The 70,908-nt window shown below is 47.7% G+C and overlaps 2 protein-coding genes across 2 annotated transcripts in view; both read right to left on the reverse strand.

Annotated features, from left to right (window-relative positions):
• Positions 1–4,520: 4,520 nt before the first annotated feature.
• Positions 4,521–52,939, reverse strand: LOC130475827 (guanylate-binding protein 1-like). The gene is made up of 11 exons (XM_056847697.1): positions 52,920–52,939; positions 50,410–50,630; positions 37,026–37,153; positions 29,082–29,191; positions 27,417–27,634; positions 25,435–25,740; positions 24,895–25,175; positions 23,871–24,083; positions 22,183–22,285; positions 6,645–6,838; positions 4,521–4,721 (listed from the first exon to the last, which is right to left on the reverse strand). Exons 1-11 carry the CDS (start codon positions 52,937–52,939, stop codon positions 4,521–4,523), a joined length of 1,995 nt encoding a protein of 664 aa, XP_056703675.1.
• Positions 52,940–56,200: 3,261 nt separating this feature from the next.
• LOC130475828 (guanylate-binding protein 1-like) overlaps positions 56,201–70,908 on the reverse strand; it is a 16,485-nt gene continuing 1,777 nt past the window's right edge. Inside the window, exons 3-17 of the mRNA XM_056847698.1 lie at positions 70,702–70,814; positions 69,271–69,494; positions 68,266–68,481; positions 67,564–67,664; positions 65,411–65,515; positions 64,299–64,530; positions 63,524–63,651; positions 63,183–63,292; positions 62,682–62,887; positions 60,863–61,096; positions 60,458–60,738; positions 58,960–59,172; positions 58,722–58,824; positions 57,197–57,390; positions 56,201–56,320 (exon numbers count right to left, since the gene is read on the reverse strand). Coding sequence (XP_056703676.1) covers positions 56,201–56,320; positions 57,197–57,390; positions 58,722–58,824; positions 58,960–59,172; positions 60,458–60,738; positions 60,863–61,096; positions 62,682–62,887; positions 63,183–63,292; positions 63,524–63,651; positions 64,299–64,530; positions 65,411–65,515; positions 67,564–67,664; positions 68,266–68,481; positions 69,271–69,494; positions 70,702–70,814 — 2,580 coding nt within the window. The remainder of the gene's footprint in view (positions 56,321–57,196; positions 57,391–58,721; positions 58,825–58,959; positions 59,173–60,457; positions 60,739–60,862; positions 61,097–62,681; positions 62,888–63,182; positions 63,293–63,523; positions 63,652–64,298; positions 64,531–65,410; positions 65,516–67,563; positions 67,665–68,265; positions 68,482–69,270; positions 69,495–70,701; positions 70,815–70,908) is intronic.

The following is a 70,908-nucleotide window of genomic DNA, read 5'->3' on the forward strand; positions in this document are numbered from 1 at the left end:
TGAAATTGTGCAAGGGCTGCGGGGAGGGCGGTATCTTTTCTGTGTGGGGAGTCAGCACATGCAAGCATTAAGTTCATGTGCTGACTCCCAGTGGAGCAAATAATGGACTTTTATGCATGGCTGTTTCCCTTGTGTCACCCCTCCGAGGACTTCGGGTCTTTGTGTCGCTTATGCATGCCGTTTCCGACCGTCAGAGGTCACCTCACTCTCGCCCTGCGTTTCCCTGCATTTCCCCTGCATTTCCGGAGACCAGTTTTATCTCGAATTTGAAAACACGAGCAAAACGCAGGGGGAGAGTGAGGCAACCTATGACAGTCGGAAATGGCATGCATAATCAAAACATTTGAAGTCGTCGGAGGGGTAATGGGAGGGAAACAACCACACATAAAAGTCCAATGCTTCCCCTCCCGGCAGCCCTCGGGCTCTTTCAGCTACCAAAAATAGCACAGGGGAGAAGGCAGGAATATTTCCTTTTCCCATGCAGCAGTCCCAATTTGAATCAGGCCTGCTGCGGATTTACTCATGAGTTGCCACCCAGAACTAGCAACTTCAGTATAGCTACTAGTCCCTGTGGTGAACTTGTGCTGTTTGTAATGTCTAGTTAAGCTCAGAGAAAGCCACTGAACACTTCTGCTTTTTCCAAATTTTCTTTGAGCTTTGCATAAAATTAGTCTGAGGCTTATTGTGCAAATGGGCTCTTCCCGTCGCGGTCACCCCCTGATTACTTGGAGGCTTCATTTTAATTATGTATGTATTTTCCAACCTTCAGAAGTCGCCTTGCTCTCCCCTCACATTTTACCTGCATTTTCAGGATGCTGTTTTACCCCAAGTTTAAAGTCTGCCTTGATACCAAATCAAAAGCCAGATGGTCAGTTTCAGTCGGAAGAGAGCCAGGCTGATTTGCCACCCTTCCCTTATATGCATCCTCTTAGAGGCTGCTTATTTGGTCAGTTTCACTACGAGTGGGTCAGTTTCAGTCCTCGGCTGGATGGAACAGAGCTGGGCTGATTTGCCAGTAGTGATCTTGCGATTTATTGCTAGTGCGCATGTGTGAACCAAAAAAATCAAAATAAAGGGGTGGCAAGCCATGTAACAATGATGACATCGGTAACCACTCCCCCACTGGTTCAGAAGCTCCACATTTTTGCTGGGGATGCATAATTGATCACAAGGTACACAAGGAATTTCTTTGGGGGGTAAAGCTCCTGTTCATAGTGTTTTGAGAATTCTACTGCAAATACTATGCAGTTAGAGAGCAGCAGTTCCAGTGGAAACAGACCACACATAAAAGGTCTAATACTTATTGAATTCAACCTCTGTAGAATAGGACATAAGAAGAGCCCTACTGGATCAGACCAACAGTTCAGTCTAGTCAGTTTTAACTTTTAAGTACTTGCAATTTTAGTCTGCACCTCTGTATATGCATGCATGTGTCGTCATACTTCTATATGATAAAAATATGGAATAGGAACTGTGAAAAACATTGTATTGTGAAGATCAAAGATGAACAGCATTTAAGAAAGCAGGGTGAAAGAATCCACAGGTTCTAGGTATAGCGGGGAGAGAATCTCATTATGTATATGCAAAATAGAAACATTCACGTGGGAATTTTTATAAAGGGATTAGAATTGTTGTAAAAGGAAACAGCTCAGAAGATAATTTACAAGGGAATAGGACTGTAGTCTAGGGGTCCCCAATGTGGTGCCCGTGGGAGCCATGGTGCCTGTTGACACCCTTCCTAAAGCCCTCCGAGTGTTTTTCACAATTGTGAGGGGTCAGGAGGGGCTTTTGACCAGCAAGGCTTCTGATTGGCCATTGGAGATTTGATTGGTTGTGCAGATTAAAAAACACTGCTTTGGCAGCAGCTGCCACCACAGCACAAGAATCTTCACTGTGTAATGAAAGTAAGCTGTGGCAGCATTTTGTGGTTGGCTTCACCTTCTGCGGCAGCCATTTTATGGCAGCGCCCACCATGGTGCATCAGAATTCCAAAGGTGTGTCCACGGGCTCGAAAAGGTTGAGGACCCCTATTACAATGCTTATTGTGTGTATCACCTTGTATTTGCAGCATTGCAAAAGAAAGTTAGTTACCTTTGTAACTTACTTTCTGCTTTATGGCATGTCATGTCTTAGGTGTCTTTCTTGGTTGGCTGTCTGCATTGTTTTCCAGTAGTGTGATCTTAGTCTTACTGCAGTTTAGTGAATTTTTAAAAATTTAGTTGATCAGTTTTAATTTACAGAGTAATTCTTTCTGTGGTCTCCTTGCGATTCAATCTTCATGAATGCAATTTATTCTGGGTTTTTTTTTCCAACAAAGACATTAATTTAATCATGATAAATAATTCTTTAAAATGATCTTCCTGCTCCTTCTTACTTGATGCCAATAATTTCTTCCACTGATAGGCAAAGACTAAATGTGTGGTTGTTACAGCATATAATACAATATATTGAAGCTTATTGGGAATCTCTACAACATAGTTAAGCAAACGCAAGTCTGGTTTTACAAAACAAGTTGCAGTTGAGACAACCTCAGTTGAAATAGGATTTCTCTCCCCACTCAGCAAGCACCTTGTGAGGTAGGTGAGGCTGAGACAGTTCTGAGAGAACTGTGACTAGCCCAAGGTCACCCAAAAGGCTTCATGTGGAGGAGCGGGGACTCAAACCTGGTTCTCCAGATCAGAGTCCACTGCTCTTAACCACTACACTGCCCTGGCTCTCAGAAAGTAAATTTATCATTCCACATGTTAGCCAGCCAGTTGCTCCAGAGGGCCCACAAACAGGGCAGTGAGGACCCTTCTCTCATCATCCTTCAGTATTGATTTTAAAGTGGTTTATAACTTCAAATTAATACAGTTTACAACAAGATAAAACCAGCATCCAAGTCATTAAAATGAATAAACCAAACGGCTGTAACTACCTGAAGGGTTGCCAACCTTCAGGTGGGACCTGGAGAGCTCCTGGAATTTCAACTGATCTTCAAACTATAGAAAACAGTTTCCTTGGAGCAAATGGCTGCTTTAGAGGGTGGCTTGTGTGGCATTATACTCTGCTGAGGTCCCTCCCCTCCACAAACCTTAATCACCCCACACTAGTGTTGTGCAAAAAAAAATTTTTTTTCCAGTAAATTTCGGGTTCAGGTTTATTGGGTCCATTTTTTGGGTAACCCGGAATAAGCCAAATGCCCATACCAGTAAATTTTGGTATTCGGCTTATTTATGGGTTTACCAAAAAATTCGGGCCCATTATAGTCGAATGGGTATTTTTTCAAAGCTCCTGGAGAGGCATTTTTTGAGGTAGAGTCCCCAAATTTGAAGCATGGCTGCAAGAGACTCTCCCTAGACAGACAGTGAAGTGTGGCAAACTTTGGGATAGGGGGTCCAATTTTATGGGCCCACAAAGGGGTTGCCCCCATCCTCCAGGCATTAGCAAGCCGAGCTGTCCATCAGTTTTCAGGTTCAGAAGTTCAGCGTTGGTGAGGACTGCCAGAAAGATGCTGATTGCCAGCCTGGTGGTGCCTCAAAGTCTGGGAGTTGCCTTCGTTTCTGGGGCGCACAGCATGATGTCCGTGCAAATTAGCTTCCAAATGGAGGGAAAAGGCTTAAATGTAAGAGAAATAAGGCACAGAAAACATTCCTTTTGGTGGCAAATGACATCCTGTTAACAGTCCTTTATTATGGTCATCAAAAATCTGATTTCAAGAGATGGTCATGCTGCAGGGAAATGAAGCCTCTACTCAGGGCGACCTTCTTTTTGAAAGCAGGTTTTCATGGGGGGGGGGGTTGTGATATCGGAGCCAGCTGAAGTCTCGACCACGGGGGCTGTCTGAAGGACATTGCTCATCTACGTGGATGAAGAAATCTCCTTTGGAAGCCTGGTGGTAGCAGCTGTCGAAGACGGCACCTTTTTAGTTGGAGGGTATATCCCTCTGGAGGGGACTGGGTGAGCCCTGTCTTTTAAATAACCCTTATCCACTGAACATTGATTGACAGATGGTTGTGTGGTTGGAAGGCTGGTCAGACCAAATTGGCTCCAATAACATGATCCCTACCTCAAAAGGGATCAGTAAAACCAGTAAAAAAAAATGATATAAAAATGGAAGAAAGTACAGAGCCATGCCTCTGAGCAAAGGCAAATAGCCAAACCCTATTTGGCTTAATCCCCAGGTTTTGGCGTTTGGTAAACCCAAAACCAGAACGAAGCCGAAACGGCTAATTTGGGCAGTTATTTTTGGTTCGGGCTTATCGATATGCACAACCCTAACCCCAGACTCCTCCGACCGATAAATCTCCAGGAATCACCCCCACACAGAGTTGGTAACCCTAACCCTACCCCAGATGTGAAAGCATCAGAGGCCCCTCTATTTAAATATATTCCAACACATGGCCTCCCAGTCTACAGCAGCTGCTAGATATTTCCTTGCTTAATTTCCTATTAGACATTCCACAGACTCTAAAACAAAGAAGCATGAAATATACACATCGCCAAAACAGAAAAAGGGAAAGGCTGATCTTGTTCCTGTTTCATAACTTCCTGAAAACTCGAAAAGCAAACGTCAGCAATTCTGGAAAGATTAATGTGAAAGCAGTTATTAGAGCCATCAATATCTGTAATATCCAAGATGAACTTGCAGTAGACTGAGCCTCTTCCTTCAGCTGGACAATCTCCCTCTGCAGATGGGTAGCAGAATGCTGGTGTTTCTCCACCAGAAATCTCTTTTGCTCCTGCAAGGAGGAAGAGGGCACCAGAGTCATGAAATCCCAAACAGAGGACTGTCATTTGATCTGTGGTGGTCTCAAGAACTTCCCCAATAAAGACAGGAAGTCCAAGAGACGGAACATAAAAGGATTCCCACATAACTCTGGAAAGGAACTCTGGGTAAGCGCCTTTGGGGAAACACCTTGGTAGTAATTCTGGCACCCTGCCCATCAGTTCCAGGGTGGCCTTCTGTCCTCAAATCAACACTAGGGGATGTTCATTTTCATGACTAAACTTAGGGCCAAAACACACATTCAGGTGTTTAATTAGTTATGTCTGGGTTCCATGGACCCCACCCAGGTTTCCCTACAACCACACAGCAGCTGCAGATAATGGGTTTTTAAGTAAGAACATAAGAAAAGCCCTGCTGGATCAGACCCAGGCCCATCAAGTCCAGCAGTCTGTTCACACAGGGGCCAACCAGGCGCCTCTAGGAAGCCCACAAGCAAGACAATGGTGGCAGCATTGTGCTGCCTGTGTTCCACAGCACCCAATATAATGGGCATGCTCCTCTGATACTAGAGAGAATAGGTATGCATCATGACTAGTAGGTATGCATCACGACTAGTATTCATTTCATTTTATTTAAATCATTATTGGCATAGATCTTTTAAGTACATCAATCAGTCATTAAAATACAGTATTTAGATGCTAAAATATCAATAAAATAGTTAAAATCTGTAGTTCTATGTAGTCCGTTTAATAGAGTTTAGCTCTGTGAAGGAGCTTGGCACAGCGTGCCTAGAGAGGTTTCCAGGAATCTTGCTACCATCAGTGTTTGATTAGTAGCCATGGATAGCCCTCTCCTCCATGAACATGTCCATGCCCCTCTGAAAGCCTTCCAAGTCGGTTGCCATCACCACATCTTGGGGCAGGGAGTTCCACAATTTAACTATGCGTTGTATGAAGAAATACTTCCTTTTATCTGTTGTGAATCTCCCACCCTCCAGCTTCAGCAGATGACCCTGCGTTCTGGTATTATGAGAGAGGGAGAAAAGCTTCTCCCTGTCCACTGTTTCCATACCATGCATAATTTTATAGACCTCTATCATGTCTTGCCTTCTTTCCAAGCTAAACAACCCTAAGCATTTCAACCGCTCCTCACAGGGCAGTTGCTCTATCCCCCTGATCATTGTGGTTGCTCTTTTCTACACCTTCTCAAGCTCTGTAAGTAAATGAGCCCAAATAGGCTTCGAACACCATTGTGGGAGGAAGAAGGGCTCTTGCCCCCCTGTGTGGAAACAGAACTGTGGGTAGTTAGTTCCCTGCTTTTTGGAGTATTCTGTACATGTGGAGCACCTCCTCTCAGTTTGAGCACAGGAGAATGGCTCGTCCTCCCCCAAGCCTGTTTGGACACTCCTTTATTTTTAAAAACGCATTTCCCACAGCTGCTGTGGGCAATCCAGGGTAGGTCCGGGGAACCCAAACTCAACTCTTTAAAAACCTGAAAATGTAGTTTGGGCCTGGCAAAGGAAACCCAAGTACCCAAAGGGTCTGAGAAGCAAGTCAAGCCACCAAATACTTTCCCACCACAACCTGTAAGAGCTGTAAGTTTTTAGTTCAGTAGACCATTAGAGTAAGAGCTGGCTAATTACACACTTTGCTGTTGGACTCAGATACTACTTGTAAGCACTCCCCACCCAGCATTCAAGGCAGCAGGTTAGAACATGAGGATTGCTGCTTTAGCCTAGAAGTATTGCCATGTAACTGAGTGTGAATAGAGTGTCGAGTACAGCAGGAGGTATGCCTCAGCAGGAAAAGAGTCACCAGAATTGAAAGGAAGAGGTCTGATATCTCCACCCACTCTGATTTTTAGCAGGTGTAAGTCTGGTGCATTCAGGCCTTTTTTGCAACTAGATAAAGCCCCCATGTGGCCCTGTGATAGTTACCCTGATTTTACTATCCAACATCCTCTCATTCTCTTCCAGTAGCTTCTCCCTTTCTTTCTCCATCTTCTCCTTCAGTCGTTGAATGTTCGCTTCCAAAGATCGACGCTGATCTTCCATCTTCTGCTGCAGCTCTTCCTGTTCCTGCTTCTGGACTGCTTTCTCTTGCTCTGCTTTCTCAGCTTTTACCCTTGCATCTGGTCCAAGAGTACGGGGGGAATGAAGGATGAATCTTTATAGTAGTTGTGCAGAATTGAATGCTAGCGGTTGTAATTTTTGCTTGCATTCAGCCCGTGATTTTGAGACGGCCCACTTTGAATAGCTGCACTACAGAGAGAAGCCCCTTTTCTTCCTCCCTCTTTCCTTTGTATTTACATAACAGCTTGTAACTCATTAAAAGGGCCAAACCTTCCCATGTACTTCACATTTAGGGCGAAAACGCACGGTTGCTTTAGCCTCCTTTATTCCCTGTTTCAGCCAGGATTCAGCCAGGATCAAATGCACGTTCGGCGAAAACGCATGTGTTCGATCCTGGCTGGATTCTGGCTGAAACTGGGAATAAAGGAGGCTAAAGCAACCATGCGTTTTCGCCCTTATTCTCATCACCGGAGCTCAGTGGTATGGTCTATCTAAAGCAGGGGACCCCAACCATTTTAAGCCTGTGGGCACATTTGGAATTTTATGGGATGGTGAGCACCACTCCAAAAATGGCTTTCACAGCAGACTGAAATAAGCCAGAAACGGAGCCTTGTTTACTCACCGTGAAGGCTCCTTCTGTTCTGGATTGGAGGTCATCTTGAAACTCGCGGGTATTACCATCACGTGCCCAGGGTAGGCAGGACCAAAAAAATCTTTATTCTACTTCCTGCCGCCTGGGCAGGAACTCCAGTTTACGGACTCGCCAAGCTAAGGAGACAGGTAAGTACAAAAGGCCAACCAGGCAACAACAGTGTACCTTATAAACAAAGAACATGAACTCCTATAAACACTAACATACTGGGGAAAAACAGGTAAGTAGAATATACATGATTCAGGTAAGATGGTGAACATAAAGAGCACTCTTTATTATGCCTCTAACATTAGGCAACCTCACCCCTTAGGTACTGCAATGAACAATAGGAGCTAAGTCTTGGATAACTTGATACCCTTATGATTTTGGGCGGGCAAGATGACCTCCAATCCAGAACAGAAGGAGCCTTCACGGTGAGTAAACAAGGCTCTGTTCTCGTTCTGGTTGGAGGTCATCTTGAAACTCGCGGGATATCCAAGAGCTCTTTGACCGGGTGGGACTATGGTGTATCCAAGACGTGCTGCAGGACCCTTCTACCGAAGTCTGCGTCAGCAGAGGCCCTGTGTGAGGGTCTTGTGTCTTGGATTCCCCCTTCCCCTCTTTGTTCTTTGCCTATCTCTTTGAACTCGTAAAAGCAGTTCACACCTCCCTATGCCTCCCTGCAACCAGGCGCCTCTTCTGCCTTTCCCAGGTGCCCTCCCCTGCCGCGCTTCCTGTAAGCACTCCCTCGGGCCGAGTCCGGCCTTGAAGATCTGATAGTCCCAGCAGTCTCGCTGGGACCCGTTTGATGTTTTGTATTGCACCAATCTATCTTGTAACTTCCCATAACACTAGTGTGAACCCCAGTGCCCTGGAGTAGATATATTTTGTAACCCTGGTATGCCAGCTCACTTGCAACTTTAAACTCGTGTCTGTCTCATCTATCTGAAGCCTTCAATAAATCCTTTGTTTCTGCATCCGAGCCTGAGCAGTGATTTTGCGAAGTTAGCACAAGAGGTGGGAACTCTCACATTAAGTTGCAAGTCACTGCCTTTTCGTTCTGCATCTGTACCTTTCGGGACAGTAATGCCAGGCGAGGAGGATACCTCTTCCCCCCCGGGTTCTCCGGAGAAACCCGAGGTTCCGGAGAAACCTGACCCTAACGAGGAGGGTGCCAAGCGGAAGGTGCCGGTGCCCCCCACCCGGGACCGGGCTTGGGTACGAAGCCCAAGAACACCTTTAACTCTTGGCTGGACTCTCCTAAGGGCTGGTCGCTCTCCCGGACCGAGATGAAGTCACGCCGGATGGCTTTTCCCAGCACGGGACTCGAAGACGACCCCGCGCGTAGGGAAGCCCTGATGGACGAGGAACGGAGGCAATGGCAGGAGGAACGCCAAGCCATGCTGGAGCGCATGGATGCCATGCAGACCGTGATGGGTGAGATGGCTGCCGCCATGGACGCGCTGAAGGTACAGCCTCCCCCCGGCAACCCCCTGGATGGGACACCGGCGACTCCCCCCGTTCTGCCCAGTACTCCGACCCGTCGAGACCTGAAGATCACGTACGACGGCTCCGGGGATCAGTTGACCTTCTTTATGCTTTAAGTGGACATTTTTATGCGGGAGCAAGGTCGGACCTTTACTTCCGAGGAGTCCCAGGTCCAATACGTAGCTTCCCTACTACAAGGTGAAGCAGCTGCGTGGATGGTGTTACAATATGAACTCCGCTCCCCCATACTGCGGAGCCTTGACGAGTTCATGGTCGCCCTCCGGAACAGGTTCGAAGACCCGAACCTGGGAGAACGGGCCAAGGCCACTTTAATGCAACTGCGCCAAGGGACTAAGTCGGTGGCGCAGTATGCGAGTGAATTTCAGTCCCTTTCCAGCAGGATCTTGGATTGGAGTGAAGCCACTAGAGTACAGTGCTTCAGGGAGGGTCTGAACCCGGACCTCCAACATTGGGCCTTCATGCAAGGTAACCCCCCAGACGTCGAAGGTTGGGTCCGCCACGCTGCCGATATCGAGAATCGGAAGCAACTTTTGACCCTGTCCAAACAACGAGTCGGACGAGATCCAAAGGCCCGGGGTGACAGGACCGGCGGCAGGGACTCCCGACCCATGAGCGGGGGCGGTCCCTCGACAGCCGAGCGCCACAAGCGGTTCGAGACCGGAGTATGCCTGACTTGTGGAGGTAAGGGGCACTTCGCCTCGCAGTGCCCATCCCACTCGGGCCGTCCAGCACCTCCTCGCCAGGCACCAACCGAGCCGGAGAAAGCCCCGGCGGAGGGCCAACCCCGGCGCCGTAGTGGAGCGTCGGGCCGGCGGAGTGCGCCCTCCGCGCTGCACGCACACCCTCAAGATGGAGCATCCTCCTCAACTGGTCCATCGGGACCTCGGATTATAAGTACAACCTTTGACTCAGCCGAGTCACGGATTACAACTACCACTGCCTCATCTCCTTCGTCCAGCGAGGAGGAAGAGTGGGAGATGCCGGCAAAAAACGCCGTCGGTCTGCTGTAAAGGGGGCTCCTCAGCAGACCGCCCCAGTCGTTGTGCAAGGAGCTCCACCGATGGTAAGCGCCCAAGAGGACAATGTATATATTCGGGCACACCTTTCCCTACCAAAAGGGGGCCCCGTCTTAGAATTTCCCGCCTTGGTAGATTCGGGGTGCGCCCGCACCTTGATTAGTGAGGAAGCGGCCAAAAGGTTAGGGGTTCGACGCAAACGGCTTCCGGGTCCCCTCCGCTTTTCCCAAATGGATGGCAGTGACTTTAAGAAGGGACCCGTTACTCACCGTACTACTGCGGTGATTATGGCTGTAGGGGAACATTGGGAACGTTTGTATTTTACCATTGCCCCCATAGTTGCCCCCATAGTCCTGGGGATGAATTGGTTGCAGGGGCATAATCCCTCGATCGACTGGGTCAAACGGACACTCACGTTCCCTGAGGACCCTTGTGGGGTGCACGACAAGGACCGAGTGCTTTGCGCCCCGGCCGCAGCGTTGGTGGGGTCCCCCTCCCCGATTGCCTCTCCGCCCCGTCTACCCGCGGAATATTCCCAGTTCGCGGACGTATTCGATGTGAGGGAATGTGACGAATTGCCCCCACACCGAGACACGGACTGCGCGATTGAGATCGTGGGGGAAGGCAAGTTGTCCAAGGGGAAGGTTTACCCCATGAGCCCCAGCGAAAAGACGGTGCTGCGGGACTATCTGGACACCAACCTCGCAAGGGGCTTCATTCGCCCCTCCAAAGCCCCGTACTCCGCCCCCGCCTTCTTCGTTAAGAAAAAAACGGGGGACTTAAGGCTGTGCATTGACTTTCGCAGACTGAACGCGGTGACCCAGTCTAACGCTTACCCCCTCCCTCTCATTCCAGACCTTCTAGCGCAATTGAAAGAGGGCCGGATCTTCACCAAATTGGATTTGGTGGAAGCCTACCACCGCATCCGCATTAAGGAGGGGGATGAATCCAAGACTGCATTTTCTAGTTGTTTCGGAATGTTTGAATACCTGGTTATGCCGTTCGGACTTTCGGGGGCTCCGAGTGTTTTTATGCAATTAATCAATGAAGTTTTACATGATTTGTTATTTCGGGGGGTGGTGGTATTTCTGGATGATATTCTCATATATTCTGAAACCATGGAGGAGCACGTTAGATTGGTTCGCGAAGTCCTCCAACGCTTGCGGGAGCACAAACTGTATGCCAAAGTGTCTAAATGTGAGTTTCACCAGCCCTCCATCACCTTCCTAGGCTACGTGATTTCCCACCAGGGCTTAGAAATGGATCCCGAGAAGGTTCAAGCTGTGCGGGATTGGGAACCCCCCACCACACGCCGCCACCTACAACAGTTTTTGGGGTTTGCCAACTTCTACCACAACTTCATCCCCAATTTCGCGCAGGTGGCCCTCCCCCTCACTTCCCTTTTGCGCACCAAGGGGAAGGGGGCGAACGCCGCTCTGCCCTCGGCCCGGTTGCAGTGGTTTCCTCCCTGTCAGCAGGCGTTTGACGAGCTAAAATTGCTTTTTTCGTCAGAGCCAGTTTTGGCCCACCCGGACTGCACTAAGCCGTTTGTAGTCCAGGTGGACGCCTCGGACGTGGCCATGGGAGGGGCTCTCCTGCAAAGGGACGAGGAGGGGAAGTTGCGACCATGCGCCTACTTCTCCAAAAAATTCTCCCAATCCGAAATCAATTGGGCAATTTGGGAGAAGGAGGCGGCGGCGATGAAACATGCCCTCATCGTTTGGAGGCATTTCTTGGAAGGGGCCGAGTTTCCATTTGAGGTGTGTACCGACCACAAAAATTTAGAGGCCCTCAAGGGGGCTAGGAAACTCAACGCTAAGCAGATTTGGTGGGCGCAATTTTTCGCCAAATTCCGCTTCACCCTCAAACATGTCCCCCGAAAAGAAAATGCCCTGGCGGATGCCCTGTCCCGACTGCCCCAGTATCGCAATGATTTTGAACGTCCTGTGGACTTCCTCTTCACCCCAGAACAACGAGGGGAAGTCCCGGGACTCGCCGTCACTACCCGGTCTCAAGCCCGCCTGCCAGGGAGTCCCCTGCTCAAAGGTATCCCGGAAGCCTTCCAGCAAAGACTCCGGGACGCATCCCTGCAAGAGGTGGAGCGACAAATCCTTCCTGCGGGCATGGAGCAAAAGGACTCCTGGTGGGTGCAAGGGGGAAAACTCTATGTCCCAACGTCTCTCCGCAAGGAGGTTCTGGGACTGGTCCACGGGGCCAAACTGGCGGGTCATTTTGGTTTTGTAAAAACGCTTCATCTAGTGAGGAGGCAATTTTGGTGGCCCGGTATGAGAGCCAATGTGGAACTGTACGTGCGCAGCTGCCCCATCTGCGCTATGGCCAAGAAAAGGATGGGAAAGCCCCCTGGACTTTTAAAACCCCTGGAAAATCCCACCCGACCCTGGGAGGTGATCGCCATGGATTTTATCACCGACCTACCTCCCAGCTGGGGTAAAACGGTCCTATGGGTGATCACAGACCTTTTCTCCAAACAGGTCCACTTCGTTCCCTGCGCCGGACTCCCCTCGGCCCAGGGGTTAGCCAAATTATTCGTCACCCATGTCCTCAGGCTACACTCGATCCCCAGAAAGGTCCTCTCCGACAGGGGGGTCCAGTTCGTCGCCAAATTCTGGCGGGCCTTCCTAAAACTGATGGGGGTGGAGGAGCAGGGTCTCTCCTCGGCTTACCACCCCCAGACCGATGGTCAAACGGAACGGGTAAATGCAGTGGTCGAATGTTACCTCCGTTGCTATGTCAATTACCACCAGGATGATTGGGTGGATCTGCTGCCATTTGCCGAATACGCTTACAACAATGCCCCCCACTCCTCCACAGGTTTCAGTCCTTTCCGGGTAGTGTACAGAACGGAGTTCGGTCCTTTCGGTTCCACTCCCATCACCCCCGAGCTCGAGACGGTCCCAGAGTTCCAAGAATGGGTGCGGGTGGTCCAGTCTACCTGGCCCTGGTTACTCAAAAACCTCGAACGGGCCAAACGCAAATACAAGGAACAAGCTGACAAACATCGGTCCCCGGGCTGGGAGCTCAAGGTGGGGGGGCAAGTCTATCTCTCCACCAAGAACCTGCGCTCACTCCGGCCCTGTAAAAAGCTGAACGATCGATACGTGGGACCTTTCCCCATTTCCCGGGTGATCAATGAAGTCACTGTGGAACTAGACCTACCAAAGACCCTTAAGGGCGTCCATCCCGTCTTTCATATAAGTCTCCTCAAACCTTACGTGGCCGCCCCCCAGTTCCACTCCCCTCCGAAACCCGAAGTTCCTACTGTTGTGGGAGGGGACACCCATTTGGAAGTGTCCAAAGTATTGGATTCCAAATGGAAAAAGGGGAAATTGTTCTATTTTGTCCGGTGGAAACATCTGGGACCTGCTCACGATGAATGGGTGGCAGCTCCCCACATGGCAGCCCCCCGACTGGTTCACGAATTCCACTGCGCTTATCCCGATAAGCCCCGTCCTCCTGACCTTGCGGGAGGGGGGCCTTAAGGGGGGCAGAATGTGAGGGTCTTGTGTCTTGGATTCCCCCTTCCCCTCTTTGTTCTTTGCCTATCTCTTTGAACTCGTAAAAGCAGTTCACACCTCCCTATGCCTCCCTGCAACCAGGCGCCTCTTCTGCCTTTCCCAGGTGCCCTCCCCTGCCGCGCTTCCTGTAAGCACTCCCTCGGGCCGAGTCCGGCCTTGAAGATCTGATAGTCCCAGCAGTCTCGCTGGGACCCGTTTGATGTTTTGTATTGCACCAATCTATCTTGTAACTTCCCATAACACTAGTGTGAACCCCAGTGCCCTGGAGTAGATATATTTTGTAACCCTGGTATGCCAGCTCACTTGCAACTTTAAACTCGTGTCTGTCTCATCTATCTGAAGCCTTCAATAAATCCTTTGTTTCTGCATCCGAGCCTGAGCAGTGATTTTGCGAAATTAGCACAAGAGGTGGGAACTCTCACACCCTGGCATCAATCTTGTAATGTTTTATAAATGTAGATGCCGTAGACCAAGTGGCCGCCCTACGTATCTCATCTGAGGAAGCGTGCCTATCAAAGGTCGCCTAGGCAGCTGCACTGTGTACCGAATTTGCAGTGATGCCGGCAGGAGGAGGCATCTTGCTGGCCTTATATGCCTCAGTAATGTACTGTCTCACCGCGCAACTGATGGCGGCATTAGACATTTTCTGACCTTTAGATGGATTGGTTAATGAGATAAATAAGGCATCTGAATGTCTGATAGGTTCTGTACGACTAAGGTAAACCTTGAGTAGTCGTCTCAAGTCTAAATGATGCCACTCTTTTTTCATGGGATGAACCGGATTGGGGCAGAATGACGGCAAAAGAATCCTCTGCAAACGGTGAAAGATGGAATTCACCTTTGGCATGAAGGTGGGGTCTGGTCTGAGGACCACCTTGTCACTGTGAACGATAGAGTCCTTCACGCGCTGAGAGCGCCCTAGGCTCGGAGACACGCCGGGCTGAAGACACTGCTATGAGGAAGGTGGTTTTCATCCTCAGCATCCTTAGGGAATACCCTTAATGGGATGAAAGGGAGTGCGCATCAATGCTGTGAGAACCACATTGAGGCGCCACATGGGGAAGCGATGGACTACTGGAGGCTTCATTTGAACCACTCCCTTTAGAAATGTCAGAATGGGTTCCGGTTCCGGTGCTGGTCGCCGTGACAGCGCGAGGCTCGCGCTCCGGGCCAAAAAGCGGCGCGGGGGGAATTCGACCCCCCCAACATCTCCACGGCTCCCCTTGAAGAAGAGGGATCAGGCTGCCTGCTTGCGCCCCATCCAAGCTGCGCTCGCTGCCTAGAAAACGGCGGCGGGCGCTCGGACAGGAAAGCGAAAGTGCCGACGCCATTAAAATCGCTGGAGCCCGGGAGGATGGCGCGAAACAGCACAGAACATATAAACAAGGTTTTCTTTCTTTATGAACTAGCTAAGCAACTAACTCACGGGGGTGTCTAACAGTGTCCAATATAAGGAGAAGCACTTGATTTTGTTTTCTATACTCACTAATGTTTGCAAAAAGAAAATTGGCTTTTTGCCAGTTGTTGCGCACTTGGAATTCCAGCTGTGCCATCTTAATCTTGAAAGACTTTTGAACAGGACTGAAAGTGCATGAAATGTTGGCAATGGAAAATTGAATGACAATGTATTGTGCAATGACTCTTCAGATTTGATTTCTGTTGTTTGAAGTTCCATTGAGAAAAGTTTTGAACTGATGTTTTAAATAACAAATCTCACCCCCCCTCATTTTCCCTGGATTACAAAGCAGCCACTCCAAGTTTTTTCATGGGAGATAAAGAAGATAAACCCAAGAAGGATACAGAAAAACATCCTAAAGCACTAATTAAAGAGACCAAACAGCTTCAGATATAACAACAACCTTCACAACTTAAAAGAAGAGCTTCTGTCACTAGTCCAGCTGTTTCACCAGCTACTTCACCTATAACCGGGACAACAATAACTGTAAAGATGACTAAAAAGCCTGATGCCACCCTCAACTCTCTACAAGAACTGCTGACAAAAACACTTCAGGAGGTGACATCAGTCAAACAAGAGGTGACAGAGGTCAAACAAGAAGTGGTTTCAATGAAGCAAGAGATGGAATCTGTCAAACAAGGTTTGAATCAAAATGCAGTGGCTATTACTGCACTCCAAGAATCTATCTCATCTTGACAGTGAAACAGGATAAGCTTGATACAAAGGTTCAAAAACAATCAAAGGAAAATAAAGAAACCAGAAAAAGGGTTGATGCTCTTGAAATGACTATGGAAGCCTACCAAGAACGTGAGGAATGGCGTGATGATCATGCAGCGATGTTGAAGTTGAAGATAAAAGAAAGTTGGATTCGCATACGCGGCCTTAAAGAAAAATTGGAGGGTACAGATTTGAAAAAATATTTGAAAATGCTGCTGGCTGATTTTCTTCAGGAAGATGATGCAATTGTGGAAGGTATGATTGTTACAGCTTATAGAGTGAATTCCGCCTATGCAATAAAAAATAAAGTTCCAAGGGATTGCTTGATTCAACTTTTTTCAAGAAGTCACTGTGATCTAATTTTGAATAAACATTTTAACAATTCACTGACAATAGATGGGAATCCGGTGAGGCTAATGAAGGAAATCCCTGGAAGACTCCTGAGGAAAAGAAAAGACTTCACAGAATTTGTGGAAAGACTGAAATTTAACGGAATACAACACAGATGGGAATATCCTCAAGGAGTTTCTTTTATCTTCAAAGCTAGAAGATTCAAGATTACAGACACCGTTAAAGCTGAACAGTTTCTGAGAAGATACGAAGGGGAGCTACGCAGACCACCAAGTCCAACCTCAAAAGAACTAGAGGGAAAGGACCGTACTAAAGAAGAAAAAGCGGCAGAAGCAACTGGGGGGGCATCATCCTCGGACGAGGAAGGAGCTGGCTGAACTATACATAAGGGACACAAAATGGGATGGGGGGAGGGAGAGAAAAGGATAATGAAGAGGTTCAAAGGAAAAAGAATAATAAAAAATTAAGTATGGATTTTTATTAAGTACTAAAATGTTACAAATAGTGTCATGGAATGTCAGTGGTTTGAATTCTCCAAACAAGAGGGGAAAAGTATTTTATTATTTACAAAAATTTAAAGCTAATATTTTTTTGTTTACAGGAGACGCATACGTTACCAAAGGATGTTAAAAGGTTGGAGCAAATAAAAATGGGCAAATTATTTACAGCATGTAATGAAAAGAAAAAAATTAATGGAATAGCTATATATGTTCCATTAGGTTTAGAACCTAAGATCTTGTATAAGGATACAGATGGGAGGATTTTGATGGTGGAAATTGCAAATGGTTTTCAAAAAATAATTTTAGTGGGTATGTATGCACCCAATACAAATCAAAAATTATTTTACACTAATCTAGCATCAATACTAGCAGAATATGCCAATGAAAAAATGATCTGGATGGGAGATTTTAATGGTGTAATGGAGCCAAGATTGGATAGGTCAACAAAAAGGAAAAAGGGTAAATCTGAAGGTAAATTACCTGGTATTTTCAATCATATAAAAGATCAATGGGAAATGTTTGATTTATGGAGATTAATGAATGGTAATAAACAAGGATATACTTTTTACTCATCGAGACACTGTTCCCACTCAAGAATAGATATGTTTTGGTTGTCCAAGGATGTTATTAGTTTATCAGACGGTCTTGAAATTTTGCCAAAGGTGTTCTCTGACCATAATCCGATATTGCTTAAGATCAATATGAGACATAAAAAGAATAAGCCATGGATTGTTAATGAATATTTACTAAAAAATAAGAAAATTGTGGATAAGTTGAAAATAGATATACAAAATTATTTTTTAGAAGAAATGTCAGAATGTGGGGATGCCTGGAAGGAGGGAAAACCTTCGGAGACCGTAAGAACGGTGGATATGGCTGCCCCCTGTCTGCGCAATGTGGAAGCCTTGAGACCCTGTACAACTCCATAATGGAAGAACTCTAGGATCTTGGGAATCCCTGGTAACAGTGGATCGATGTGCTTGTGCCTACACCACAGAACAAAGGCTCTCCAGGATGTGTTAAAAATCCTTCTAGTGGAAAGTCTCCTCGCTTCTGTCATGTTAGCAACCACCACCTTGCTGTATCCCTCCTCTAAGAGGGACTTCCTTTCATTTTCCAGGTGGTTAAGTGAAGCTATTGTGGTTCTGGGTGAAATAAGGGACCCTGATGAAGCAGGTCTGGGATGTTTGGGAGTTCCCAAGGCATCTGGACGGATAACTCCTTCAGGCTGGGAAACCTGGGTCTTCTCGGCCAACGAGGAGCAATGAGAATGACGTTTGCACCCTCCTTCCAGATCTTATTACCCTTGGTAGAATGGGAATGGGCGGAAAGGCGAACAGTAGTTCCTTCGGCCATGGGGACAGGAGGGCATCCATGTTCTCCGCCTCTTGGTGGAAATAACGCGTAAAGAATCGCGGGAGAAGGTGTATGCTCGCTGAGGCAAACAGGTACACCTAGGGCTGGCCGAATCTCTCCGCGATCTGATTGAAAACTATCCAGTTGAGAGACCATTCCCCTTCGTCCAGAACCTGACGGCTCAGCCAGTCGGCCTGGAGATTGATAACTCCCCTGACATGTTCCTTTGAAATGGACAGAAGATACATTTCTGCCCAGGAGAGAATGATCTCGGCTTCCTGATGGAGCCTGGGAGACTTTGACCCCTCCTGTTAGTTAAGGTGCGCTTTCACGGACACATTGTCTGTGCGGATCAGAATGTGTCTGCGACGTACGAGGCTCCTGAAGTGCTGTAGAGCTAGTTGAGTGGCTCTTAGTTGTAGTATGCTTATGTGTAATCTCTTTTCTCTTAGAGACCACTGGCCCTGAGCCATTTGGCCCTGGCAGGTAGCTCCCCAACCCTTTAGACTGGTGTCTGTGTATACCTGTATCTGGACCCCTATGACGAAATGTACCCCTCTGTTGAGATTGTTGCTTTGGTACCACCACAGGAGGGATTGGCACAATTCCGGGGTAGGGGGAAGGACTTGTCCCCGCTGTGTGTGATCAAATCCTGATAGGGTTGTAGGATTCCCTGGAGCGGTCTCGAGTGGAACCTGGCCCACGGGACCGAGGTGAGACAGGCTACCGTCTTCCCCAGCAATTTGGCAAGGAACATGATCCTGCCGTGGCTGAAGCTGATTACTGACTGAGTCATGGAATGGATTTTGATGATCTTGTCCTGTGGAAGACATATCAGGTTCCTGTTAATGTCTATGATGACCCCCAGGTGTTCTAATCTCTGTGTTGGCTTCAGTTGGTTCTTTTCTAGATTGACAAGAGACCCGTGGTCGTCTAGATATGGGAATATTGTAATTCACTCCTGTCGGAGTAATGCCACCAGCATCACCAGTATTTTGGTGAAGAAGTGGGGAGCAGAAGCCAGACAGAAGGGAAGTGCCCTGAATTGGTAGTGTCTCTTGGCATAGCAAAATCTGAGAACCTCCTGTGGGAGGGGTGAATAGAGACGTGAAGATATGCCTTCTTCAGGTCCAAGGAGGTTAGGACCTGGCCCACCTGTAGGGCTTCCATAATGGAACGGAGGGTCTCCATATGGAATTTCCTGTATCTGACCCTTTGTTTAGATGATTCAGGTCCAAGATAGCCCTCCAGTCCCCATTTTTCTTGGGGACTGTAGAGAAGATGGAATATACCCCGTTGCCAATTTCGGGGTGAGGGACTGGTTCTATGGCTTGAATTTGAAGTAGGTGGGATATGGCGTCCAGGGTTCGCTGATGCTTTGTCCCTGCGGAGAGATTTTGGGGAGTTCACAAATTTGTCTCTTGGGAGAGACGTGAATTCTATGAGATAACCTGTTGACAACACCTGAGAAACCCATGCATCTGTGTAAGACCTTTCTCACTTGTGGCGGAATCATAGGGGTCTCCCCCCCACACTGGCTGTGACTTGACATCACTGTTTAGGGGCTTTGGAGAACTTGTCTCCCTTGTTGCCCGAGAATTGATGTTGTCCCTGGGGGGAACGACAAAATTTGTTTCCCCTTCTGCGAAAGGAGCCCTTATTATTATTATTCCAGGAACCCCTGCATTGTTCTGGCCTGAAGGGGGCCAGAGAGTGGAAAGTTCTGAAACTGGAGTAGGCAGAGGAATGTCTTCCCTCCTTGTTGTAGGATATTGGAAGAACCTTTTTCTTATCCTTGTTCTCCACAAGGATTTTATCTAGTCTTTCCCCGAAGAGTCTTCCCCCAGTGTAGGGGTATGACATGGTCAGTGTTTTGGTTTTTGAGTTCATTTGCCAGGGACGAACCCACAGTGCTCCTCCGATAGCAATGTTGGAAGAAGTGGCTCGAGCTGTGAGGGACATGGCATCAAGAGATGCGTCTGCCATGAATGCGGATGCCTTCAGAAGTCTGTTAAGGCCTTCCGCAATCTAACGATTTTCTCCTGCATAGAGCTGAATAATTTACCTGAGCCACACGATTGAGGCTCTGGTCATAACGGAGGTTGCTGCCGAGGCTTGGATTGCCAGGGTGGAGGCCTCATGAACCTTTTTGGAAAGAATCTCCACTTTCCTATCTAGTGGGTCTCTAACTGACCCCATTCCATCTTCAGATGGTAAATCAGGTGAATGAACTGCCGCTACTGGGGCGTCAATCAGGGGAAGTTGAAAAAGACATGGCCTGTGGAACCATGGTGTACAGTCTCTTGTATTGGTAGGGGACTATCTATTGGCCAAGGGTTTGTCAAATTCAGCTTGTACCTGGGTTTCAAAAAATTCTGGGAATGGGATCTCCCAGATGCGAGGTTTGGTACTTGGGAAGAACTCCTTGGCTCCCTTTTTCCTGGGTTTAGGAATGGAGTCGGCTACAGGGTTTGGATCCTCATTGAGGTCTAAGGCTACCAGAGCCTTGCTTTAAGAGTCCCTGAAAATCCTCCGCTGAAAATAGACGGGGATGTTGTTCTTTAAGGAGAATGAGAGTGTCCTCATTGGAATCAATTCCCCCTTTTCTCTGCCTTCTAAATGTGGGGCCACTGAAGAGGTATCCTCCAGGGCTTGAAGGGATTGAGAGTGGGGGAAGGGGCCTTGAGTGCCGCTTTAGTGTGCCACTGGGGGTAAGATTGGTCTCCCTGTCCCTGATGGGAGCGTTGTGAGGTGATTAGAGCAGGATCTGAACCCGTGCCCTGCATGAGAGGGGGAAGGGATTCCTTGAGGGCCATCATCATTTGAGCCTGCGTATCCAAACACCCCGTTAAACAAATCCACAATTTCCCGCCGAGTTAGAGAAGTCTCTGCCTCGGTACGCATTACATTACCCCCTGGTGGAGACTTCGGAATGAGTTGAGAGCTTTCTTCTAAGGCGCACCTAGCTGGAGTGGCTGTCACTGCAGTCTCTCTCCTCTCGCTGTGATTCGCGCCATTTTGAGGCGGCTCAACAGAGCGCGCCTCTTTGGGGGCGGTCGGCCCTTCCGCGCCTTTCACGGAGTCGCTGCCGCGGCTGTTAGAATGCTCTCTGTGACATCGCCCTGTCGAAGCGACGAGGGCTGAGACATGGTCCTCCTCAGACAGGAGGTCCGAGTCAGAGTCTCTTGGCGCCTGCCATCTTGCCCAACGGGGCGAAGTGGGGAGCGGGAGGAGGGGGGAAATCAAAAGTAGCGGGGGGGAGGGATGTTTGCGGCTAATGCCGACGAACAGTAAAGGGGGTGAGGGAAGGAAAACAGACAAAGGTTAAAACGTATGGAGTACACACGAAGGAAAAGTCTTTGAAAACGAGTCGGAGTTCAAGAACGAAGCTGCTACCCTGATCAAGGCAGGACGGAAACTGGAGTTCCCGCCCAGGCGGCAGGAAGTAGAATAAAGATTTTTTTGGTCCTGCCTACCCTGGGCATGTGATGGTAATACCCACGAGTTTCAAGATGACCTCCAACCAGAACGAGAATGGCTTCTATAGGAGGCAGAGACAAGTGGAATACCTCTTCTTACATCACCTGGGAAGAAGGAATCTCCTTCCCTGGCGGTTTTTAAGAAGAGGTTAGATGGCCATCTGTCAGAAATGCTGATTCTATGACCTTAAGCAGATCATGAGAGGGAGGGCATCTTGGCCATCTTCTGGGCATGGAGTAGGGGTCACTGGGTGTGTGGGGGGGAGGTAGTTGTGAATTTCCTGCATTGTGCAGGGGGTTGTACTGGATGACCCTGGTAGTCCCTTCCAACTCTAAGATTCTATGAAAGCCTGAAGGAGGAATGGAACCACACACTGATTAAGGAAAGCCCAGGTGCTTACCAGTCCATCTGATCTTCCAGTGGAAAATCCTTTTATTTTAATGAGGGCAGCCAATAACCTGGATAGCCCAGGCAAGCCTAATCTCATTGGGTTGACCCTGGTTAGTACTTGGAGACCAGCCTTGACTTCCTTGAAGTTCAGGGTTGCTACACAGAGACAGACAATGGCAAGGCGACTCTGTTCATCTCTTGCCTTGAAAATCCCATGAGGGGGTGCCAGAAGTCGGCTGTGACTTGATGGCCCTTTCCACCACCACTACCACCCAATTAAAAGCACTGCCTTACAATGGCCCCAACCAATTTCTGAAAAGCTTGGTGGGTGCCTTGGGAAGTACTGGCAGGCACCATGGCATCCACGGGCACAATGTTGGGGAACCCTGATCGAAAGGAAAGCTGGGACACAGGACCTCTTCCCCTCAAAAGGCACCATGGAATCTGCTATACTCCCTTACCTTCCAGTTCCTTCTCTGCATTTGTGAGAGCTTCATCACTTTGAAGTATGTTTCTGCCCACAGCATCTTGCTCGTTAAGGAACTGCTGCAGGACCTTTTCTGCCTGGGGAGTGGAGAAGTAATGGTCAACTGAGCATATGCGGAGATGGAGGTTATAAAGGGCACTTGGTCTGTGTTGGCTGAGGAAACAACTATGAATTCTTCCACACAGAGGATTCTTCCTCACAGAGGAATCCATAAATTCTTCCAAATTGGAACACTTTATTTGGAGCATCTACACATTGTTATGGTACAATTGTCCTGTTTCTAAGATTTTCCTATCTTTAGTATGCTTTTTTACAAACTACCTTTATTCTACTTTCAGGAAACAATGCAGCCCATGGCCATTAACGTATGGTTGGTTTGTCGTGCACTTCTCCCTGGAATGTAGCAAATCTCCCTTGGCTGAATGCATGGTTGTCTCCCTCCTGCGGGACCAACCCTCTCCCTTGCGCTACTTCACCGTGTTTTCCTATCCCTCTGTTTTCCTGTTTTAAAGTGAAAGTTTCGCTTTAACTTGGAGTGCTCGCTTGTGTGCAGGTCAACGTCCATTTGACAGGGTAGCCGAGGAGCCATCTAGCTTCCAGCGGTGGCAGAGAGAGAGCGATATGAGCCGCCACCACCACCCTCTGTCTGTGAGAGGGCTAATAGAAAGTGTCTCCCCCTTCCTGCCCCATTGTCCCTTCTTCCCCGGTTCTCTCTTTGCTGCCACCGCCGCACAAAAGAGGCAGAAGCAGTGTACCGGCCACTACCATGGTTGGAGGAGATGGCAAGGTGGAGGGCAGAGAGAGGTGGCGGCGGCATACCAGCAGATGGGCTGCCACCACAGCAGCTGCCACCGTGGTTGGAGGAGGTGGTGAGGCAGAAGGTAGAGTGAGGCGGCAGTAGCATACTGACGGACCAGCCGCTGCCGCAGCCACCACCACGTGGTTAAGTCCCTCTCATGCATTCAGTTTTCTGATTGTGCTTCAAAAAATTGTGAGACGTGAGAGGGACAAAACAAGGACTCTGTAGCCATGCATTAATGACCATCTATGTTTTCAAAGGTCCTGCCCACACGGGACTTTTTCCTTCCATCAGTTCTTTATGGCCTCATTTTCCCTTTCCTGCCATTGGGGGGGCTTTTTGAGGACTTAAAAACAACAACCAGCAATTGCTATAGCAATTAAAAGGTAAAGGTAGTCCCCTGTGCAAGAACCAGGTCATTACTGACCCATGGGGTGACGTCACATCCCGACATTTACTAGGCAGACTGTATTTACAGGGAGGTTTGCCATTGCCTTCCCCAGTCATCTACACTTAACTCCCAGCAAGCTGGGTACTCATTTAACCGGCTTTGGAAGGTTGGAAGGCTGAGTCAACCTTGAACTGGCTACCTGAAATTGACTTCCGTCGGGTTCGAACTCAGGTTATGAGCAGAGTTTTTGACAGCCATACTGCAGCTTACCACTCTGCGCCACGGGTTCATTGCTATAGCAATTACCAGTTTTTTAAAGCCCTCAAAAAGCTCTCTGGTGGCAAAATAATAGCATTACCGTGTTCATCCTTGTTGATGACTTAGAGCTAAAACAAGTAAATTAGAACAGAACTGGTGGGGGGGGGGACCCCTACTTTTAGATGTTCATTTGGTAGCCCCAGCCTTTCCTCACCATTATTCCTTTCCCATTTTTCTGATGGTATCGCTCCTTTATTTTATTCATGTCATCCAAGAAATGCTGGTAGCCACCAGATCGTAAGTAAATTCTCTGGTTGATCCCATCCTCCAGTTCCTCAGAGAGTGATGTCAATATAGACTTGCAGCGTTCTGAGGATTCTAGTTCATTCTTCCGGCAATACTCCTCCTTTTTCTGATGCAGAGTTTTCTAGTGCAACAAAAAATAAATAAACTTGAGGGACAGCCATATATGTTTCTAGGCCAAGAGGAAAAAAATTCATGTGGGTTAGAGTTATCCCTGGTTTTCAAACGAATTGGAGTTCAAATCCTAGTCCAGTCTATGTGATTTATATGACAGAACAAAAAAAGGGGGGGGTCTCAATGAAATATGTAGAGAGAACTTCAAAGGTTGAGCTACAAACTATACACTATAACAAAATAATTACATTTATTCCAAGGTGTACTCTAAAAATTGTTAAAAACACAGGGCCTGGAATACAGGCTACATATAAAAATATCAGTTATAAAATTCTTATACACAGTTGGTATACAATCAATGTAAATGACCAAGGCTAGACCAGACGCATTTCGGCTTGAATAAGCCTTCCTCAGTGGTCATAAATACAGAATTAATGCTTCCGGATGTATGTACATCAACCTGTGATGAGTCTAATTGACCTGTATCAGATAGTGTGAGCAACTGTCCATGTGGCAAGACCCACAATTTGGGGTAAACGTTTACATCAAGCCACACAAAATATTAGATAAAAATATCTCATAAGGTTTATTTCCGGATGTTCTTTTTAACCAACCCAGTTCACCAGATTAGAGTCCACCGCTCATGTGGAGGAATGGGGAATCGAACCTGTTTCTCCAGTTTAGAGTCCACCTCTCTTAACCACTACATCCAGCTGGAATTTGGATGAATAGTAATAGAACAGAAGAGAGGGAAGAGTATCTCACAGCCATCTACTGGGGCAGATTAAGGTTATACAGACTGATCTCAAAAGACGGCCTACCATGAGCTCGATCTGGGACTCTTCTATGTCATTCTTGAAGGCACGGGCCATGAACACGTTGAGTGCCTCAGTCTCACTCTCAGCATGCATCTCCAGGAGCTCCTGCACAGTCTCCGTGGGCAGCTTCACCTTCTGCTCCATCAGTTCCGCATAACGAGCAGTGGCTTCATTCAAGGCTGCTGCATTCTCCATCTTAGCCAGGGCCTTCACTGCATTCTCCACACAAGGCACTCCCCCACTACGTATGGTGTCCACATAGGTCTCCACCAGCTTCGCCAGCACTGCAAGGGAAAGACCAATAATAACTGTTCCAGCAAATTTTATGTAGGGGCATCTTCAGTCGCCTCTCATCCAATAGTACACAACAACAGAAAGGAATAACCAGGCACAGTGGCATTTGATCCCTGAGGTATAGGTAGTAGTTCCCTGCCCCACTTTACCTACTGGGTCATAATACAAATGGGTTGTGACCTAACGTTTGTCCCTGAGCCACCGTGTCTTCTGGCTAAAGGAGGGTCATACTGAGCTACAAGGACTCACTGCGGCCTGTGACAATGTTCCCTCCTGGGACGGTCTTGGCTTTGGATATCTCATAAATGTGATTGCAGAACAGTTCTGCTTGTGTCACAAATTCAGGTTCCAGTTTGCTCTCCTCCATGTCCTCCAACTGATGCAGGTTCTTTAGACCAGCGGGACGGTCAAAGATGAAGCATTTCCGTGTAGGGAAAAACATCCGGATGCATTCGCGGGGCAAGTTGAATCGCTGGATATCAGCAGTGTCTGATGGAACTGGGGAGCTTGCAAGTGACTCTTCTGGCTCCAGGTTGTCAATGGGATCGGATGCTACTGAACGGGAGGGAGGGAGGGAAGGAGGGAGTCAGAACTTTTCCACATGGGCTTTTTTCATCAGTGCTGACCCCATACTGCTTTGGTTTATCCCCTGATTTCTGCACACAATTTTGTGCCTTTAGTTTTGCTTCAGGTTTTTTGTTTCCCATTTTTTTCTGGTTCTTTTGAGACCACTTTTATTCCGATCTCTTTTTGGGAGCCGATTTTGAATTGCCTTTTTCTTTGTGTGTAATGTTAACTCATAGGGTTGCCATAAGTTGGAAGTAACTTGAGTGCACATAATGCACACACACACACACACACACACACACACACAGAGCCCTAGGTGCACCTGTCTTCCCCCATCCCCTGCTGGGTGGGAAGGAGATAGGCTGGCGGTGGGGTAGGTTTCTAATTTCCCCAATAGGTCTAGAATGTCATCTCTCATCACCTCAATTTGACTCAGTTCTTCATACTCCCTCCCTGAAAATAGTGGCTGTGGCATGGGTACAATCCTCACACATTCCACAGGGAACACAGAGGCAAAACATTCATTGAGCTTCTCTGCCATCACCCATGTTCCTTTAGCAATCCATTTATTCCTTGGTCATCCAAGCCCCAACTGCTTTTCTGGCTGGTTTCTTGCTCTGTATATATTTAAAGAAATGTTTATTGTTTGTCTTGATGCCTTTAGCAACCTGCTCCTCAAATTCTCTTTTTGCATGCCTAATTATTGACTTACATTTCTTTTGCCTGTGCTTCCTTCTGTTCAATTCATTGGGGCAGACCTTCTACTTTTAAAAAGAAGCCTCTTTTTATACCTTCCTTGGCTTGCATTGTTAACTGTGCAGGCATTCTTTTAGACTTGGTAGTGCCTTTCCTAACCTGGGGGATGCATTCTATCTGGGCTTCAATTAATGTGGTTTTAAATAGCTTCCAAGCAACTTCTAGGGATTTTACTCTCTTGTGTTTCCAACTCAGCTTCCTTTTATCTATTCCCCTCAGTTTTGTAAAGTTCCCTCTTTTGAAATCAAAAGTTACAGTCTTGGACTTTAGGGAATAACTTTGCCATTGACATGAATGCTGAACTTAATAGCATTGTAGTCACTGTTCCCAATTGGTTCAACAACCTCTACATCTCTCACCAGATCTTGAGTCTCAGAATCAAGTCTAAAATCACTACCCTTCTCGTTGGTTCTGTGACCAACTGTACAGTCATTTTGTCCAGGAATCTCATTTCTACAGCATCACAACACATGTTTACCCAGTCAATGTGAGAGTAGCTGAAGTCTCCCAGTATCATAATTTTATCTGCTTTAGTCACCTCCCTTATTTCCTTCTCCATCTCAAGATCAGACTCAATGGTCTGATCAGGTGGGCGATAGTACACCCCCACTTTTAAGTAACCCTTAAGGCCCAGTCAGAATTTCCAGCGAAAACATCAGCACAGAGGGTGGTGTATTTCTGTATCCTTCCTGCTACAGAAATCTGCACAAGTTCGGGTAAGCACTTTATTTCACTCTAAAATACCTTTAAACAACAATCAGTTATGAAAGTCAAAAGACAGCAGGGGAACGGGGGACTATCCAGGGTTTTGCAGGTGCCTAGCACACAGTTCTTCATTATTACCATATATACTCAAAAGGAAGATGCTATATACAAGCTATATATAAGCTATATAATGTCCAACTCACCTTTGTCCTCTGAAACTTTCTTTAGTTTCAGCGCATCTTCCAGATATTCATCCTCAGTGCAGGGCTGCCCATTCAGCTTTAGCTGCAAAGTAAAATCCCTCACAGCCCAGATGAAAGACGGGAAGAAGCGAACATAGTCAGCAGAATCTTCCAATCCCTCCGGGATCTCCCCAGGTGAAGATTTGGCCTTGATGCACTTAGTCAGTTCTGTCACATAACTTTTGGTGTGGCTTAGGAAGATTTTTTTTCATTTTTTTATTTATTGAAATATTTATAACTCACCTTTCCCACTGACCATAGTGGTTTAAGGAGAAAAGTAAATGTAAACAAACATTGCCCAAAGAAGCTAAAACACGGTCACCACAAAATTAAAAAAAGAAAAGTAGCCCTATATACAGTTTTTTCACAGACAAAGACATCAGGTTCCCTTAAAGTCACTTTAAAACAGACTGGCTTTATCGGGTTGCCAACGACAGCTTGGGGAATTCCTGGATATTTGGGAGTGGAACCTGGGAAGGGCAGAGTTTGGGGAGGGGAGGGAGCTCTGTGGGAAAGCTATTCCATACAGTGTACTGTTCAAAACTGCCATTTTCTCCAGGAGAACTGATCACTCTAATCTGGAGATCAGCTGTAATTCCTGGAGAACTCCAGGCCCCACCTGGAGATTGGCAACCTTATTTACAATACCCCAAGAATCATACCAAGTTCTGTCCCCTCTCGACTTCCTTCTGGGAGAATGTTCCAAAGAACTAGTGCTACTACCAGGGAGGCTTGACCCATTTTATTGCTCGCCAAGTTTTCCTCCTATGCTGCTCTGGCTGAGTCCAAGGTGAATTCCAGAGGCGCTACCACTCCAGCCCACCTTGGTGCCTGGTAGCAATAGTATGGGGGCACGTGCCCCCACTGATCTGAGAAAGACTGTTCTTAAGCTGTAGCAGATCTCATGGACTTAGGAGATGGGTCAACCAGACGTGAGCTCTAAGAGGACAGATCCTCCCAATCACTACACTGATCACACCCATCAGTAACATTGCTGACTTATGTGCTTTCCTGCCATACCCTGGAACCGTAGGATACCAGCCACACGAAAATATTCATCATCTTCTACCTCATAACCACACATAATTAATTGGTCAGGCAACCAGATATGAAGGAGGTCGGGGCTTCTGTCCCTTGTCTTGAGAGGGAATCTTGTTAAACAAGATAAGCTGCGACTGATCAAACCTCCTCTTCTAACCAACTATTAAAGGTACAGAAGCTTTATCTTCTTTTTCCATCTGGTCATAATGATGGGTAGGGTGCTTCTCTCAGAAACTCTGAAATTTTGACAATTAAAAAAAATGAGGATTTGTTTCCTCCTTATGCAGCTTCAATATATCCACCACATTCTAGAGAATACATCAACCAGGTTTTTGTGGGGGGCCTGGTCCCTATCTCTTACTGTACTCTGCCAGGTATGGGGTTCACCACCTCAGATCTGAACAGCAAGCTACAATATCTAGTTCCATAGGTGATTTTTCATGGTTCATTTATTGCTGCCTCTGAGGGAGGAAGTAGCCTACAAGGGACAGCTAAGGGCAGGGCCAGTACTGGCCTACCTCAAACAAGGGGAAACCCATGAAGTAAAATAAGACTCGCAGGACAATTACTGATTCAGAAGGATACTAGAGCTCGTCCATAGATCGCTGGTCAATGATGCCCATGCTGTTGTAGACCAAAGTGCTGCTGAGAAGGACAGCCAGAGCAAAAATCCAGGAGTCATTCTGGGGATCACCCTAAGAATGGAGGTCCAGAGAATTCTTGAAATTAGATTCTGCTGCTCCCATAGGGCTGGTTCCAGGTTTTGGGGGGCCATGGGTAGAATATTCCCAGGGCCCCCTCCCATCCTTCGACCACCACCAGGGACCCTGCTTGTGCTCTCCTTCTGCCCCACACTCCCTTCCACCTGCTTGTGTGTCTTTCCCTTGTCTGCTCATGACCCCTCTCACTGCTTGTGCTCACAGCTGCCTGCAGCCCTTTCCCCAGTGGCACCGGGCAGTGCATGCAGCAGAGAGCACAGGCGGTGGAGCACTAGCAAGTGAGTGGGCAGGGGGCATCAGCAGCAGTGGGCTGCACCAGGACCCCTGGACCCTGGCAGTTGCCCCACTTCACAGTATGTCAGTGCTGGCCCTGTTACAGAATAGAATAATAGAATCATAGAGTTGGATGGGACCACCAGAGTCATCTAGTCCAACCCCCTGCATGATGCAGGAAATTCACAACTACCTCCCCCCCACACACACACACATAGCCCCAGTGACCCCTACTCCATGTCCAGAAGATGGCAACAAAAACCCTCCAGGATCCCTGGCCAATTTGGCCAGGAGGAAAATTGCTTCCTGACCCCAAAGTAGCGAACAGCCTTACCCTGGGCATGTCAGAAAGAGCCACGAGAGCCAAACACTGGCGCAACTCTTCCTGCCCTTTGTCTCATGATCTGCCTAAATTCACTAACTTCACTGTCTTCCATCTCAACCCAACATTGGCACTAATGGAGCATTCAGCTCTGAAGAAGGAAGCAGAAATCTGAGCTATCAGGGAACCCTTTAAAGGTTATCGCAGCTGCATGGGAGTCACTTTATGAGCAACTCCCATGTGGCAGCAGGGGTAACTCTTAACTGGCCCACTCATGGAGTCAAGAGCCATTCACCCATCCCTGGAATCACAACAGTAGCACCCATGCAGACAGGGTAACTGACTCAGAACTAGAGTATTAGAAAAGGTCCAGGGAGATCTTCAATTTCCCTTTCACCCAGAACAAGAGTCCTGTATCCATTAAATACTAACAAATTCATTATACCATCAGCTTTCAGGGGCTGCTTCCACACAGGGGAGCAGCCACCCTATATTCTCCCTCCTCTTTAAACTGGATCACAGCAGTTTTTATATTTGATCTAGTTCAAAGAGAGAAGCTCACAAGTCTTGGTAAATATTAGCACAGCTTTTAATGGATGCTCCCTTTAAATATGGGGGCACACTTTTCTCCATTTGGGTGGGGAAACTATGGCCTTTTATGCATGTGTTGTTTCCACTGGATATGCAGCTGTCTGGATGCACAGTATTTGCAATGGAATTCTCATATCATTCTGCACAGGGGTCTGAAACTGACCAACACTCGCTGTGAAACTGACCAAATAAGCAGTGCATAGTATTCCAGCTTGGGGGGGGGGTTGGATGAGGGGGAAAGATAAGTGGGTGGGAGAAGCAAGAATGTGTGTGGAAAGAAAACCCTAAACTGACAGGTATGCGCAGGACCAGCTTGCGATTTGGCATCAAGGCAGACATTAAGCTCGAGATCAAACAGCATCCACAAAATGCTGGGAAAATGTGAGGGGAGAGTGAGGTGACTTCTAAAGGTCAGAAAATACATGCATAATGAAAACAAAGCTCCAAAGTACTCGGGGGTTGATGGCAATGGAAGTACCCCTAAGTAAGGCCTACTGTATGTGGAAGCAGCCATATTGTCAGAGGCAGTGAAGCAAATTCTCAGTCAGTAAGATTTTTCCACAAATGGAGAAGGGGGAAATCATGAACAATGGATGAACAAAGGTGTGTTTTGTGACATTTCTATGGAAATCTGAAAAGCATGCAGACTTATATTTATTTATTTATGTACAGAATTTATACCCCACCTTTTTGCCCTCATCAGAGCCATGGCTAACAGACTGAAAACATACATAATGAAAATATTGTCGAAGGCTTTCACGGTCAGAGTTCATTGGTTCTTGTAGGTTATCCGGGCTGTGTAACCGTGGTCTTGGAATTTTCTTTCCTGACGTTTCGCCAGCAACTGTGGCAGGCATCTTCAGAGTAGTAACACTGAAGGACAGTGTCTCTCAGTGTCAAGGGTGTAGGAAGAGTAATATATAGACAGAAAGGGGTTGGGTTTGAGCTGAGTATTGTCCTGCAAAAGTATTGTCCTGTAAGTATCAAGATAATGTGCTAATGAGGGTATGGTATGTTAATATGGAACCATTGTATCCTGAAGTGATCTGTTAATGTGTGTAATCCAAAGCTAATCTGTATGGCTATTGTTGAATGTTGTCTTTGTCTGGAGGTTTTTCAGGGCAGGAAGCCAAGCCTTATTCATTCTTAAACTCTCCTCTTTTCTGTTAAAGTTGTGCTGATGTTTATGAATTTCAATGGCTTCTCTGTGCAATCTGACAAAATAGTTGGTAGAATTGTCCAGTCTTTCAGTGTCTTGGAATAAGACCCTGTGTCCTGTTTGTGTCAGTCCATGTTCAGCCACTGCTGATTTCTCAGGTTGGCCAAGTCTGCAGTATCTTTCATGTTCTTTTATCCTTGTTTGTATGCTGCGTTTTGTGGTCCCGATGTAAACTTCTCCACAGCTGCAAGGTATACGATATACTCCTGCAGAGGTGAGGGGGTCTCTTTTGTCTTTTGCTGATCGTAGCATTTGTTGTATTTTCTTGGTGGGTTTAAACACTGTTTGTAGGTTATGTTTTTTCAAAAGTTTCTCCATCCTATCAGTGACTCCTTTAATAAATGGCAAGAATACCTTTCCTATGGGAGACTGTTTTTCTTGAGTTTTCTGATTTTTGTTTGGTTTAATGGCCCTTCTGATTTCATTCTTGGAGTAGCCGTTTGCTAGCAGTGCGTGATTTAGATGATTAGTTTCTTCCTTGAGAAACTGTGGTTCACAGATCCGTCTTGCACGGTCCATTAATGTTTTGATTATTCCTCTTTTTTGTCGGGGGTGGTGGTTGGAGTTTTTGTGTAAGTAGCGATCTGTGTGAGTTGGTTTCCGGTAGACCTTGTGACCTAACTGAAGGTTTGTTTTACGGATGACAAGGGTATCAAGAAATGGGAGTTTACCCTCAATTTCCTTTTCCATGGTAAACTGAATGTTTGGATGGATATTATTAAGATGGTTTAGAAAGTCCATTAATTTTTCTTCACCATGGCTCCAAATGGTAAATGTATCATCTACGAACCTGAACCAGACTGTAGGTTTGTAAGGTGCTGATTCTAATGCTGTCTTTTCAAAATATTCCATGTAAAAGTTTGCTATTACTGGACTGAGTGGACTTCCCATAGCTACTCCATCAATCTGTTCATAAAATTCTTGATCCCATAGGAAATAACTTGTTGTCAAACAATGGTGAAATAAGGCTGTTATATCTTCTGGAAAAATCTGGTTAATCAATGAGATTGTGTCTTTTACTGGAACCTTGGTAAAGAGGGATACAACATCAAAACTGATTAAAATATCCTTTGGATTGAGTCTTAACGGACTGATTTTGTTGATGAAGTGAGTTGAATCTTTGATGTAAGAAGTGGTTTTTCCAATGTGGTCCTGTAGGAGGGTGGTCAAATATTTAGCTAATTCATATGTTGGGGAACCAATGGCACTCACGATGGGTCGGAGTGGAACGGAATCCTTATGAATTTTAGGTAGTCCATATAATCGTGGTGGTTGTGCTTCAGTCTTGCATAGTTTTCTGTGTGTGTCGGGATGAAGAGTGGAATTCTTGATCAGAATGCTAGTTTTCCTGGTAATTTTGCAAGTTGGATCTCGTTTTAGTTTTTTGTATGTGGCAGGGTCCAGAAGTTCCTCAATCTTCTTTTCGTATTCTTCTGTTTTCATGATCACTGTGGCATTGCCTTTGTCAGCTGGTAGAATAATGATTTCTGGATCTGCATTGAGGGTCTTGATGGCGTTTCTCTCCTTGCGTGTTATATTGCTAGCAGGGGGCTTTGCTTTTCGTAGAATTCTTGCTGTCTCTCCTCTTATTTCCTCAGCATCTTCTTCAGGTAGATTACGAATGGCAGATTCTACATTTGCAATGATGTCTTCCACTGGAATTTGGGTGGGAGTGACTGCAAAGTTTCCTCCCTTAGCTAAGATGGAAGTTTCTTCAGGTGAGAGTTGTCGGTCTGTCAGATTGAAGATAATCCGTTTGTTGTCAAGTTTTGGACTGTTCTGTCTTCTTTCCTGTAATTTGTTAAACTTTTGCTTCTGTCTGGAAGTATGGCTGGTTAACCCCTGTTCCATTTTTCTGTAGGTGAGATTATCAATCTTGTCCCAATCATGGCTTCTCATTTTGTGGCTAGTATTGATATGTAAGGAAAACAACTCCTTGTCTGTGGCAGCAAGTTCTCTGCGGGTAGTGTGAATTCTCTCTCGTAAGAGAGCCCGTTCTAGATGGTCATAAATGCGGTTAGCTCGTGAAGTTTTAAAGATTCTTTTACTTGTGAGAAAAGATGGAATGGTTCCAGTGTCTCTGCATCGCAGTAGAAAAGTTAAAGAACAAAGTAGATGTGCTTTCTTGTTCCGAAGTGTTTCCAATCTCCGGGTCTGTTGAAATATTTCCTCCCCGTAGAGGCGTTCAAAATATTGTCGAAGGCTTTCACGGTCAGAGTTCATTGGTTCTTGTAGGTTATCCGGGCTGTGTAACCGTGGTCTTGGAATTTTCTTTCCTGACGTTTCGCCAGCAACTGTGGCAGGCATCTTCAGAGTAGTAACACTGAAGGACAGTGTCTCTCAGTGTCAAGGGTGTAGGAAGAGTAATATATAGTCAGAAAGGGGTTGGGTTTGAGCTGAGTATTGTCCTGCAAAAGTATTGTCCTGTAAGTATCAAGATAATGTGCTAATGAGGGTATGGTATGTTAATATGGAACCATTGTATCCTGAAGTGATCTGTTAATGTGTGTAATCCAAAGCTAATCTGTATGGCTATTGTTGAATGTTGTCTTTGTCTGGAGGTTTTTCAGGGCAGGAAGCCAAGCCTTATTCATTCTTAAACTCTCCTCTTTTCTGTTAAAGTTGTGCTGATGTTTATGAATTTCAATGGCTTCTCTGTGCAATCTGACAAAATAGTTGGTAGAATTGTCCAGTCTTTCAGTGTCTTGGAATAAGACCCTGTGTCCTGTTTGTGTCAGTCCATGTTCAGCCACTGCTGATTTCTCAGGTTGGCCAAGTCTGCAGTATCTTTCATGTTCTTTTATCCTTGTTTGTATGCTGCGTTTTGTGGTCCCGATGTAAACTTCTCCACAGCTGCAAGGTATACGATGTTTTCCTTACATATCAATACTAGCCACAAAATGAGAAGCCATGATTGGGACAAGATTGATAATCTCACCTACAGAAAAATGGAACAGGGGTTAACCAGCCATACTTCCAGACAGAAGCAAAAGTTTAACAAATTACAGGAAAGAAGACAGAACAGTCCAAAACTTGACAACAAACGGATTATCTTCAATCTGACAGACCGACAACTCTCACCTGAAGAAACTTCCATCTTAGCTAAGGGAGGAAACTTTGCAGTCACTCCCACCCAAATTCCAGTGGAAGACATCATTGCAAATGTAGAATCTGCCATTCGTAATCTACCTGAAGAAGATGCTGAGGAAATAAGAGGAGAGACAGCAAGAATTCTACGAAAAGCAAAGCCCCCTGCTAGCAATATAACACGCAAGGAGAGAAACGCCATCAAGACCCTCAATGCAGATCCAGAAATCATTATTCTACCAGCTGACAAAGGCAATGCCACAGTGATCATGAAAACAGAAGAATACGAAAAGAAGATTGAGGAACTTCTGGACCCTGCCACATACAAAAAACTAAAACGAGATCCAACTTGCAAAATTACCAGGAAAACTAGCATTCTGATCAAGAATTCCACTCTTCATCCCGACACACACAGAAAACTATGCAAGACTGAAGCACAACCACCACGATTATATGGACTACCTAAAATTCATAAGGATTCCGTTCCACTCCGACCCATCGTGAGTGCCATTGGTTCCCCAACATATGAATTAGCTAAATATTTGACCACCCTCCTACAGGACCACATTGGAAAAACCACTTCTTACATCAAAGATTCAACTCACTTCATCAACAAAATCAGTCCGTTAAGACTCAATCCAAAGGATATTTTAATCAGTTTTGATGTTGTATCCCTCTTTACCAAGGTTCCAGTAAAAGACACAATCTCATTGATTAACCAGATTTTTCCAGAAGATATAACAGCCTTATTTCACCATTGTTTGACAACAAGTTATTTCCTATGGGATCAAGAATTTTATGAACAGATTGATGGAGTAGCTATGGGAAGTCCACTCAGTCCAGTAATAGCAAACTTTTACATGGAATATTTTGAAAAGACAGCATTAGAATCAGCACCTTACAAACCTACAGTCTGGTTCAGGTTCGTAGATGATACATTTACCATTTGGAGCCATGGTGAAGAAAAATTAATGGACTTTCTAAACCATCTTAATAATATCCATCCAAACATTCAGTTTACCATGGAAAAGGAAATTGAGGGTAAACTCCCATTTCTTGATACCCTTGTCATCCGTAAAACAAACCTTCAGTTAGGTCACAAGGTCTACCGGAAACCAACTCACACAGATCGCTACTTACACAAAAACTCCAACCACCACCCCCGACAAAAAAGAGGAATAATCAAAACATTAATGGACCGTGCAAGACGGATCTGTGAACCACAGTTTCTCAAGGAAGAAACTAATCATCTAAATCACGCACTGCTAGCAAACGGCTACTCCAAGAATGAAATCAGAAGGGCCATTAAACCAAACAAAAATCAGAAAACTCAAGAAAAACAGTCTCCCATAGGAAAGGTATTCTTGCCATTTATTAAAGGAGTCACTGATAGGATGGAGAAACTTTTGAAAAAACATAACCTACAAACAGTGTTTAAACCCACCAAGAAAATACAACAAATGCTACGATCAGCAAAAGACAAAAGAGACCCCCTCACCTCTGCAGGAGTATATCGTATACCTTGCAGCTGTGGAGAAGTTTACATCGGGACCACAAAACGCAGCATACAAACAAGGATAAAAGAACATGAAAGATACTGCAGACTTGGCCAACCTGAGAAATCAGCAGTGGCTGAACATGGACTGACACAAACAGGACACAGGGTCTTATTCCAAGACACTGAAAGACTGGACAATTCTACCAACTATTTTGTCAGATTGCACAGAGAAGCCATTGAAATTCATAAACATCAGCACAACTTTAACAGAAAAGAGGAGAGTTTAAGAATGAATAAGGCTTGGCTTCCTGCCCTGAAAAACCTCCAGACAAAGACAACATTCAACAATAGCCATACAGATTAGCTTTGGATTACACACATTAACAGATCACTTCAGGATACAATGGTTCCATATTAACATACCATACCCTCATTAGCACATTATCTTGATACTTACAGGACAATACTTTTGCAGGACAATACTCAGCTCAAACCCAACCCCTTTCTGACTATATATTACTCTTCCTACACCCTTGACACTGAGAGACACTGTCCTTCAGTGTTACTACTCTGAAGATGCCTGCCACAGTTGCTGGCGAAACGTCAGGAAAGAAAATTCCAAGACCACGGTTACACAGCCCGGATAACCTACAAGAACCAATACATAATGAAAGCTTACATTAAAATAATAAAACCAAACAAAAACACATTGTTCAGACAATTAAAACCAAGTTAAAATATACATACATATACATACGCATACATAGTAACAACGATTAAAAACAGTTAAAAACAGAGCGGCAAGGAGGGATAAACCAACCTTATTCACATCACCAAGGCCTTCTGTGTCCAGGAGCACAAGAGTCTTGTCTGGTCTGCCAGGGTAGGGAACACACCACATCCAGATTCCCTTGGTTTGGGCTTGCACCGTAGAGCCCAGAGGGAAACCTATCCATGGAAATAGTCATGTTTCATAGATAAGTGTGAGGGTTCCCAACCTCCCTGTGCAAACTCCATAAAATCACTTGCTCAGACGGTCATGCAGAAACAAGGAACTTTATTGGAAGCTTCCGGTTAGTGTAGGCCCTACAATGGCAAAGTTGCAAGTGCTAGCAATTTCACAAAGACAGAATTATAACCCCTACAGGGAAGCAGATGTCAAATACATGTTATGGGAATCTACGAGATAATTGTGCATGGTACAGGAACATCAAAGATCTCAGGAAGCTCGTTATTGCTATCTACACACCAAGGCCATAGCTGGTGGGAGGGAGTCGGAGAGAGCAAGGGAGGTGGATGGTGGGAAGAGACATTCCAACCTGGGGCCTGCTGGACGCAGCGCCTGAACCAAAGAAAGGCAAAAGGCCTGGACTGCTTTTATGAGCCCAGGGGGGGGAGCACACAAAGCAAAAGCTTACAGACCCTTACATTCTGCCCCCCTTAAGGCCCCCCTCCCCCGAGTCCGGGTGGACGAGGCTTGTCAGGATAGGCAGAGTGAAACTCTCGAACCAGGCGGGGAGCCGCCACATGGGGAGCGGCCACCCATTCGTCATGGGCGGGCCCCAGGTGCTTCCAGCGGATCAGATAGAGCAATTTTCCCTTTTTCAGCTTAGAGTCCAATACTTTAGAAACTTCAAGATGCGATTCCCCCCCCCCCACAACCGTAGGAATTTCGGACTTCGGGAGGGGGTGGAAGTGAGGGGCAGCGACGTACGGTTTAAGTAGGCTGATGTGGAACACCGGATGTACCCCTCGAAAAGACTTGGGGAGTTCCAACTCCACCGTGACGTCGTTGATCACTCGGGTGATGGGAAAAGGACCTACATACTTGTCACTAAGCTTTTTGCAAGGCCGAAGTGAACGTAGGTTCTTTGTGGAAAGGTAAACCTGCCCTCCCACCTTGAGTTCCCACCCCGGAGACCGATGTTTATCGGCCTGGTCTTTGTACTTGCGCTTGGCCCTTTCCAGGTTTTTCTGCAGCCAGGGCCAAGTGGTCTGCACCACCTGTACCCAATCCTGGACCTCCTGCACTCCTTCAAGTTCAGGAGTGATGGTAGGAGAACCAAAGGGCCCAAAGTCTTTTCTATAAACCACAGGAAACGGACTGAAACCTGTGGAGGAATGGGGGGCATTATTATAGGCATATTCAGCAAAAGGCAGTAGGTCTACCCAGTCGTCCTGGTGGTAATTGACATAACGCCTTAGATAGCATTCTACCACAGCATTGACACGTTCGGTCTGACCATCGGTCTGGGGGTGGTAGGCTGAAGAGAGTCCTTGTTCCTCCACCCCCATGACTTTTAGGAAGGCCCTTTAGAATTTGGCAACGAATTGGGCCCCTCTGTCGGAGAGGACCTTCCTCGGGATCGAATGATACTTCACCACGTGATTAATAAACAGTTTAGCCAACTTTTGGGCCGATGGTAGTCCCGCACAAGGAACAAAGTGAACCTGTTTAGAGAATAAGTCTGTTATCACCCACAGTACAGTTTTTCCCCGACTTGGGGGTAAATCAGTGATAAAATCCATGGCGATTACTTCCCAGGGCATGGTCGGGGGTCTCCAGAGGCTTTAAGAGTCCAGGGGGCTTTCCCATTCGTTTTTTGGCAGTGGCGCAAATGGGGCAGCTGCGCACGTATAACTCCACATCGGCTCTCATACCTGGCCACCAAAATTTACGCCGCAGTAAATGCAAAGTCTTTACAAACCCAAAATGCCCCGCAAGTTTGGCCCCGTGGACCATTCCCAGCACTTCTTTTCGGAGTACTTCGGGGACATAAAGCCTACCCCCCTGCAACCAAAAGGAGCCCTGTCGGTCGAGATTTGCGGGGAGAACCTGCTGATCCGCCTCCCTCAGAGAAGCGTCCCGGAGCCGCTGTTGAAAAGCCTCCGGGACTCCTTTGAGGGGAGGAAAATCCTGGCGGTGGGACTGGGACCGGGTGGTTACTGCAAGTCCCGAGACTTCCCCTCTCTGTTCAGGGGAAAACGAGGAATCTACTGGCCGGTCAAAGTCATTGCGGTATTGGGGGAGCCTAGAAAGAGCATCCGCTAACGCATTGTCCTTTCCTGGCACATGTTTCAGGACAAAGCGGAATTTGGCAAAAAAACTGTGCCCAACTAATCTGTTTCGCGGTGAGCTTTCTAGCCCCTTTTAAGGCCTCCAGGTTTTTGTGATCGCTGCAAACTTCAAAAGGGATCTCTGCCCCCTCCAGGAAATGCCTCCAAATGGTGAAGGCATGTTTAACAGCTGTGGCTTCCTTCTCCCAAATGGCCCAGTTGATTTTGGATTGGGAGAACTTTTTAGAAAAATAGGCACAAGGTTTCAGCTGACCGTTCTCGTCCCGTTGCAAGAGGGGCCCCCCCCATGGCAACGTCAGAAGCATCGACCTGGACCAAAAAAGGTTTTTCACAATCAGGGTGCGCGAGAACGGGTTCGGACGAGAAAAGCCGCTTGAGCGTATCGAAAGCCTGCTGGCAGTCCGAAGTCCATTGCAACCTAGCAGAGGGCAAGCCGGCTCCTGCCCCTTTCCCTTTTGTACGCAGGAGCGAAGTGAGAGGGAGCGCTACCTGGGCAACGTTAGGGATGAAGTTTCGGTAAAAGTTAGCAAAGCCCAAAAACTGCTGCAAATGTCTGCGCGTGGTGGGGGGGTCCCACTCCATTACCGCCCGAACCTTCTCGGGATCCATCTCTAAGCCTTGGTGGGAAATCACATACCCCAGAAAAGTGATGGAGGGTTGATGGAAATCACATTTAGAAACCTTAGCAAACAGTTTGTGGTCGCGCAGCCGCTGCAGCACCTCGCGCACCAGTTGTACGTGCTCCTTCATGGTCTTCGTATAAATGAGGATATCGTCCAAGAAAACCACCACCCCGCGGAACAATAAATCATGAAGTACTTCATTAATCAATTGCATGAACACACTCGGAGCCCCCGAAAGTCCGAACGGCATCACTAAATACTCAAACATTCCAAAACAACTTGAGAAGGCAGTCTTTGGTTCGTCCCCTTCTCGTATGCGGATTCGGTGGTAAGCCTCCACCAAATCCAATTTGGTGAAGATTCGGCCCTCCTTCAATTGTGCGAGAAGGTCTGGAATGAGAGGGAGGGGGTATGCATTAGACTGAGTGACAGCATTCAGTCTACGGTAATCAATACACAGTCTTAAGTCTCCTGTCTTTTTCTTGACAAAGAAGGCGGGGGCCGAGTATGGTGCCTTTGACGGGCGGATAAAGCCCCGCGCTAAATTGGTGTCCAAATATTCTCGTAACACCGCCTTTTCATTAGGACTCATGGGGTAGACCTTCCCTTTGGATAATTTGCCATTCCCCACTATTTCAATAGCACAGTCCGTCTCCCGGTGGGGGGGCAATTCGTCGCATTCCAGCACGTCAAACACATCGGCAAACTGGGAATACTCGCTGGGGAGCTGGGGCAGGGAAGCTTTGATAGAAGGGGCCCCCACGAGGGCGGCTGCGGGAGTTTTAAGCACTCGGTCTTTATCATGGAATACACACAGGTTGCGGGGAAAGGTGAGCGTCCGCTCGATCCAGTCTATGGAAGGATTGTGCCCCAGCAACCAGTTCATTCCTAAAACAACGGGCGCGGCAATGGGAGCGATAGTAAAATAAAGCCATTCCCAATGCTCCCCTATGGCCATGACGACCGCGGCGGTGCGGTGAGTAACAGGCCCCTTTTTAAAGTCACTGCCATCCATCTGGGAAAAGCGGATGGGTTCAGGTAGCCGCTTTCGCTTAACTCGCAATTGTCAGGCAGCCTCTTCGCTTATCAGGGTGTGGGCACAACCCGAGTCAACTAGGGCCGTAAATTCTAACATGGGCCCCCCTTTTGGCAACGAGAGATGGACCTTTACATACACATTGTCTTCCTGAGCGCTTACCATCAGTGGAGCTCCTTGCACAACGTTCGGAGCGGTCTGCTGAGGAGCCCCCTTTACAGCAGACCGACGGCGTTTTTTGCCAGCATGTCCCAGTCCTCCTCCTCGCTGGAGGAAGCAGACACGGTATTTGTAATCCGTGACTCCGATGAGTCAAAGGTTTCATTTGTAATCCGTGGCCCCGATGGGCCAGAAGTGCCCGAGGCTTCGACCTCGTTGCGTGCGTGCAATGCCGAGGGTGCGTCCCGTCGGCTCGGTGCGCCGCTCCGGCGGCGAGGTTGCCCCTCGGGAGGGGGCTTCTCAGGTTCGGTCGGTGCCGGACGAGACGGTCCCGGACGCCCGGGTCGGGAAGGGCATTGAGAGGCAAAGTGTCCTCTTCCCCCGCAAACAAGACAGGCCCCGCTCTCAAAGCGTTTGCGGCGTTCGGTCACGGATGGTCCTCCCCCCGAGGGGGGACGAGAGTCCTTCGGACCGCCGGGCCTGTCTCCACGGGTCTTGGTCTCCCGTCCAGTGCGTTGCCGGGACAGGAGCAGCAGCTGCTTTCGGTTCTCGATGTCAGCGGCGTGACGAACCCACCCTTCAACATCGGGAGGGTTACCTTGCATGAAAGCCCAGTGTTGCAATTCCGGGTTCAAACCTTCGCGGAAATACTGCACCCTGGTAGCTTCACTCCAGTCCAAAATTTTACTCGAGAGCGACTGAAATTCGCTTGCATACTGCGTGACCGACTTAGTCCCTTGACGCAGTTGTAGCAAGGCGGTTTTTGCTCGCTCACCCAAATGTGGGTCCTCGAAACAGTGTCGAAGGGCGATCATGAAGTCATCAAGACTTCGCAAGACCGGGGAGCAGAGCTCATACTGCAGTACCATCCAAGCGGCCGCCTCACCCTGTAGAAGAGACGCCACGTATTGGACCCGGGATTCTTCCGAGGTAAAGGTCCGGTCCTGTTCCCGCATAAAAATGTCCACTTGTACCATAAAAAACGTCAGCTGGTCACTCGACCCGTCATACGTGATCTTCAGGTCTCGGCGGGCCGGTGGAGCGGGACGGATGGGAGGTGCGGGAGCCACAGGTGGGCCTGGTTGCTTCCCTCCGTCCGCCGGAGCCACGGGTGGCATCGGAACCTTCAGTTCGTCCATGGCTTGAGCCATGTCCAGAATCACCGCGTTCATGGCATCCATCCGGTCCAGTAATTCCTGGCGCTCCTCCTGCCAGCGCTGCCGCTCCTCATCCATCTGGTGAAGCAGCAGGGCTTCCTTTCGGGCGGGATCGTCCTCGAACCCCAACCCGTGAACCACAGTCCGTCGTGACCGTGCGTCGCTCTGCGGGAGCGACCAACCCCGGGGAGACTCCAGCCAGGTATTCAAGCGGGTGGACTTGGGCTTTGTACCCAGGCCCGATCCCGAGTCAGCTCCACTGGGCGTCTTCCCAGTCGACTCCCCTTCCGAAGGGGCCGGATCGGGCTGCTTGGGTATGGTGCTGTCCTTCTTGTCGTTGTCATCCCCGTTGCCTGCCATAGCTGTCCAAGAACGGTACAGGAGCAGGACAACGAGGCAGATGACTTGCAACTTAATGTGAGGGTTCCCAACCTCCCTGTGCAAACTCCATAAAATCACTTGCTCAGACGGTCATGCAGAAACAAGGAACTTTATTGGAAGCTTCAGGTTAGTGTAGGCCCTACAATGGCAAAGTTGCAAGTGCTAGCAATTTCACAAAGACAGAATTATAACCCCTACAGGGAAGCAGATGTCAAATACATGTTATGGGAATCTACGAGATAATTGTGCATGGTACAGGAACATCAAAGATCTCAGGAAGCTCGTTATTGCTATCTACACACCAAGGCCATAGCTGGTGGGAGGGAGTCGGAGAGAGCAAGGGAGGTGGATGGTGGGAAGAGACATTCCAACCTGGGGCCTGCTGGACGCAGCGCCTGAACCAAAGAAAGGCAAAAGGCCTGGACTGCTTTTATGAGCCCAGGGGGGGGAGCACACAAAGCAAAAGCTTACAGACCCTTACAATAAGGAACTATTTGAGGTTGGATTAAATCAGAAATGCGAGTCAGGGCAGTTGTGAAATAGGGTTGCCACATTTGTATTTTGAGGGGGTCTGGTATGGGTAATAGTTTTTGCCAAGCAGAAGTTCAACAGGTATAGTTTTCCCATTTGGAAACGGGCAAAGCTGCACCTGCTGAATGTCTGCCTGACACACAGGGAACCTTTGGAATTCTGACACAGTATGCTGGGTACAGCCACACAATGGCTGCCATAAAATGGCTGCTGCAGGAGGTGGAGCCAGCTACAAAATGACTGCAACAGCTTGCCTTCAGTCAGATCTTTGTGCTGTGGTGGCAGCTTCTGCCAAAGCAATGTTTTTAGAAATCTGCACAGCCGATCTGCACAACTCCAGTGGCCAATAAGAAGCCTTGCTGGGCAGAAGGCCCACCTGCCCCAGACCTAGGGTTTCCAGGTCCCTCTTCACCACCAGCAGGAGGTTTTTGGGGTGGAGCCTGAGGAGGGCAGGGTTTGGAGAGGGAAGAGACTTCAATGCCATAGAGTCCAATTGCCAAGGCAGCCATTTTCTCCTGGGGAACTGATCTCTATCAGCTGGAGATCAGTTGTACTAGCAGGAGATCTCCAGCCACCACCTGGAGGTTGGCAACACTACCCAGGCTAATTTTTGAAAAACACTTGGTGGGCCCCAGGAAAGGTGTGGGCGGGAACCAGGGCACCCATGGCTACCACACTGGGGACTCCTAACTGATGGCATCTTTGCCATCTTCTCGTCACTAGGGGAGTGTGTGCGGGGGAGGTAGTTGTGAATTTCCTGCATTGTGCAGGGGGTTGGACTTGATGACCCTGGTGGTCCCTTCCAACTCTCATGATTCTATGATAATTCCTTACCATGGCCAATTGGTTTATCTGTTTGTTTCAGATGGTCCTTGTGGTCAGCTTACTCTTTTGACTCCTGCCCTGCTTTTAATATCCTGCTAGGAGCCTCATGGCTCAGAGTGGCAAGCTGCAGTATTGCAGTCCAAGTGTGAGGGCCATGTGTCTCTGACTCCCCTTTGCTCATTCCTGCTTCCTCTATCTCTGTTCCTTTGAACTCGTAAAAGCAGTTCACACCTCCCTTGCCTTCCTGGGCCCCGGCGCCTCATCCGTCTTTCCCAGGTGCCGTTCTTGCCCTCCCCTGCTGCGCTTCCTGCATGCACTCCCTCGGGCCGAATATGGCCTTGGGGATCTGATAGTCCTAACAGTCTCTCTGGGACCTGTTTGATGTTTTGTATTGCACCAATCTATCTTGTAACTTCCCACGACAAAAGAGACTTGTAGTAGATATATACTGTAACCCCGATAAGCCAGCTCACTTGCAACTTCTAACCCGTGTCTGTCTGGTACTATCTGAAGCCTTCAATAAATCCTTTGTTTCTGCATCCAAGTCTGAGCAAGTGATTTCGCGAAGTTAGCACAGCTAGGTTGAGACTCTCACATTAAGTTGCAAGTCTTGCCTTTTCGTTCTGCATCTGTACCTTAAGGGACAGTAATGTCAGGCGAGGAGGAAACCTCAACTCCCCCGGGTCCACCGGACAAATCCGAGGTTCCGGAGAAACCGGACCCTAAGGAGGAGGGTGCCAGACGGAAGGTACCCGGTGCCCCCCACCCGGGACCGGGCTTGGGTACGAAACCCAAGAACACCTTTAACTCCTGGCTGGACTCTCCTAAGGGCTGGTCGCTTTCCCGGACCGAGGTGAAACACCGCCGCCTGGGGTTGTCCGGTACGGGACTCGAGGACGACTCCGCACGTAGGGAGGTCCTGATGGACGAGGAACGGAGGCAATGGCAGGAGGAACGCCAAACCATGCTGGAGCGGATGGATGCCATGCAAGCCGTGATGGGTGAGATGGCTGCCGCCATGGACGCCTTGAAGGTACAGCCTCCCCCCGGTAACCCTCCGGATGGAACGCCGGCGGCTCCCCCCGTTCCTCCCAGCGCTCAGGCCCGCCGTGACCTGAAGATCACGTATGATGGGTCGGGGGATCAGTTAACCTTCTTTATGGTCCAAGTGGATATTTTTATGCGGGAACAGGCCTGGACCTTTACCTCGGAAGAGTCTCAGGTCCAGTATGTGGCCTCCCTCCTACAAGGCGAAGTGGCCGCGTGGATGGTGTTACAGTATGAGCTCCGCTCCCCGGTGCTGCGGAACCTGGATGAGTTCATGATTGCGCTCCGCAACAGGTTCGAGGACCCGAACCTGGGGGAGCGGGCCAAGGCCACTTTGATGCAACTGCGCCAAGGGACTAAGTCGGTGGCGCAGTATGCGAGTGAATTCCAGTCTCTGTCGAGCAGAATTTTGGATTGGAGCGAGGCTACCCGGGTGCAGTGCTTCAGGGAAGGACTAAACCCGGACCTGCAACATTGGGCCTTCATGCAAGGTAACTCCCCGGATGTCGAGGGCTGGGTGCGCCACGCCGCCGACATCGAAAATCGGAAGCAGCTTCTGACCCTGTCCAAACAGCGCACCGGCCGCGACTTTAAGCCGAGGGGGGACAAACCGGGCGGCACCAAAGACTCCCGAACTCCGGGCGGCGGTGGTCCCTCAATGGCCGAACGCCGCAAGCGTTTCGAAACCGGGGTGTGCTTGGTGTGCGGAGGTAAAGGCCATTTTGCCTCGCAATGCCCGTCCCGTTCCGGACGCCCGACTCCCTCTCGCCCTAACCCAACTGAGCCGGAGAAGACCCCGGCGGAGGGCCAACCTCGACGCCGAAGCGGCGCTCCAGGACGCCGGAGCGCACCCACCGCGCTACACGCAAGCGCTCAAGAGGGAGCCTCTACCTCCACTGGTCCATCGGGACCCCGGATTACAAATGCAGCTTTTGACTCCGCCGAGTCACGGATTACAACTACCACGTCTCCTTCATCCAGCGAGGAGGAAGAGTGGGAGATGCCGGCAAAAAACGCCGTCGGTCTGCTGTAAGAGGGGCTCCTCAGCAGACCGTGCCTATCGTTGTGCAAGGAGCTCCACCGATGGCAAGCGCCCAAGAGGATAATGTGTACATCCGGGTCCACCTGTCTTTACCCAAAGGGGGGCCAGTGTTAGAATTTCCCGCACTAGTTGACTCTGGGTGTGCCCGTACCTTGATTAGTGAGGAGACTGCCAAGAAATTACGGGTCCGACGCAAACGGCTCCCGGGCCCTCTTCGTTTCTCTCAAATGGACGGTAGTGACTTTAAAAAGGGGCCCGTCACTCACCGTACCACTGCGGTGGTCATGGCGGTGGGAGAACATTGGGAACGACTGTACTTTACCATCGCCCCCATAGTTGCCCCCGTAGTTTTGGGGATGAATTGGTTACAGGGACACAACCCCACTATTGACTGGGTCAAGCGGACCCTCACCTTCCCCGAGGACCCCTGCGCCATGCACGACAAGGACCAAGTACTTTGCGCCCCGGCCGCCGCGTTGGTGGGTGCCCCCGAGCCCATCCCCGCTACACCCCATCTACCCTTGGAGTACTCCCAGTTTGCTGATGTGTTTGATGTGAGGAAATGTGATGAGCTGCCCCCACACCGAGAAACCGATTGCGCGATTGAGATCGTGGGAGAAGGCAAGTTGTCCAAGGGGAAGGTTTACCCCATGAGTCCTAATGAAAAGACGGTGTTGCGAGACTATTCGGACACTAACCTAGCAAGGGGCTTCATACGTCCCTCCAAAGCTCCGTACTCCGCCCCCGCCTTTTTTGTCAAAAAGAAAACAGGGGACTTGAGACTGTGTATTGACTTTCGTAGACTGAATGCTGTCACTCAGTCTAACGCTTACCCCCTCCCTCTCATTCCAGACCTTCTAGCACAATTGAAGGAAGGCCGAATATTCACCAAACTGGATTTGGTGGAAGCCTATCACCGCATCCGCATTAAGGAGGGGGACGAATCCAAGACGGCCTTTTCAAGTTGTTTTGGCATGTTTGAATATTTAGTGATGCCGTTCGGACTTTCGGGGGCTCCGAGTGTTTTCATGCAATTAATCAATGAAGTATTACATGATTTGTTATTTCGGGGGGTGGTGGTATTCCTAGATGATATTCTCATTTATTCTGAAACCATGGACGAGCATGTCCGCCTTGTGCGTGAGGTCCTCCAACGTCTACCGGACCATAAATTGTATGCTAAGGTGTCAAAATGTGAATTCCACCAACCCTCCATCACTTTCCTGGGCTATGTGATTTCCCACCAGGGGTTGGAGATGGATCCCGGTAAGGTTCAGGCAGTGCGGGATTGGGAACCCCCCACCACACGCCGACAATTGCAACAGTTTTTGGGGTTTGCCAACTTCTACCGCAACTTCATACCCAATTTTGCGCAGGTGGCTCTTCCCCTCACTTCCCTCTTGCGCAACAAGGGGAAGGGAGCTAACGCCGCGCTACCCTCAGCCAGGTTGCAGTGGTCCCCCCCCTGCCAGCAGGCCTTCGATGAGCTAAAATTGCTCTTTTCGTCCGAACCCGTGTTAGCCCACCTGGACTGCTCTAAACCCTTTGTGGTCCAGGTGGACGCTTCGGACGTGGCCATGGGAGGGGCACTCCTACAGAGGGACGGCAGTGGGGATTTGAGACCGTGCGCCTACTTCTCCAAGAAATTTTCTCAGTCCGAAATCAACTGGGCTATCTGGGAGAAGGAGGCGGCGGCGGTAAAGCATGCCCTCACCATCTGGAGGAATTTTCTCGAAGGGGCGGACTTTCCGTTTGAAGTGTGTACCGATCACAAAAATTTGGAGGCTCTCAAGGGGGCTAGAAAGCTCAACGCCAAACAGATTCGGTGGGCTCAATTCTTCGCCAAGTTCCGATTCACTCTTAAGCACGTCCCCGGGAAAGAAAATGCCCTGGCTGATGCCCTGTCCCGACTTCCCCAATACCACAACGACTTTGACCGTCCCGTGGACTCCCTGTTCACCCCCGAGCAACGGGGGGAGGTCCCAGGTTTAGCCGTCACCACCCAGTCCCAAACCCGCCAACCGAGTAGTCCCATGCTCAAGGGAGTTCCGGAAGCCTTCCAACAGAGACTCCGAGACGCGTCTCTGCAGGAAGCGGAACAACAGCTTCTTCCCACCGGCATGGAACAGCGGGATTCCTACTGGGTGCAGGGTGGAAAGCTTTATGTCCCTTCGCCTCTCCGCAAGGAGGTCTTGGGACTTGTCCACGGGGCCAAGCTTGCGGGTCACTTTGGTTTTGTAAAAACCCTGCACCTAGTGAGATGGCAATTTTGGTGGCCGGGCATGAGAGCCGATGTGGAACTATACGTGCGCAGCTGCCCCATCTGCGCCACTGCAAAGAAAAGGATGGGAAAACCCCCGGGGCTTCTGAAGCCCTTAGAAACACCCTCCCGGCCCTGGGAAGTGATCGCCATGGACTTTATCACCGATCTACCTCCTAGCCGGGGTAAGACGGTCCTATGGGTGATCACGGACCTTTTCTCTAAACAGGTCCACTTCGTCCCCTGTGCCGGACTCCCCTCAGCCCAGGGACTAGCCAAACTGTTCGTTACTCATGTCCTGAGGCTTCACTCGATTCCTAGAAAGGTGCTCTCCGACAGGGGGGTCCAGTTCGTTGCCAAATTTTGGCGTGCCTTCCTGAAATTGATGGGGGTGGAGGAACAGGGTCTCTCCTCAGCTTACCACCCCCAAACTGATGGTCAAACCGAGCGTGTAAATGCCGTGGTCGAGTGTTATCTCCGATGCTATGTTAATTACCACCAGGACGATTGGGTGGACCTACTACCGTTTGCTGAGTATGCCTACAACAAAGCTCCCCACTCCTCTACTGGGTTTAGCCCTTTCCAGGTGGTGTACGGTACGGAATTTGGCCCTTTCGGCTCCACCCCCGTCACTCCTGAACTCGAGGCCGTCCCGGAGGTCCAGGAGTGGGTGCAGGTGGTTCAATCCACTTGGCCCTGGTTACAAAAAAACCTAGAGAGGGCCAAGCGCAAGTACAAGGAACAGGCCGACAAACATCGGTCCCCGGGCTGGGAGCTCAAGGTGGGGGAACAAGTTTATCTCTCCACCAAGAACCTGCGCTCGCTTCGGCCCTGCAAAAAGCTAAACGATCGTTTTGTGGGTCCTTTCCCCATTTCCCGGGTGATCAATGATGTCACTGTGGAATTGGAACTGCCAAAGACCCTTAGGGGCGTTCACCCCGTGTTTCATATCAGCCTTCTCAAACCTTTCGTACCCGCTCCCCAATTCCACTCCCCCCCTCGACCTGAGGTTCCGACAGTAGTAGGTGGGGACACGCACCTGGAGGTGTCCAAGGTTTTGGATTCCAAGTGGAAGAAGGGAAAACTGTATTACTTTGTCCGATGGAAACATCTGGGCCCTGCACATGATGAATGGGTGGCAGCCCCACACATGGCGGCCCCCCGCCTCGTTCACGAGTTCCACTGCGCCTACCCCGATAAGCCTCGCCCTCCCGACCTTGCGGGGGGGGCCTTAAGGGGGGCAGAATGTGAGGGCCATGTGTCTCTGACTCCCCTTTGCTCATTCCTGCTTCCTCTATCTCTGTTCCTTTGAACTCGTAAAAGCAGTTCACACCTCCCTTGCCTTCCTGGGCCCCGGCGCCTCATCCGTCTTTCCCAGGTGCCGTTCTTGCCCTCCCCTGCTGCGCTTCCTGCATGCACTCCCTCGGGCCGAATATGGCCTTGGGGATCTGATAGTCCTAACAGTCTCTCTGGGACCTGTTTGATGTTTTGTATTGCACCAATCTATCTTGTAACTTCCCACGACAAAAGAGACTTGTAGTAGATATATACTGTAACCCCGATAAGCCAGCTCACTTGCAACTTCTAACCCGTGTCTGTCTGGTACTATCTGAAGCCTTCAATAAATCCTTTGTTTCTGCATCCAAGTCTGAGCAAGTGGTTTCGCGAAGTTAGCACAGCTAGGTTGAGACTCTCACACCAAGCTCTGCTCATGATGTGAGTTCGATCCTGACAGAAGTCGGTTTCAGGTAGCCGGCTCAAGGTTGACTCAGCCTTCCATCCTTCCAAGGTGGGTTAAATGAGTACCCAGCTTGCTGGGGGTAAAGGGAAGATGACCGGGGAAGGCAATGGCAAACCACCCCATAAACATAGTCTACCTAGTAAACACTGTGATGTGACATCACCCTATGGATCAGTAATGACCCTGTGCTTTACCATATGATGTTTTTCATTTCTTATGACTTCAAAAAATAATTTATTTACCACCCCCTCCAGATTTTGCTCTGCTTCACATAACCTTTATTCTGCAGCTTCATGTAACCTTTATTCTGCAGGTTTCACTCACCTTTATTTTTGCCAGCAAGTTTGTTCATGAGATAGGACTTTCCTGTCCGACAAAGTCCTACAATAGCAACTACCACCACAGGCTGGTCTATTTCAGACAGCACCTGTAGGGCTTCTGGACAGACAACAAGATTACTTTCCTTGTTCTCAATCAGGCACCTGGGAGTTGGCATAAGGATTCTGGAGGCCACTGCAGGTGACTTGGAAGATCTTTGACAGAGGCTGTTTGGGAAGAAAAAAAGAGGCAGGTAAAAAAACTGGATATTTCACATACACATAGTATTCCTCACCACGGCTTTCTGGAGATTCTACAGTTCTGCAACTGAATACATTTTAACAAAAATTAAACATTGTCGTGGCTTTCTGTGGGAAACACCCATGACTGAAGAATATGCATACAGAGATACAGTAACTAATAACCAAAAGGAGTAGGCAGGGCCTTGGGGAGCAGGGCAGTTGCCCTGGGCCTCACATATGCAAGGGGGCACATCCAACGTATGAGTTTTTGAAAGGGTCATATTGAACTTTTCCCTTCGCAGCAGTAAAATGAACGGTTAAAATATGACCCTAGGGTCAAGAACAACCACCAATCAAGTAGATATCTAGAACAAGAAGGGGTTCCTGGTTCTAGTTAACCCTTTTGGAATCTTGCTGCAGTGGCTGATGGGTGGAGTTTTGTGCATAGATATTCTGCAGCAGTACATTCCTCAGTCACTGCAGCAAGATCACTACAAGATCCAATATGTACAAAAAAGACTATAAGTAAAACCAGCATTAGGGTTGCCAACCTCCAGGTGGCACTTGGAGATCTACTGCTATTACAGCTGATCTCCAGGTGACAGAGATCAGTTCACCTGGAGAAAATGGTTGCTTTGGAAGGTGGACTGTATGGCATTATGACCCACTGAAGTCCCTCCACAAACCCTGCCCTCCTCTGGCTCCGCCCCCCAAATCTCCAGGTATTTCCCAATCCAGAGCTGGCAGCCCTAACCAGCGTAGATTATACTTCTTCACAACACTGCACTGGGTTGCCAGCTCTGGACTGAGAAATACCTGGAGATTTTGGGGGTGAAGCCTAGCGAGGGCAGGGTTTGGGGAGGTGTCAGCTCTTGGTCCCTCGAACCAGAAACCACAACGGAGACAGTCAGGTCCAAAGAAGATGGATTTACTGGTCAAATAGGTATTACAGAGCATGAAGAGAAAGGTGACAGCTATGGGGCTGCCTTTGCTGGACTTTGGTATTATAGATGCCCAGAAGGGGTGAGAGATTACATATTGACAACAAAACAAGTTCCCAGACCTTCAAACAGAAAGTGTCAGGCATAACAGTTTAGAGAGAGAGCCCTGAGAAAGAGCAATTTCAAATGGAAAACAACTTCAAACAGAAAGTGGCAGGCATAACAGCTCTCGCAACGAGGTACTGAAGTCCTGACAGGAACTGATCTCTGTCTCCTGGAGATCAGTTGTAATAGTGGTAGATCTCCAAGTGCCACCTGGAGGTTGGGAGCCTATGGAGCAGCCAAAAGAAAGATCCAGAGATACCAAGAAGCAGCAATTAAAAAACCCCAAAACTTACACTTTTTTCCCTGTCGGCCATCTCAGAATCCATAACAGTAGGCCCAGAAAAAGACACAGAAACTCCACAGGGCTCATTCTCTTCTTTCAGTCGGGTATGTCCTTCTGTCCCAAAACACTCTATATCTGAAATCAATGAAGAACCCTAGTTTGATGTGCCCAGCAGAACAACTTATGCCTAATGGCCTTCAGAAATTACTGAAAAAGTGCAAAATGTCTGCATCAGCATAGGATCTGATTTGTTTTCAATTTTCCCTTTAAGCCAGATCAAAGAGTGTTCGAAAGCTGCAACTAGTGCAAAACACTACAGCTAGACTGCTGGTCAGGGCCACCTATTGGGAACAAGTCTGACGTTACAGCAATAATGCTGGCTACCAATCCGCCCCCAAGCCCAATTCAGGATGTTGGTTTTGACCATTAACGCTCTACATGGCTTGGGACCAGGGTATCTGAAGGACTGTTTCCCTATCCAGGAATTAAGATCACAGGGAGAGGCCCCTCCTGACTGTCCCATCAAGCAAAAAAGCTCCTTTGGGGAGTACACAAGAGAGGGTCTTTTCAGTGGCAGCCCCAGGATTATGGAACAATCTTCCCAGGGAGGTGTGCCCGGCCCCTTCTCTTTTGCTCTTTAAGAGGCAGCTGAAGACAGTTTTATTTAGGACTGCATTCAATTAAATTACTTTTTTAATGTATTTTATTTACCGTATATTGTAAGCGGCCTTGAGCTACATAAGGAAGAAAGGAGGCCAATAAATGTTTTACATGAAATAAAATATTGTTGTTCCAGCTTGAAGGTGAAATATATGGGACCCAGACAAGTGTCACTCAAGCAAATTTTATCGGTTTGCTCCCATGCAGGGAAAAATTTCCATGTAGAAAATGTCCATTGTTGGAAGTGGCTGGTGTGTACAAAACATGAAACACTTCCTGCTTTACCTGCAAACTTTTTCACTCATCCACAATGATCCTTTTGTAGAAAGAGGGTTTCTTTTCCCTCCCACTGGAAAATTGTTTAAAAACAAAAAGCATGAATGCCAACACCACATTATGATCTGGCTTCTATGGAAGAACAATGCAGATTATGATACATGAGCATTTAAAGAACCAGATATCCAATGAAACTGCAGAGATAATTGCTGAAGTGGATTATTGCTGCTATTAAATTTCTGCCAGAAACTTGACTTCTGTTGTATGGAAAAAACAAAACTTTGAGATCACTCACCATGGAACTTACCTTGGATCACTGGAATTTGTTGCCCAGTTTAATTCTCCTTGAGAACATGAACATGAAATAAAGGCCTACGTTTGGTGCATTTCTTCACAGATTTATGACAAGCTGATTGGGTGAACAGGAAACGAAGCTCATAAGAAAAAGTGCCAGCCCCAGTGAGGGAGGAAGGCTGTCAGCCGTTCTGCAAAGACTGTTAGACTTTCCACCAAAATAACAGCATTACTGATTTCCCTGAACTGTTTGTATTGAAAAGAAACGTCTCCCTTTCTCTTTCTCTTTCATTCTCTTTCACTTTCCAGCCACGAAAATTCACCCTGCCCTCAAGATAAACAAGGCTGATTTCCCTGAACTGTTTGTATTGAAAAGAAACGTCTCCCTTTCTCTTTCTCTTTCATTCTCTTTCACTTTCCAGCCACAAATATTCACCCTGCCCTCAAGATAAACAAGGGTGATTTCCCAGAACAGTTTTTCTTGGAAGGAAAGGCACCCACCCTCTGTTTTGTGGAAAGGGCACATATTCAATAATGCCCCTAAGGCTGAGGAGGAGGGTTGTCAGATCAGCAACCTTGATAGTGCTCTGTTGTTTAAACCATTTTTGCCCATAAAGCTGTTGCTACATCAAAAGAAGTGTGGGGCAGCAGGAGCCCACCGCTTCCTCACAGGCCCTTTCTCTTCAGCTTCAGGTGAGGTTGATGGCAACCAGTGGAATGCCCTTCCTTTTGATGCTCACCGGGCACCTACCCCTCTCTCTCTTACCTGTCCCAAGGGCTTCTTTTTACCCAAGCTTTTAAAGAAAGGGGCCGGTCTTTTAAAATCATCTGCCTCTAGCTTGACAACTATTCCAGGGGACTTTAAATGTTGATGACTTCTGTTGTTATGTGTGTTTGTGTTGTTATGCTTTGTAAGCCACTGTGAGCCAGTTCTCTGGAGAGGCAGCATAGAAATCTTGTGTGTGTGCGTGTGCCGTTAAGTCACAGCTGACTTATGGCAACCCCATAAGGTTTTCAAGAGACATTTGGAAGTGGTTTGCCCTTGATTTTTTTGTCAAAAAGTAATGCCAGGCATCCAATGAGGTGGGGGGGGGGATTGACTCCCCATTCTCCATAATGAAGCACAGCTGTTGATTGGCCAGCTGTCCCTTAACATCAGGGCCCAAATAATTCCCAGCTAGCCAGATGTGTCCTGTGCACCTGGGACAGGGCTGACTGACCCCCCTGTGATGGCCAGGTGCTTTCTCACCACCCCACCCTCTCCATCACACCTTCCAGTGGGACCAAGATGATTTTAGTTATGGTGTGGGTTGAGTGGTCAGTAAGGCAGTTTTAATGAATAGCTATACTGGAATTAAGTGCTATTATAGGGGAAGCCTGAGGTAGTGGGAATTGGTATCCTGAGGTCCTTTCTACAACTCTCCCCCCCTTCCAATCTCCTTCAGTGATTCACACCAACACCTTCCTTCCACAACAGAAAAAGAATAGTTTATTGCCTCTTCTTTAGATGGGCTTAGTGGTAAATAAACAAGGAATGTAACAAGTTATGGTTCTTTACAGGAAGGGACAGCAAAACTCTGGTTTGAACAGTTAGTTTCACATTAAGTATGTTAAACTAACTGTTCAAACCAGAGTTCTGCTGTCCCTTGCTTTCCCAAACTGACAGGGTATTTTTGTCAATGTGAGAGGAAGAATTATTTTATTTGGAACCCCTCCTCAAACCCAAAAATCTCAGCCTATTGAATTGTCTCTTGGGTTATTTCCCTCAATCCCCTTGCAAGTCCCTAACTTACTCTTCCCGAGGTAACACAAGATACCTGCCCTATTCCTGCCTCTCTACCAGCTCGAGCCTTATCTAGATATCCTATAGATATCTGATGTCTTTTTCTTCTCCAAAGGAAGCCTGTTTATTCTCCTGATAGTTTCCCCGTTACTCTGCTACTTCCCCAAACCCCATCTGAGGCAATGACAGACTTTCCCTCCATTTTACCTTCCTCCCGCTCCCTCAGACTCTCATTGGCTGATGCTGTTTAGTGGCCAGACCCCCTGTAGGCAGTGATTTGCTGGGACGCCTGGAGGGCAGAACTAGAAACCGTTGATCACACCCACCCCCCATCTCTGCTGCTGCTGCCGCCGCCGCCTCACACGTCCCCTCCGTGCAGGCGTGAGGAGTTTTTTTTTTGGGGGGGGGGCTTCTCGTTGGCTGCACCTCACCCGAACACAACTCAAGGCAGAGACCTTTCCCCATCTTGCCTCATGAAGTCCCTCCTCAGTGCCCTGCCCACTTTGGGCTGCTGCTTCTTCCTTTATCCCAATATTTACCAAAACCCAAAACAAAAGCAACCCAAAAGAATCATAAAAATTAATCAAGTCGTGCATGACAACATTTGCAGTTTATTCAGACAGACTTTAATTTTTTTGTGTTTTCAAAATAACAGAGGTGCTCATAGAAGTAGAGAAACCAAAAATGGCAGAGCAGATGGAAGTGGCAATTCTCAGACTAGGGGAGGGTGTGTGTTCTTGAGTTTCCATGTACTGTTACACCAGTGACATTCCTTCAAATCACTTCAAGTGGATCACCACATACCGTATTCATCTCCTACCATCCCATCCCTAGTGCTAATTTAGTTTTTATTTATTTATGTAATTCATTTATACCCCCCCCCTTTCTCCCCAATGGGGATACAAAGTGGTTTACTTCATTCTCCTCTCCTCCATTTTATCCTCACAGGTAGGGTCGGGTGAGAGATTAGGACTGGCCCAGGGTCACCCAGAGAGATTCCATGGCACAAGTAGGGATATTTTAAACTTATTTATTTAGAAAGTTGATAATCCAGTTTTTCCATTGAAACAGACACTCAGAACACCTAATGATAAAACACTGATTAAATCCAGGAACGCAGTCCAAAGGAGATCTCTCTTCCTTCCCATCCATGCTTCATCCGCAACCCCAAGGCCAGGAGAAGCGTCCTCTGGGTCCTCCAGAGTTGCCATTCTCAAGAGATGATGCATCTTCTCCTGCGTGAACGACTGCTCTGATGCTGCAGATTTGTAATCTCAGACTGAAGTCTTCCCACTTCCCGCTGGTATCCTTCTTCCAGCAGCCGCCTTTGTTCCTGGGGGTGGAGGCAACAAAACAAAGTCAGTGCTGGTGGCTGCAGCATCAGAAAATGAATTTCAAAAACAGAATCTGGACCAAGGACCCAGAATCCATTACGTTTCATTCCCCTGCCCCCACAAGAGGGTACCTTACGTTCTTCATTTTATCCTCATGACAACCCTGTGAAATAGGCTAGGTTGAGAGAGAGTGACTGGCCCAAGATCCCACTGTGAGCTACATGGACATGTAGGGATTCAAACTTGGCACTTCCAAGTCCAATACTCCAACCACTCCACAAGCTGGCTCTAACCCAAACACAATTCTGTTTGGATACTTCAGCAGGTTCCATTTCTCCACTGTGTTGCCCCAGTTATCAGTCCATTAATCATATCAAAACAAATGTGAGCTCTGACGACTTTGGGTCTCTGTTTTGATTATGCATGCCATTTCCGACCATCAGAGGTCGCCTCACTCTTCCCCTGCGTGTTCAGGGACCTTTTTTATCTCCAATTTGAAAACGCGGGCAAAATGTGCGGGGAGAGTGAGGCGACCTCTGACGGCACGCATAATCAAAACAAAGACCCGAAGTTGTCACATGGGCGACCGCAAGGGAAACAGCCATGCATAAACTGGGGAAAAACCATGATGTAACTGGTTCTGAACATTCCAGTCCAGGGAAGTGTGGCCATGGCACACAGTAACTCCCAAATTCAATCTCTGACACTTCTATTACCAGATCTCAATTAGCACCCAGTGAGAAACTTTTCTCTGCCTGGGACCCTGAAAAGCGCCACTGGCCAGGGTAGAAGATATGGAGCTACACAGACCAACGGCCAGACTCAGGTTCTCTGGATAAAGCAGCATACATAAGGAGGCAGGGGATGACCGTTACCTGGAGCTTGTGGTTCAATACTGTCTCACATTCCTGCTGTTGCCTCCTCTGGTTCTCCTCCATCTTGGCCATAAGCTGTGCTTCGTGTGCTTTGTAACTCCGTTCGTTGTCTTCAGCCATCCGCTGGGTTTGTTCTTTCAGCTGTCGTTGTAGATCAGCTTCCCGCTGAGAGGCTGCAGCCCGGGCCTTTTCCACTGCAGGAAAAAACCCAAACCAAAGCATTAAGAGTATATCCACACATTAGGGATATTTGTTAAGTCCCAAAAGCATCACGAACAGGCCTGCAGGCATTACATATCTGAAAACAGCTCTAGAGAGAATGGAAAAGGTGGCCAGCTAGATTACAACAAAGTCCATCCCATCCAGTGTTTTGAGTCCATCAGTGGCCAGTTAGATACCTCTGGGTATCCATGACCTGGGGTCCATGGCCTTTCCTCATGTAAGGCAGAGGACGGGGATTTCCACCAGGAACAATCTTTGAAGGGTAACATAATTCCATCCCACCCCAATGTAATAATTTCGAGTATGGGGGATAAAATTCCTCATTGGCCCCCAAGAAGAATACTTTGACTGGTCCTGTTAGTATCTCTCTCTTAGGCCTCATTTATGTATGGAAGAGAATGAGGTGGCAGAATAGATTGTAAAGTGCTGTTAGTCTGTCGTAGCAAAATAAATCAGAGGTCCAGTGGCACATTAAAGACTAACAAAGTTTATTTCAATATGAGCTTTCAGCAGAGTACAAGTGGAAGATTTGAATGATCCTGGTGTTGCTGCAAACAGAAGTCAGCACAGGAAGCAGAGAGGGGGGTGGAAGTTTTCTCCCTGCTGCCCAACCTTTCTGCTTGCATGGAGATTTTTATGAGCAGGAGCATTCAGAACTGGAATTCACCCCATGCAGTTCACTCTACAACCTCACACTCCTGCATATATAAACAAGGCCTTAATTTCTGGGAGAGTCGAGGATCAACAAGGATCAAGCGCAAAGGGGTGTAGGGATTTCTGGACTGGAAGGAATTTATGGCTGTGAGCACATTTACTAGGCGGCAGGCCCCACCCAAATTCAGTGGGACTTCCCAGCAAACATGCACAGCACCATGTTGCAGAGCTACATCTTCCCAGAGTATCACAGACTAGACTAGGGGTTCCCAAAGTGGGGCCTGTGGGCACAGTGGCACAAGCTGAGCTCTTTCCTGGTGCCCACCAAGTGTTTCTAGCAAATGGGCAAAGCCAGGTGAGGCTTTTGACTAGTAGCGCTTCTGATTGTCCCCTGGAGATGTAATTGGCTATGAAGACTTTTTTAAAACATTGCTTTGGCAGCAGCTGCCACCACAGCACAGGAATCTTCGCTGTCTGACTGAAGATAAGCTGTGGCAGCCCTTTTGTGTCACCTGTTTTGTGACTGTGCCCATCGTTCTGTGTCAGAATACCAAAGGTGCCCACAAGCTTTAAAAGGTTGGGGACCCCTGGCCAAATAAAATGGTCTGTCGAAGAAACAGGTTTTCAAGGCATATAAAGCCCTCCAAACCTTCGATCTCCTTCTGCCTGTCCGTGAGGTTTCGGTCAGCCTGCAGAATGGACTGGGCTGCTGTCTCCTTGGATTTCAGGAATTCCTGCAGGGCCATCGAAGCCTTGAGTGGAACAGGGAGAGAGTTCACTTGAGTTCATGCTTCTATTCCAGGCTCTGTAAACGACTGCACATTCTCAGACTCCCTGTGCATGTCAGAACCCGGCAGCGGTGAACAAGAGGTTACAGGTCAACTCACCATTAGTCCTTTCTGAGGCGTCAGGTGATACTTCTCCACTATTTTCCTCTGGTCCTCCAGGAAACATTGGTAGCCACCTGGTACAGCGTAGCTCCCATCACAGACCTTCTCCTCCAGATCCTGAAACAGCTCCAAGAGTACAGCCTGGCAGCGATCCAAGGACTCCTGCTCATTGCAGCTGCGGATTTCCTCAAGCTTGCTTTGGATCTGGTTCTAGAGGCGGAAAGGGAGGAAGAACACATGGTAGATGCTCTCTAAGAAAGTAAAGATGCTACATCCAGAGCTGTGCCTTCCCTTCCTCACCTGGATTTCTACCTGTGAGGTTAAAATCTCCTGCTCACAGAGGACATCACAAGGAATATCATCACAAGGAAAGTTAGTACTTCTTTAATAAGGCACTAACTTTCCTGTCCTAGGCACCATGATATTCTCTGCTGCCACACTGTTCAATCAGATCCCAAACCTGGGTAAAGCCAAAATTGCTGTCTGTCACAAGAAAAGCGCCTATTTTCTCAACTGTCTCTCCAAACCATTCCTCTTAATTTGGACATGAAGAGGAACAACGTTTCAGGGCTTCTGGATAGCATTAGATAGGTGTTTATTTTTAAAGATACACTTTCCACACACACAGGGGAACAGAAGCTCAAATTGCCAGCCTGGTCCTTGGTATATGATGTACCACATTCTACAGAATATGCAACAGAATCCCAGGGATTTTGTGGCAGGAATTCTGTAGTATTGAGTGTCAGCATGAAAAAAAGTGACTTGAATGTTTGGGACAGCCCCCAACCCCCGAATTTCCCAGAACATCAGAACAGAGAATGGGCAATGCTGGTATCCCCGGCCACAGCTCCTGGCCACCAGGGCTCCTCGCTGCCCTGGGCAGTTCTGAGAAAGGACCAGGAGGTGCACAAGCACACTGGGGCAGGAAAAACAGGCAGGCACAACTCCAGGCTTGACACAGCCCTGCCTAAGGATGGCAAGAAGGCCATCTGCAAGGAAGTACCAAGCAGTGGTAGGCCTGGCATTAAGCTGATTCAACTGGGTGGGACAAACTTCCCAATGAGGGAAGCAACCAGAACAGGCAAACAGAGCTAGCCATAATAAAAGCTGCACCTGACAAGCAGCCATGCCCTTTGCTTCCTGTGGGCAGGGCTAGTCCCACAAGAAGCAGGGATCGGTGAGGGGGTGGACCTAACCAATAGCGTCTTCTTCACAATGGCCAGAGACTCAGGCCAAGGAGGACTTGCCCCAGTTCTCCCTGTGCCTAGCCAGCAGGAAATCAGTGGGGATAGAGGAAGAAGATCCTGGGTAATCTGTACCCCTTTCCCTCTAAAGTTTTGGGCCTATTTAACCCCAAAACAGTGAAGTTCTGGAGAGCAGGGCAGCCCCTGCCAACCCTGATAATACCACAAAGGCTCATATTGAATACAGAAATGTTGGAAGCCATTGTCTAGATGGGAAAGTCATATTCCCATTATGGATATAAACCTTCTACCTTCAGCTGTTTCTGGTACTCTTGGTCCTCATCCTTGAAAGCGCGGTCCAGAAACACTTGGATGGCCTCTTTCTCGCACTCTGTATGTACCGTCAGCAGCTCTTCAATCGTCTCGGTTGGAAGTGTCAACAGAAGTTCCATCATCTCCTCATAGCGTTTTACACCATCGTTCACAGCTATTGAGTTCTCAATCTGGGCCAAGGCCAACACGGCGTTCTCTATGCAAGGGATGGCCCCGCTGCGGATGGCGTCCACGTAGGTCACTGTGAGGTGCCCCAACACTGCAAAGGAAAAGGGGGAATTGCTTTATCACAAGGGTCCCAAAAGATCTACATCAGGGGACCCAATGTGGTGTCTGTGTTTTTCACAACTGTTTTCACCACAACCGTTTCTGCTTCCACTTACATGTCCCCGTCACTGTGTGACCCCCCGGGATCACTTTGGCTGGAGCAGTCTCAAAAATGTAGCTTCGGAACCGGTGTGCCTCTTCTATGAAGTCAGGGTTTAGCTTCCTCTCAGGCAAATCCTCCAGATGCACCAACTCTTGGCGTGTGGCCGGGCGGTCAAAGACAAAGCACTTGCGACTGGGGAAATACTCGCGGATGTACTTCTTGGCAAAATCTAGCTTTTCAGGGAGACCTATGAGAAAAACAAAGATGCATTCTGTCAAACGAGCAGGCCTTACGAGATGGGCTCTTCCATTCCCAGTTCCCTGCACTGTAGCTACATCAACAGATCCTTCAAATCTACTGAGCAGACACAGCTAAGGCCTTTTATGCAGAGACATTTCCCTGCAGTCACCCCACTGACTATTTCGGGGCTTCTTTTTGATTATGCATGCATTTTGTGACCATCAGAGGTCACCTTGCTCTCCCTCCTGCACCCCATGTTTTGCCCACATTTTCCAGAAACGAGGGCAAAATGAGGGGAAGAGAGTGAGGCAACTTCTGACGGTCACAAAAAAGGTAAAGGTCCCCTGTGCAAGCACCGGGTCATTCCTGACCCATGGGGTGACGTCACATCCCAACGTTTCCTAGGCCGACTTTGTTTACAGGGTGGTTTGCCAGTGCCTTCCCCAGTCACCTTCCCTTTACCCCCAGCAAGCTGCGTACTCATTTTACCGACCTCGGAAGGATGGAAGGCTGAGTCAACCTTGAGCCGGCTAAGTGAACCCGACTTCCGTCGGGATCAAACTCAGGTCGTGAGCAGAGCTTGGACTGCAGTACTACAGCTTACCAGTCTGCGCCACAGGGCTCTTGACGGTCACAAAACGCATGCATAATCAAAAGGAAGTCGGAAGCAGTGGGTGGGGTGACCATGGGGAAATGTCTCTGCATAGAAGGCTTAAGACAAGTCAGTGCCTGAGACAGAAAATCCAAATTTCTACCCCACAAGATGATAGAAATTTAATTTAGAAAAATACATCATTGATAACTTGCAGCCCTTTTATGATACCCCAGAATCTGCCATTTGAGGTGGGATGCCTCACTACACTTAATGGCAAGGTCATACCTCAATTTTGAGGTCCATATATTTTTATCTTCCCCTTTCCACTGTTCACATTTGCTAGGAAATTTTATTTTTAATTGCCTACCCTTTTAGAAGTGCAACTTTTAAAAAATGTCATTATTCTGGAATATTTCTGATCTAAAGAGCTCCTTATTATCATAACGACCCCTGGAACAGATAACCTTACAATCCTCTATTTCTTCTAATATCCTGAGGATTACCTCATTATTTATGGAAATTCAGTATGCCAGAGGGCCCTGGTTCTATAAGGAATGAACAACCAATATTTAGTCATTTTCACAAATGCACACATCAGTCTTTGGATCAGACATGATTATTCTTCAGGTTCCTATGATTCTACGGCTTACATGTTTATTCTGCACAGCACAGTTCACACCAGTAGTAGTTTAATCTGGCAGTAGAAAACTTCTTTTCTGCATTGCTGACACAGTGGAGAACAAACTACTACTGTTCTCTTCCCCATGTCCCAACCTATCAAGACAAAATACTTTACTGCTGATGTTGCTGGAGTACAGTTAAGTTGTTTAGGAGGGCAGGTTTGAACACACCCAGGATGCCCGAAAGGTGTTTATCCCCATACACTCTGATCTGAGGGAAGCATGTTCTGAATTTAGACCACATCTTGTGACTCATCAGATTTAAGCAACAAGGCCCGGCACATTAAGGTTGTTCATCCATCAGCTCCCCAAAGTACCTTCCTTCCTCCGCAAGGCATTCTCCAGGTACTCATCCCCAGAGATGGAGCGTCCATCCAACTCCAACTGCAGGGTGAAATCGCGCACAGCCCAGATGAAAGATGGGAAGAACCAGACAAACTCATCAGGAATCTCGTCATCTTCCTCACAGTTCTGCCTGCCCGAGGCCTTAACCTTGATTAACTCAGTCAGTTCTGTCACATAGCTGGAATTGGGCTAAGGAAAGGAAGATATCGTTTCCCCAGAATGGGCCACGTCTGCCCCTCATCTCTGATGAGAATCTAACATCTTACTTTCACTTCTACTGAGCTACAGCTTGATTGTCTAGAATGCCTACATTTCACCTCTTCTTATTCCATATTTTGAATGTGTTTAGGAATCATGCACACATACTGTCAGGCCAAAGCCCTGACAGGAAGGGCCATCCACATTTCATTAACTCCTGGTTCTGCCAGCAAAGCAGGAAAGCTAGGGATTCCTGAATTTTCCAAGAAGGATACTGTAGTTTCTCCAAAGCAAACTGGTCAATGGTGCCCATGCTGTTGTACACAAAGGTGCTACTAAGCAGAATGGAGAGGGCAAACACCCACGAGTCGTTCTCAGTGTTGCTCTGCAAGGAGGGGATGCAGATGCTTAGAAAAAAACATTGGGGCCGTGACTGGGGAATGCACAGTCTTCCACTATACATGGAATAGGGAACTCTGTTGCTACTGCCACAGTCTGGGGTGATTCCCAAGAGTCTCCCAACACCTTACCAGTCACCTGGAGTGGTGCAGTTTTTGTGCAAGCAAAGCATCCACAGCAGCCTTCCCTAGTCACTATTGTCCTGATCCTAATTTACCTTCTCCACATCGCCCAGTCCTTCCGTGTCCAATAGCACCAGGGTGTGGTCAGGCTTTCTGGGGTGGGGACGACACCACATCCAGATGCCCTTGGTGTTTGCTTGTACTGTGGCACCCAGAGAAAATCCTGGAGGAGGGGGCAGAGAAGACAAGGAAATGAAGCTCAGCTCCAGGGGAACAGTAGTTTTACCACGCATGATAAGACAATGGAATCTTCACAATCTAACATTCTGCCCCCACAGTCTTGTTTGCATTGGAATGCTCACCTCTGTTCTGAGGCAAACTCCACATCCCAAGTTTTGACCAACAAATCTGAAAACAGCCCATTTATATGTTTCCTTTGTAGTCAGTGCATCTTGGGATATGTGACATTCCAAATCCCAGTTTTCTGGGAGGCATGGAAGTATTTAAATGGTCTGGGGCTACAAGTAGTTCTTAGTTTTGAGGAAAATGGCACACAAATGTCCCCTTTTTACATTACTCTAGAAACCAAGATGCCTTGGACTACAGAGGTACCAAATTTCAGCCTTCTGTCGCTGAAGTACCTTGACCATTTTGATAGCTGTGTGACTAAGCCCCAAGTGCATCTATATTCAAAATAAGCTGATTAGACGTGCCATCAAGCACAGAACCTCCAATGTATGGGACACACAAGATAGTCTGAGCTATTCCTAGAGTGAGGGAAACACAGACAGAAGCATTCAAGATAGGCACATCTGCAACAGAACCAACATCTCTGTTGGTTAGCAGAGCACAAATATGTCCTAGTCTCACCTCCTTTATCCTTTCCTGCCAGCTTGTTCATGAGGTAGGACTTGCCAGTGCGGTACAGCCCCACAATGGCCACCACCACCACAGGCTGATGGATCCTCTGCAGGAGCTGGAGGGCTTCTTGGTTAACCTTCAGTTTCTCACCCAGATTATTCTCTATCAAACACATTGGTTCCTCCATGTTGTTTGGTTGAACCATTCTAGGGACAGCCCGGGATGAAGATGGTGGAGGAACCTGTAGAGACAGAACCCGGGTTCTGTAAGCAGGAGGGTGGTAGTTTGAAGCTTCATGGACACTGGAGTATCTGGAAGTTTCATAACAGGGTCTCAAGAGACACAAAATTAGACAGCAAAGGGATGACAACCAAATAAAGAAAGATGACTTAAGGGACAAGGCAAAAAACCAAATGGACTGTCACTGGCCAAACCATGATAGCAGTCAGTGAGAATGGGGGTGTTACTGGGTGAAAGACATCAAGAAGTGTTGCCCATACTATCTTCAAGCTTGGCCAACCACTCAAAACTGGTCCCTGAGGATAAAAATGATTGCACATGTAAAGATCCCTCCCTTGAAAAAAGGTCTACCTTCCCCACCATGAATTAAACCATGGCTCAGTGAGCACTCTTGTTTGGAAAGAGCCACTGGAGTAATGGGGCTCCTATCCCGTAGTCTGTTTTGCTAAGATTTTGTAGGGAAAGCTCCCAGCTGCAGCTCAGTGGTACAGGACAAGCCTTACATTTATAAGATTCCAAGTTTAGTTCCTGGCATCCCCATTTACAGGATCTCAGGGATGAAGGCTAGATGTCTTACATTAACCACATGATTTTTCTTGCCACAAAGGTCATGGGCAAAGGGCCACCTACTAGACTAGATGTCTTACATTAACCACATGATTTTTCTTGCCACAAAGGTCATGGGCAAAGGGCCACCTACTAGACTTCCTTGGGGCAGTCTGTTACAAACACATCTGAGCAAAGTGAGAAAAATAAACATGATAATGCTAGAGGGCGGTGGTTTTATTAAACCCACCTCTCCCATATACGAATATCATTCCCAATTCATAACAGGAGGGGGCCCTTCACTTGCAAATCCTTGTAGGGCAGACATCACTTACCCTGGGTTCCTGCACCAGCAGCTGGGGGATGCTGGGAGTCTCTTTCCTCTCTGGGGCAGTCCTGGGAGGATCTATCATGGGTTCATTGAAACTCTCGTAAATTTCCTGTTGGAATAAAAAACGGGCTTTTTCCAGACCCTATCTCCCCTGAAGGGCATTTTCTGATATTTCTAACTGATGCTGTTGTTATACATATAAGCCTTGTAAAAATGTTTATTTATTATTAAAAAGCGTGTTACACGTTTTCGCCTGCATAGTGGGCCCTAGCCTGGAAACACTGCCCTCTGGATGGAGTTGCTGCCTACCGAGAAACTAGGAAAGAGGGGGTAAACTCCAATATGGAGAAGCGGGGAAAGAAGAGGCTGAGGCGTTTTTCTCCTGAGGGTGAGGAGAATTTCTAAAGAAGAAACTCCTGAGGAGAAAAGACTGTGCAGATGGAGACAGGCAGTTGGTGGAGGAGTGGTCATCTTCTGGAGTGAGCATTCAATTTTCTGAGCATGTGGCTTCTCAGTGACTGTGAGGGAAAGTAGCTAGAAGGCTTTCTTCTCTTTTTGCCCTAAGTTTGGGACTGCACATTATAATTTTTATTCATACTGTTAAAGCTCCCAGTCTGAACCTATTGTTTCCCTCACCATTCAATAAACATTATTTGTTTAAGTGTGCATCCCCAATTCTGTGACCACTAACCTTGCCCTTTTAAGGCTAAAAGGGTTACATTTTTGGGGGCTCATCCAAGATATAGCATCACAGGATTGTACCCTTTTTCATTGTCTGAAACTAGTCGCTTGCTGAAATCAGAACGGGCTGTATTATAACACTGTATAATATGGCAGTGCGCTTATTAGAAGACCGATGTAAGGGGATGAGTATAGATAGATCCTAAGAAATCTTTTCTGGTTATAGACATACCAGAGGGGCACAATGAAGGGACAGTGGAGAGTGTTTTACAGACGTTTGACCATGGGAGGGGTACATACACGATATACACTCACCATATACTGTGGGTGTTTGGGTATGTGCCAATATTGTTAATGAAAGATGGGTTGCACAGGCTGAGTTTTAAAAAATGGCTAAATGCCTCAAGTGGACCAGCTCTCCAGAGCTCCTGGGTCCAAGTTACAAACTTCTGTGGTCGTTCTTTGCCAAACATCACAGGCAAGGCCATAGAAACAGGTCAAGATAAGATGGAGAACTACCTCAGCCACCAAGCAACACCTCCGATTGCACTCAACTCCAGAGCCCACCACTGGAAACTTCGTTCAACAACGGCAGCCCTATTCCAGGGCCGTACATCGGGCTCTTTTGGGAACTAGAATCTTGAGCTTTAAAATTCTTTTGAAAAGGCTGCAACTGGAGCATCCCACTGATTCACCATCCCCCAGTTTTATGGGTATTCTCCCCCAACCATCCTGTCTTCTCCTGTCACAAACCAACCATAGAAGGAAGACAAATCAGGGGTCTAGCGGCACCTAAAAGACTACAAAGCGTGACATCTTTCCTCTCCCTGCCACCTTTCTGCTGTCTACACCTTAGTGCATAAATATATCTGCATAACAGTTGACCAAACCCCGTGGCAAGGAGTGGGAAGCTGCAGTTCTGCAGTCAAAAGCTCTGCTCACAACCTGAGCTCGATCCTGACAGAAGTTGGTTTCAGGTAACCGGCCCAAGGTTGACTCAGCCTTCCATCCTTCCGAGGTCGGTCAAATGAATACCCAGCTTGCTGCTGGGGATAAAGTGTAGACGACCAGGGAAGGCAATGGCAAACCTCCCCGTAAACATTGTCTACCTAGGAAATGTCGGGATGTGACGTCACCCCATGGGTCAGTAATGACCCAGTGCTTGCACAGGGGTCTATCTTTACCTTGACTACCTTCACCTAATGGTTGACCAATGCACCTGACAAAGTGAACACTGACTCACAAAAAGTTTACGCTGGAATCAACACTGGTTAGTCTTTCAGATACCAATGGACTTCTGTTTTATTTTGCTTCAACAGCTTAACATGGCTTCCTATCTGGAAATACAATCATAGAGGAGTTCCTATGTGAGTGTCCCATTTGGGCTGTAAGAGGTATTACAACACTGGACCCCTTGACTCAGTAAAAATCTCTGGCATGCTGCGGTGCCCAAGCCCAAACTCATCCAAGCCCTACCCAAGAGAATGGCTCTTCCTGGCCAACACAGCTCTCGTTCAGAAGGATTGGTTCATGCCGAGACAGCACATCCACAAATCGTTCCAGCATGCCAGACCAATCTGTAATACAAAATACATCACCATCATACACTGCATAGGGACCAGTGGATCTCTCAGAATTATATTTAGCATTCTGATTTTTAATCTGCTGTACTAACAGACCAGGAAAAAACAGAGTCTGGTCTGCATTTCTGCCTTTAACAGCAGCTTGATCGGAAGAAATCAGCAGGTGATTGCTTCGCGTGGCATGGAAATAAGCCGTATTGCCCTCAAATGCCTGAATGTCAAGTTGCTGTTACACAGAAGCAGGATAAAGATATATTTGTATGTACCTTTGGGAAAACCCCTGAAGAGGGAACACAATCCCAGCGTGAATGCACACAAGGCTGCCTTATACTGAATCAGACCATTGGTCCATCAAGTTCAGTTATTGCCTACTCAGACAGGGTCTCAGCTGGAGTTCTACTGCTTGGTCCTTTTTAACTAGAAATGCTGGGAATTGAACCTAAGACCTTCTGCATTCAAGACAGAAGCTCTTCCACCGAGCCACAGCCCCTCCCCATTTAAAAAAATGTTCTCCTAGGGCAGCAAAATGGCTTGAGATAGCCCTAAATAGGAGGGGAAATATCTGGAAAATATCTGGTATGAAAAGTATCCTCACCTTTCCCACTAGCAAATTTACTTCCCAGTGAGTTCTTGGGTCTCTGGTTCAGGATATAATCTTTAAACAACCAAAGCTGAGCCAGGAACATGGGATGTAGGGAATCTGAAGAGACAACCTCCTCATCATTTCCATCCGCATGTGGGGAGCAGAAACAGAACGCTTTCTGAGAGGGGAACAGGGTCTGGATGCAGCTGGTTGGTGTGTTCTCCACGGCTGAAAGTGAAAACACATAAGAGCAGGAACCTAACACCAGATGCTCAAGACAGAACTTGAGGATTCATACCAACAATCTCCCTCTCTGCCTTCTTCCCACTTTCCAAACCAAGCCCAAGCTCTTATAAAGGTAAAGGTCCCCTGTGCAAGCACCGGGTCATTCCTGACCCATGGGGCGACGTCACATCCTGACGTTTTCTAGGCAGACTTTGTTTTGCGGGGTGGTTTGCCAGTGCCTTCCCCAGTCATCTTCCCTTTACCCCCAGCGAGCTGGGTACTCATTTTACTGACCTCGGAAGGATGGAAGGCTGAGTCAACCTTGAGCCGGCTACCTGAACCCAACTTCCGCTGGGATCAAACTCAGGTTGTGAGCAGAGCTTCGACTGCAGTACTGCAGCTTTACCACTCTGCGCCACGGGGCTCTCAAAAGTATAGAGACTTCTAGAAGCCCCCCCCCTTCCCAAAGAACCCTGGGAAAAACACAGCTGCACTTAACCGGTAACTGTTGTTCATCAAGTGGTGTTCTGTGCAGTTCCCATGTGGGAACTGCACAGAGACCATGACAATGAACTGTAGTTCTGTGAGAGATAAATTCTCAGCACCGTCACTGAATTTTAGATTCTTTGGAGAAAGCCACAGCTAAACTGGTTTTCAAAACTGGCTTTCTCTGGTTTTACAGCACAATCTTGAGCATGTTGAAGCTCTGATTTTGGTGGGGTTTGCTTCCAAGATACAGGTCCCAGACAGTCTCCAACAGGCATGGGGGAGGCTAGGATATGGGAAGTGCACCTGCCGGGGTGGAGAGGAGGACAGCCAAGTTATGATCCGTGGCTTGCAGCACCTCTTCCCAAAAGGAGTCAGATACCACGTCACGAAGACACCATACAAACTCTGGTAGCAGGCTACTAAGCAGGAAGCTGTTCTCCCAAGGACAATCCTCCAATACTCGTACTTTATCGGGAAGCATCTTCACATATCTATGGGGAGGATGCTGGTTGAGGAAAAGAGAACTTCTGGAAGGCCAGGAATGGACCTTTAGAGCATCACTCACAGAAATTTACAAAGCAATCCCCCATCCAATTAGATTTGCCAACCAAAATGATCAGGGGGCTAGAACAACTGCCCTATGAGGAGCGGTTAAAATGCTTAGGGCTGTTTAGCTTGGGAAGAAGGAGGTTAAGGGGAGACATGATACAGGTCTATAAAATTATGCATGGTATGGAGAGAGTGGCCAGAGAGGGAGAAAAGTGGACAGAGAGGGAGAAAAGCTTCTCCTTCTCTCCTAATACTAGAACGTGGGGTCATCTGCTGAAGCTGGAGGGTGAGAGCTTCCAAACTGATAAAAGGAAGTGTTTCTTCAGACAATGCATAGTTAAATTGTGGCACTCCCATCCCCAGGATGGTAGTTGTGAATTTCCTGCATTGTGCAGGAGGTTAGACTAGATGACCCTGGTGACCCCTTCAAACTGTATGATTCTATGATGAGGAGATGGCTGCCAACTTGGAAGGCTTTAAGAGGGGAGTGGATATGTTCACGAAGGATAGGGGTATCAATGGCTACTAATAAAAATGAATACTCGTCATGATGCACACCTATTCTCTCTAGAATCAGAGGGGCATGCCTGTTATATTAGGTGCTGTGGAACACAGGCAGGATAATGCTGTTGCAGTCATCTTGCTTGTGGGCTTCCTAGAGGCACCTGGTTGGCCACTGTGTGAACAGACTGCTGGACTTGATGTGCCTTGGTCTGATCCCACATGGCTTTTCTTATGTTCTTATGCCGTCATTTGTTCTCAGAAATTCCAGCACCATAGGCTGGGTGCCTCTGAGCATGTGCAGAGTGTGTTTTCAATGAGATTTTAAAAACTTTGAGTGCTTATGAGCACATATCTTTGATCAAATGCAAACACTCCCTCCTCCCTTTTAACGGTGGCATCTTTTCTTTTCTAAAAGACCATCCCTCAAACGAAAAGCAACTGAAAACACAAAGGGTTCCCGACTTTACATCTTCCTGTTTGGGCAACTAGCCAGGAGAATTAAATTCTGCTCAGGTGGCAATCCAGGTGGAAGCATAAGGCTGGTCTGAGCCTAATGATGCAGAAATCCAAGACAGGTTTGAAGGTTCCCAGCAAACAAAAAAGGAAGATGCCTGTTACTAATATTGCAGAATATTTACAGTCTATGCTGTGATCCAATAAAAGCTGAATTGGGAAGGATACGTCAGTTTATCAAGCTCTTCTTGAAGATCCCAAGCACCTTTGGAGTTATATATAAAGATATTGCAGAGTAGTACATCCAAAAGGAAAAGTTTGAAGGAGATGGAGTTTTCATCCTGTAGTAATACCAGAAGAAACATCAAGAACCAGAAGTAACATCAGGAACCGTAAGCAAAGTGAGCCACACCAGATGTATGCCTTTATTATCAA

Source organism: Euleptes europaea, chromosome 3 (assembly GCF_029931775.1).
Source record: "Euleptes europaea isolate rEulEur1 chromosome 3, rEulEur1.hap1, whole genome shotgun sequence".
NCBI lineage: Eukaryota > Metazoa > Chordata > Lepidosauria > Squamata > Sphaerodactylidae > Euleptes > Euleptes europaea.

Excerpts from the sequence above, each read along its gene's own strand:
- LOC130475827 (XM_056847697.1), bottom strand. The coding sequence starts at position 52,939 with ATGAGTGAAAAAGTTTGCAG. Across the intron at positions 37,154-50,409 it reads ACTTGCTGGCAAAAATAAAG|GTTTCCCTCTGGGCTCTACG; the intron begins GTGAGTGAAACC and ends TTCCATGGATAG. Across the intron at positions 4,722-6,644 it reads TGTTGGATAGTAAAATCAGG|GAGCAAAAGAGATTTCTGGT; the intron begins GTAACTATCACA and ends TCCTCCTTGCAG.